This window comes from Schistocerca cancellata, chromosome 12 (genome assembly GCF_023864275.1).
Source record: "Schistocerca cancellata isolate TAMUIC-IGC-003103 chromosome 12, iqSchCanc2.1, whole genome shotgun sequence".
NCBI lineage: Eukaryota > Metazoa > Arthropoda > Insecta > Orthoptera > Acrididae > Schistocerca > Schistocerca cancellata.
Window position 1 is genome coordinate 41,187,566 of NC_064637.1, and position 72,089 is coordinate 41,259,654.

The following is a 72,089-nucleotide window of genomic DNA, read 5'->3' on the forward strand; positions in this document are numbered from 1 at the left end:
AAACTTTTTAGAGACTAAGCACAACATTTAATGTGAGTAGAGCATAATGGCAGTTACTAAACGACTATCCCAGAAACTAGAGCACGGCACCAGCCAAACAGCTTCCAGGGACAACAAAAATTTTATTTTCTGCATTTCGTGTAATTATTGGTCTAATTTGAAAGTTTAAAGTGTCCTAACCTACTTATTAAAAGGTATATTCTCATTTTATAAAAGGAAGAAACATTGCGCCATATTAAAAAGAAGGAAGATTAGGGTTTAACGTCCCGTCGACATCAAACTTTTTAGAGACTATGCACAACATTTAATGTGAGTAGAGCATAATGGCAGTTACTAAACGACTATTCCAAAACTAGAGCACGGCACCAGCCAAACAGTGTCCAGGGACAACAAAAATTTTATTTTCTGCATTTCGTGTAATTATTGGTCTAATTTGAAAGTTTAAAGTGTCCTAACATACTTATTAAAAGGTATATTCTCATTTTATAAAAGGAAGAAACATTGCGTCATATTAAAAAGAAGGAAGATTAGGGTTTAACGTCCCGTCGACATCAAACTTATTAGAGACTAAGCACAACATTTAATGTGAGTAGAGCATAATGGCAGTTACTAAACGACTATCCCATAACTAGAGCACGGCACCAGCCAAACAGCTTCCAGGGGCAACAAAAATATTATTTTCTACATTTCGTGTAATTATTGGTCTAATTTAAAAGTTTAAAGTGTCCTAACCTACTTATTAAAAGGTATATTCTCATTTTATAAAAGGAAGAAACATTGCGCCATATTAAAAAGAAGGAAGATTAGGGTTTAACGTCCCGACGACATCAAACTTTTTAGAGACTAAGCACAACATTTAATGTGAGTAGAGCATAATGGCAGTTACTAAACGACTATCCCAGAAACTAGAGCACGGCACCAGCAAAACAGCTTCCAGGGGCAACAAAAATTTTATTTTCTACATTTTGTGTAATTATTGGTCTAATTTAAAAGTTTAAAGTGTCCTAACCTACTTATTAAAAGGTATATTCTCATTTTATAAAAGAAAGAAACATTGCGCCATATTAAAAAGAAGGAAGATTAGGGTTTAACGTACATTCGACATCAAACTTTTTAGAGACTAAGCACAACATTTACTGTGAGTAGAGCATAATGGCAGTTACTAAACGACTATCCCATAACTAGAGCACGGCACCAGCCAAACAGCTTCCAGGGGCAACAAAAATTTTATTTTCTACATTTCGTGTAATTATTGGTCTAATTTAAAAGTTTAAAGTGTCCTAACCTACTTATTAAAAGGTATATTCTCATTTTATAAAAGGAAGAAACATTGCGCCATATTAAAAAGAAGGAAGATTAGGGTTTAACGTCCCGACGACATCAAACTTTTTAGAGACTAAGCACAACATTTAATGTGAGTAGAGCATAATGGCAGTTACTAAACGACTATCCCAGAAACTAGAGCACGGCACCAGCCAAACAGCTTCCAGGGGCAACAAAAATTTTATTTTCTACATTTCGTGTAATTATTGGTCTAATTTAAAAGTTTAAAGTGTCCTAACCTACTTATTAAAAGGTATATTCTCATTTTATAAAAGGAAGAAACATTGCGCCATATTAAAAAGAAGGAAGATTAGGGTTTAACGTCCCGTCGACATCAAACTTATTAGAGACTAAGCACAACATTTAATGTGAGTAGAGCATAATGGCAGTTACTAAACGACTATCCCATAACTAGAGCACGGCACCAGCCAAACAGCTTCCAGGGGCAACAAAAATTTTATTTTCTACATTTCGTGTAATTATTGGTCTAATTTAAAAGTTTAAAGTGTCCTAACCTACTTATTAAAAGGTATATTCTCATTTTATAAAAGGAAGAAACATTGCGCCATATTAAAAAGAAGGAAGATTAGGGTTTAACGTCCCGACGACATCAAACTTTTTAGAGACTAAGCACAACATTTAATGTGAGTAGAGCATAATGGCAGTTACTAAACGACTATCCCAGAAACTAGAGCACGGCACCAGCAAAACAGCTTCCAGGGGCAACAAAAATTTTATTTTCTACATTTTGTGTAATTATTGGTCTAATTTAAAAGTTTAAAGTGTCCTAACCTACTTATTAAAAGGTATATTCTCATTTTATAAAAGAAAGAAACATTGCACCATATTAAAAAGAAGGAAGATTAGGGTTTAACGTACATTCGACATCAAACTTATTAGAGACTAAGCACAACATTTAATGTGAGTAGAGCATAATGGCAGTTACTAAACGACTATCCCAGAAACTAGAGCACGGCACCAGCCAAACAGCTTCCAGGGGCAACAAAAATTTTATTTTCTACATTTCGTGTAATTATTGGTCTAATTTAAAAGTTTAAAGTGTCCTAACCTACTTATTAAAAGGTATATTCTCATTTTATAAAAGGAAGAAACATTGCGCCATATTAAAAAGAAGGAAGATTAGGGTTTAACGTCCCGTCGACATCAAACTTATTAGAGACTAAGCACAACATTTAATGTGAGTAGAGCATAATGGCAGTTACTAAACGACTATCCCATAACTAGAGCACGGCACCAGCCAAACAGCTTCCAGGGGCAACAAAAATTTTATTTTCTACATTTCGTGTAATTATTGGTCTAATTTAAAAGTTTAAAGTGTCCTAACCTACTTATTAAAAGGTATATTCTCATTTTATAAAAGGAAGAAACATTGCGCCATATTAAAAAGAAGGAAGATTAGGGTTTAACGTCCCGACGACATCAAACTTTTTAGAGACTAAGCACAACATTTAATGTGAGTAGAGCATAATGGCAGTTACTAAACGACTATCCCAGAAACTAGAGCACGGCACCAGCAAAACAGCTTCCAGGGGCAACAAAAATTTTATTTTCTACATTTTGTGTAATTATTGGTCTAATTTAAAAGTTTAAAGTGTCCTAACCTACTTATTAAAAGGTATATTCTCATTTTATAAAAGAAAGAAACATTGCACCATATTAAAAAGAAGGAAGATTAGGGTTTAACGTACATTCGACATCAAACTTTTTAGAGACTAAGCACAACATTTACTGTGAGTAGAGCATAATGGCAGTTACTAAACGACTATCCCATAACTAGAGCACGGCACCAGCCAAACAGCTTCCAGGGGCAACAAAAATTTTATTTTCTACATTTCGTGTAATTATTGGTCTAATTTAAAAGTTTAAAGTGTCCTAACCTACTTATTAAAAGGTATATTCTCATTTTATAAAAGGAAGAAACATTGCGCCATATTAAAAAGAAGGAAGATTAGGGTTTAACGTCCCGACGACATCAAACTTTTTAGAGACTAAGCACAACATTTAATGTGAGTAGAGCATAATGGCAGTTACTAAACGACTATCCCAGAAACTAGAGCACGGCACCAGCCAAACAGCTTCCAGGGGCAACAAAAATTTTATTTTCTACATTTCGTGTAATTATTGGTCTAATTTAAAAGTTTAAAGTGTCCTAACCTACTTATTAAAAGGTATATTCTCATTTTATAAAAGGAAGAAACATTGCGCCATATTAAAAAGAAGGAAGATTAGGGTTTAACGTCCCGTCGACATCAAACTTATTAGAGACTAAGCACAACATTTAATGTGAGTAGAGCATAATGGCAGTTACTAAACGACTATCCCATAACTAGAGCACGGCACCAGCCAAACAGCTTCCAGGGGCAACAAAAATTTTATTTTCTACATTTCGTGTAATTATTGGTCTAATTTAAAAGTTTAAAGTGTCCTAACCTACTTATTAAAAGGTATATTCTCATTTTATAAAAGGAAGAAACATTGCGCCATATTAAAAAGAAGGAAGATTAGGGTTTAACGTCCCGACGACATCAAACTTTTTAGAGACTAAGCACAACATTTAATGTGAGTAGAGCATAATGGCAGTTACTAAACGACTATCCCAGAAACTAGAGCACGGCACCAGCAAAACAGCTTCCAGGGGCAACAAAAATTTTATTTTCTACATTTTGTGTAATTATTGGTCTAATTTAAAAGTTTAAAGTGTCCTAACCTACTTATTAAAAGGTATATTCTCATTTTATAAAAGAAAGAAACATTGCACCATATTAAAAAGAAGGAAGATTAGGGTTTAACGTACATTCGACATCAAACTTTTTAGAGACTAAGCACAACATTTACTGTGAGTAGAGCATAATGGCAGTTACTAAACGACTATCCCATAACTAGAGCACGGCACCAGCCAGACAGCTTCCAGGGGCAACAAAAATTTTATTTTCTACATTTCGTGTAATTATTGGTCTAATTTAAAAGTTTAAAGTGTCCTAACCTACTTATTAAAAGGTATATTCTCATTTTATAAAAGGAAGAAACATTGCGCCATATTAAAAAGAAGGAAGATTAGGGTTTAACGTCCCGTCGACATCAAACTTATTAGAGACTAAGCACAACATTTAATGTGAGTAGAGCATAATGGCAGTTACTAAACGACTATTCCATAACTAGAGCACGGCACCAGCCAAACAGCTTCCAGGGGCAACAAAAATTTTATTTTCTACATTTCGTGTAATTATTGGTCTAATTTAAAAGTTTAAAGTGTCCTAACCTACTTATTAAAAGGTATATTCTCATTTTATAAAAGGAAGAAACATTGCGCCATATTAAAAAGAAGGAAGATTAGGGTTTAACGTCCCGACGACATCAAACTTTTTAGAGACTAAGCACAACATTTAATGTGAGTAGAGCATAATGGCAGTTACTAAACGACTATCCCAGAAACTAGAGCACGGCACCAGCAAAACAGCTTCCAGGGGCAACAAAAATTTTATTTTCTACATTTTGTGTAATTATTGGTCTAATTTAAAAGTTTAAAGTGTCCTAACCTACTTATTAAAAGGTATATTCTCATTTTATAAAAGAAAGAAACATTGCACCATATTAAAAAGAAGGAAGATTAGGGTTTAACGTACATTCGACATCAAACTTTTTAGAGACTAAGCACAACATTGAATGTGAGTAGAGCATAATGGCAGTTACTAAACGACTATCCCAGAAACTAGAGCACGGCACCAGCCAAACAGCTTCCAGGGGCAACAAAAATTTTATTTTCTACATTTTGTGTAATTATTGGTCTAATTTAAAAGTTTAAAGTGTCCTAACCTACTTATTAAAAGGTATATTCTCATTTTATAAAAGGAAGAAACATTGCGCCATATTAAAAAGAAGGAAGATTAGGGTTTAACGTCCCGACGACATCAAACTTTTTAGAGACTAAGCACAACATTTAATGTGAGTAGAGCATAATGGCAGTTACTAAACGACTATCCCAGAAACTAGAGCACGGCACCAGCAAAACAGCTTCCAGGGGCAACAAAAATTTTATTTTCTACATTTTGTGTAATTATTGGTCTAATTTAAAAGTTTAAAGTGTCCTAACCTACTCATTAAAAGGTATATTCTCATTTTATAAAAGGAAGAAACATTGCGCCATATTAAAAAGAAGGAAGATTAGGGTTTAACGTCCCGTCGACATCAAACTTATTAGAGACTAAGCACAACATTTAATGTGAGTAGAGCATAATGGCAGTTACTAAACGACTATCCCATAACTAGAGCACGGCACCAGCCAAACAGCTTCCAGGGGCAACAAAAATTTTATTTTCTACATTTCGTGTAATTATTGGTCTAATTTAAAAGTTTAAAGTGTCCTAACCCACTTATTAAAAGGTATATTCTCATTTTATAAAAGGAAGAAACATTGCGCCATATTAAAAAGAAGGAAGATTAGGGTTTAACGTCCCGACGACAAACTTTTTAGAGACTAAGCACAACATTTAATGTGAGTAGAGCATAATGGCAGTTACTAAACGACTATCCCAGAAACTAGAGCACGGCACCAGCCAAACAGCTTCCAGGGGCAACAAAAATTTTATTTTCTACATTTCGTGTAATTATTGGTCTAATTTGAAAGTTTAAAGTGTCCTAACCTACTCATTAAAAGGTATATTCTCATTTTATAAAAGGAAGAAACATTGCGCCATATTAAAAAGAAGGAAGATTAGGGTTTAACGTCCCGACGACATCAAACTTTTTAGAGACTAAGCACAACATTTAATGTGAGTAGAGCATAATGGCAGTTACTAAACGACTATCCCAAAAACTAGAGCACGGCACCAGCCAAACAGCTTCCAGGGGCAACAAAAATTTTATTTTCTACATTTCGTGTAATTATTGGTCTAATTTAAAAGTTTAAAGTGTCCTAACCTACTTATTAAAAGGTATATTCTCATTTTATAAAAGGAAGAAACATTGCGCCATATTAAAAAGAAGGAAGATTAGGGTTTAACGTCCCGTCGACATCAAACTTATTAGAGACTAAGCACAACATTTAATGTGAGTAGAGCATAATGGCAGTTACTAAACGACTATCCCAGAAACTAGAGCACGGCACCAGCCAAACAGCTTCCAGGGGCAACAAAAATTTTATTTTCTACATTTTGTGTAATTATTGGTCTAATTATAAAGTTTAAAGTGTCCTAACCTACTTATTAAAAGGTATATTCTCATTTTATAAAAGGAAGAAACATTGCGCCATATTAAAAAGAAGGAAGATTAGGGTTTAACGTCCCGTCGACATCAAACTTATTAGAGACTAAGCACAACATTTAATGTGAGTAGAGCATAATGGCAGTTACTAAACGACTATCCCATAACTAGAGCACGGCACCAGCCAAACAGCTTCCAGGGGCAACAAAAATTTTATTTTCTACATTTCGTGTAATTATTGGTCTAATTTAAAAGTTTAAAGTGTCCTAACCTACTTATTAAAAGGTATATTCTCATTTTATAAAAGGAAGAAACATTGCGCCATATTAAAAAGAAGGAAGATTAGGGTTTAACGTCCCGACGACATCAAACTTTTTAGAGACTAAGCACAACATTTAATGTGAGTAGAGCATAATGGCAGTTACTAAACGACTATCCCAGAAACTAGAGCACGGCACCAGCAAAACAGCTTCCAGGGGCAACAAAAATTTTATTTTCTACATTTTGTGTAATTATTGGTCTAATTTAAAAGTTTAAAGTGTCCTAACCTACTTATTAAAAGGTATATTCTCATTTTATAAAAGAAAGAAACATTGCACCATATTAAAAAGAAGGAAGATTAGGGTTTAACGTACATTCGACATCAAACTTATTAGAGACTAAGCACAACATTTAATGTGAGTAGAGCATAATGGCAGTTACTAAACGACTATCCCAGAAACTAGAGCACGGCACCAGCCAAACAGCTTCCAGGGGCAACAAAAATTTTATTTTCTACATTTCGTGTAATTATTGGTCTAATTTAAAAGTTTAAAGTGTCCTAACCTACTTATTAAAAGGTATATTCTCATTTTATAAAAGGAAGAAACATTGCGCCATATTAAAAAGAAGGAAGATTAGGGTTTAACGTCCCGTCGACATCAAACTTATTAGAGACTAAGCACAACATTTAATGTGAGTAGAGCATAATGGCAGTTACTAAACGACTATCCCATAACTAGAGCACGGCACCAGCCAAACAGCTTCCAGGGGCAACAAAAATTTTATTTTCTACATTTCGTGTAATTATTGGTCTAATTTAAAAGTTTAAAGTGTCCTAACCTACTTATTAAAAGGTATATTCTCATTTTATAAAAGGAAGAAACATTGCGCCATATTAAAAAGAAGGAAGATTAGGGTTTAACGTCCCGACGACATCAAACTTTTTAGAGACTAAGCACAACATTTAATGTGAGTAGAGCATAATGGCAGTTACTAAACGACTATCCCAGAAACTAGAGCACGGCACCAGCAAAACAGCTTCCAGGGGCAACAAAAATTTTATTTTCTACATTTTGTGTAATTATTGGTCTAATTTAAAAGTTTAAAGTGTCCTAACCTACTTATTAAAAGGTATATTCTCATTTTATAAAAGAAAGAAACATTGCACCATATTAAAAAGAAGGAAGATTAGGGTTTAACGTACATTCGACATCAAACTTTTTAGAGACTAAGCACAACATTTACTGTGAGTAGAGCATAATGGCAGTTACTAAACGACTATCCCATAACTAGAGCACGGCACCAGCCAAACAGCTTCCAGGGGCAACAAAAATTTTATTTTCTACATTTCGTGTAATTATTGGTCTAATTTAAAAGTTTAAAGTGTCCTAACCTACTTATTAAAAGGTATATTCTCATTTTATAAAAGGAAGAAACATTGCGCCATATTAAAAAGAAGGAAGATTAGGGTTTAACGTCCCGACGACATCAAACTTTTTAGAGACTAAGCACAACATTTAATGTGAGTAGAGCATAATGGCAGTTACTAAACGACTATCCCAGAAACTAGAGCACGGCACCAGCCAAACAGCTTCCAGGGGCAACAAAAATTTTATTTTCTACATTTCGTGTAATTATTGGTCTAATTTAAAAGTTTAAAGTGTCCTAACCTACTTATTAAAAGGTATATTCTCATTTTATAAAAGGAAGAAACATTGCGCCATATTAAAAAGAAGGAAGATTAGGGTTTAACGTCCCGTCGACATCAAACTTATTAGAGACTAAGCACAACATTTAATGTGAGTAGAGCATAATGGCAGTTACTAAACGACTATCCCATAACTAGAGCACGGCACCAGCCAAACAGCTTCCAGGGGCAACAAAAATTTTATTTTCTACATTTCGTGTAATTATTGGTCTAATTTAAAAGTTTAAAGTGTCCTAACCTACTTATTAAAAGGTATATTCTCATTTTATAAAAGGAAGAAACATTGCGCCATATTAAAAAGAAGGAAGATTAGGGTTTAACGTCCCGACGACATCAAACTTTTTAGAGACTAAGCACAACATTTAATGTGAGTAGAGCATAATGGCAGTTACTAAACGACTATCCCAGAAACTAGAGCACGGCACCAGCAAAACAGCTTCCAGGGGCAACAAAAATTTTATTTTCTACATTTTGTGTAATTATTGGTCTAATTTAAAAGTTTAAAGTGTCCTAACCTACTTATTAAAAGGTATATTCTCATTTTATAAAAGAAAGAAACATTGCACCATATTAAAAAGAAGGAAGATTAGGGTTTAACGTACATTCGACATCAAACTTTTTAGAGACTAAGCACAACATTTACTGTGAGTAGAGCATAATGGCAGTTACTAAACGACTATCCCATAACTAGAGCACGGCACCAGCCAGACAGCTTCCAGGGGCAACAAAAATTTTATTTTCTACATTTCGTGTAATTATTGGTCTAATTTAAAAGTTTAAAGTGTCCTAACCTACTTATTAAAAGGTATATTCTCATTTTATAAAAGGAAGAAACATTGCGCCATATTAAAAAGAAGGAAGATTAGGGTTTAACGTCCCGTCGACATCAAACTTATTAGAGACTAAGCACAACATTTAATGTGAGTAGAGCATAATGGCAGTTACTAAACGACTATTCCATAACTAGAGCACGGCACCAGCCAAACAGCTTCCAGGGGCAACAAAAATTTTATTTTCTACATTTCGTGTAATTATTGGTCTAATTTAAAAGTTTAAAGTGTCCTAACCTACTTATTAAAAGGTATATTCTCATTTTATAAAAGGAAGAAACATTGCGCCATATTAAAAAGAAGGAAGATTAGGGTTTAACGTCCCGACGACATCAAACTTTTTAGAGACTAAGCACAACATTTAATGTGAGTAGAGCATAATGGCAGTTACTAAACGACTATCCCAGAAACTAGAGCACGGCACCAGCAAAACAGCTTCCAGGGGCAACAAAAATTTTATTTTCTACATTTTGTGTAATTATTGGTCTAATTTAAAAGTTTAAAGTGTCCTAACCTACTTATTAAAAGGTATATTCTCATTTTATAAAAGAAAGAAACATTGCACCATATTAAAAAGAAGGAAGATTAGGGTTTAACGTACATTCGACATCAAACTTTTTAGAGACTAAGCACAACATTTAATGTGAGTAGAGCATAATGGCAGTTACTAAACGACTATCCCAGAAACTAGAGCACGGCACCAGCCAAACAGCTTCCAGGGGCAACAAAAATTTTATTTTCTACATTTTGTGTAATTATTGGTCTAATTTAAAAGTTTAAAGTGTCCTAACCTACTTATTAAAAGGTATATTCTCATTTTATAAAAGGAAGAAACATTGCGCCATATTAAAAAGAAGGAAGATTAGGGTTTAACGTCCCGTCGACATCAAACTTATTAGAGACTAAGCACAACATTTAATGTGAGTAGAGCATAATGGCAGTTACTAAACGACTATCCCATAACTAGAGCACGGCACCAGCCAAACAGCTTCCAGGGGCAACAAAAATTTTATTTTCTACATTTCGTGTAATTATTGGTCTAATTTAAAAGTTTAAAGTGTCCTAACCTACTTATTAAAAGGTATATTCTCATTTTATAAAAGGAAGAAACATTGCGCCATATTAAAAAGAAGGAAGATTAGGGTTTAACGTCCCGACGACATCAAACTTTTTAGAGACTAAGCACAACATTTAATGTGAGTAGAGCATAATGGCAGTTACTAAACGACTATCCCAGAAACTAGAGCACGGCACCAGCAAAACAGCTTCCAGGGGCAACAAAAATTTTATTTTCTACATTTTGTGTAATTATTGGTCTAATTTAAAAGTTTAAAGTGTCCTAACCTACTCATTAAAAGGTATATTCTCATTTTATAAAAGGAAGAAACATTGCGCCATATTAAAAAGAAGGAAGATTAGGGTTTAACGTCCCGACGACATCAAACTTTTTAGAGACTAAGCACAACATTTAATGTGAGTAGAGCATAATGGCAGTTACTAAACGACTATCCCAAAAACTAGAGCACGGCACCAGCCAAACAGCTTCCAGGGGCAACAAAAATTTTATTTTCTACATTTCGTGTAATTATTGGTCTAATTTAAAAGTTTAAAGTGTCCTAACCTACTTATTAAAAGGTATATTCTCATTTTATAAAAGGAAGAAACATTGCGCCATATTAAAAAGAAGGAAGATTAGGGTTTAACGTCCCGTCGACATCAAACTTATTAGAGACTAAGCACAACATTTAATGTGAGTAGAGCATAATGGCAGTTACTAAACGACTATCCCAGAAACTAGAGCACGGCACCAGCCAAACAGCTTCCAGGGGCAACAAAAATTTTATTTTCTACATTTTGTGTAATTATTGGTCTAATTATAAAGTTTAAAGTGTCCTAACCTACTTATTAAAAGGTATATTCTCATTTTATAAAAGGAAGAAACATTGCACCATATTAAAAAGAAGGAAGATTAGGGTTTAACGTCCTGTCGACATCAAACTTTTTAGAGACTAAGCACAACATTTAATCTGAGTAGAGCATAATGGCAGTTACTAAACGACTATCCGAAAACTAGAGCACGGCACCAGCCAAACAGCTTCCAGGGACAACAAAAATTTTATTTTCTGCATTTCGTGTAATTATTGGTCTAATTTGAAAGTTTAAAGTGTCCTAACCTACTCATTAAAAGGTATATTCTCATTTTATAAAAGGAAGAAACATTGCGCCATATTAAAAAGAAGGAAGATTAGGGTTTAACGTCCCGACGACATCAAACTTTTTAGAGACTAAGCACAACAAGAGACTAAGCACAACATTTAATGTGAGTAGAGCATAATGGCAGTTACTAAACGACTATCCCAGAAACTAGAGCACGGCACCAGCCAAACAGCTTCCAGGGGCAACAAAAATTTTATTTTCTACATTTTGTGTAATTATTGGTCTAATTATAAAGTTTAAAGTGTCCTAACCTACTTATTAAAAGGTATATTCTCATTTTATAAAAGGAAGAAACATTGCACCATATTAAAAAGAAGGAAGATTAGGGTTTAACGTCCTGTCGACATCAAACTTTTTAGAGACTAAGCACAACATTTAATCTGAGTAGAGCATAATGGCAGTTACTAAACGACTATCCGAAAACTAGAGCACGGCACCAGCCAAACAGCTTCCAGGGGCAACAAAAATTTTATTTTCTACATTTCGTGTAGTTATTGGTCTAATTTAAAAGTTTAAAGTGTCCTAACCTACTTATTAAAAGGTATATTCTCATTTTATAAAAGGAAGAAACATTGCGCCATATTAAAAAGAAGGAAGATTAGGGTTTAACGTCCCGACGACATCAAACTTTTTAGAGACTAAGCACAACATTTAATGTGAGTAGAGCATAATGGCAGTTACTAAACGACTATCCCAGAAACTAGAGCACGGCACCAGCCAAACAGCTTCCAGGGGCAACAAAAATTTTATTTTCTACATTTTGTGTAATTATTGGTCTAATTTAAAAGTTTAAAGTGTCCTAACCTACTTATTAAAAGGTATATTCTCATTTTATAAAAGAAAGAAACATTGCACCATATTAAAAAGAAGGAAGATTAGGGTTTAACGTACATTCGACATCAAACTTTTTAGAGACTAAGCACAACATTTAATGTGAGTAGAGCATAATGGCAGTTACTAAACGACTATCCCAGAAACTAGAGCACGGCACCAGCCAAACAGCTTCCAGGGGCAACAAAAATTTTATTTTCTACATTTTGTGTAATTATTGGTCTAATTTAAAAGTTTAAAGTGTCCTAACCTACTTATTAAAAGGTATATTCTCATTTTATAAAAGGAAGAAACATTGCGCCATATTAAAAAGAAGGAAGATTAGGGTTTAACGTCCCGTCGACATCAAACTTATTAGAGACTAAGCACAACATTTAATGTGAGTAGAGCATAATGGCAGTTACTAAACGACTATCCCATAACTAGAGCACGGCACCAGCCAAACAGCTTCCAGGGGCAACAAAAATTTTATTTTCTACATTTCGTGTAATTATTGGTCTAATTTAAAAGTTTAAAGTGTCCTAACCTACTTATTAAAAGGTATATTCTCATTTTATAAAAGGAAGAAACATTGCGCCATATTAAAAAGAAGGAAGATTAGGGTTTAACGTCCCGACGACATCAAACTTTTTAGAGACTAAGCACAACATTTAATGTGAGTAGAGCATAATGGCAGTTACTAAACGACTATCCCAGAAACTAGAGCACGGCACCAGCAAAACAGCTTCCAGGGGCAACAAAAATTTTATTTTCTACATTTTGTGTAATTATTGGTCTAATTTAAAAGTTTAAAGTGTCCTAACCCACTTATTAAAAGGTATATTCTCATTTTATAAAAGGAAGAAACATTGCGCCATATTAAAAAGAAGGAAGATTAGGGTTTAACGTCCCGACGACAAACTTTTTAGAGACTAAGCACAACATTTAATGTGAGTAGAGCATAATGGCAGTTACTAAACGACTATCCCAGAAACTAGAGCACGGCACCAGCCAAACAGCTTCCAGGGGCAACAAAAATTTTATTTTCTACATTTCGTGTAATTATTGGTCTAATTTGAAAGTTTAAAGTGTCCTAACCTACTCATTAAAAGGTATATTCTCATTTTATAAAAGGAAGAAACATTGCGCCATATTAAAAAGAAGGAAGATTAGGGTTTAACGTCCCGACGACATCAAACTTTTTAGAGACTAAGCACAACATTTAATGTGAGTAGAGCATAATGGCAGTTACTAAACGACTATCCCAGAAACTAGAGCACGGCACCAGCCAAACAGCTTCCAGGGGCAACAAAAATTTTATTTTCTACATTTCGTGTAATTATTGGTCTAATTTAAAAGTTTAAAGTGTCCTAACCTACTTATTAAAAGGTATATTCTCATTTTATAAAAGGAAGAAACATTGCGCCATATTAAAAAGAAGGAAGATTAGGGTTTAACGTCCCGTCGACATCAAACTTATTAGAGACTAAGCACAACATTTAATGTGAGTAGAGCATAATGGCAGTTACTAAACGACTATCCCAGAAACTAGAGCACGGCACCAGCCAAACAGCTTCCAGGGGCAACAAAAATTTTATTTTCTACATTTTGTGTAATTATTGGTCTAATTATAAAGTTTAAAGTGTCCTAACCTACTTATTAAAAGGTATATTCTCATTTTATAAAAGGAAGAAACATTGCACCATATTAAAAAGAAGGAAGATTAGGGTTTAACGTCCTGTCGACATCAAACTTTTTAGAGACTAAGCACAACATTTAATCTGAGTAGAGCATAATGGCAGTTACTAAACGACTATCCGAAAACTAGAGCACGGCACCAGCCAAACAGCTTCCAGGGACAACAAAAATTTTATTTTCTGCATTTCGTGTAATTATTGGTCTAATTTGAAAGTTTAAAGTGTCCTAACCTACTCATTAAAAGGTATATTCTCATTTTATAAAAGGAAGAAACATTGCGCCATATTAAAAAGAAGGAAGATTAGGGTTTAACGTCCCGACGACATCAAACTTTTTAGAGACTAAGCACAACAAGAGACTAAGCACAACATTTAATGTGAGTAGAGCATAATGGCAGTTACTAAACGACTATCCCAGAAACTAGAGCACGGCACCAGCCAAACAGCTTCCAGGGGCAACAAAAATTTTATTTTCTACATTTTGTGTAATTATTGGTCTAATTATAAAGTTTAAAGTGTCCTAACCTACTTATTAAAAGGTATATTCTCATTTTATAAAAGGAAGAAACATTGCACCATATTAAAAAGAAGGAAGATTAGGGTTTAACGTCCTGTCGACATCAAACTTTTTAGAGACTAAGCACAACATTTAATCTGAGTAGAGCATAATGGCAGTTACTAAACGACTATCCGAAAACTAGAGCACGGCACCAGCCAAACAGTTCCAGGGGCAACAAAAATTTTATTTTCTACATTTCGTGTAATTATTGGTCTAATTAAAAAGTTTAAAGTGTCCTAACCTACTTATTAAAAGGTATATTCTCATTTTATAAAAGGAAGAAACATTGCGCCATATTAAAAAGAAGGAAGATTAGGGTTTAACGTCCCGTCGACATCAAACTTTTTAGGGACTAAGCACAACATTTAATGTGAGTAGAGCATAATGGCAGTTACTAAACGACTATTCCAAAACTAGAGCACGGCACCAGCCAAACAGCTTCCAGGGACAACAAAAATTTTATTTTCTGCATTTCGTGTAATTATTGGTCTAATTTGAAAGTTTAAAGTGTCCTAACCTACTCATTAAAAGGTATATTCTCATTTTATAAAAGGAAGAAACATTGCGCCATATTAAAAAGAAGGAAGATTAGGGTTTAACGTCCCGACGACATCAAACTTTTTAGAGACTAAGCACAACATTTAATGTGAGTAGAGCATAATGGCAGTTACTAAACGACTATCCCAGAAACTAGAGCACGGCACCAGCCAAACAGCTTCCAGGGGCAACAAAAATTTTATTTTCTACATTTTGTGTAATTATTGGTCTAATTATAAAGTTTAAAGTGTCCTAACCTACTTATTAAAAGGTATATTCTCATTTTATAAAAGGAAGAAACATTGCACCATATTAAAAAGAAGGAAGATTAGGGTTTAACGTCCTGTCGACATCAAACTTTTTAGAGACTAAGCACAACATTTAATCTGAGTAGAGCATAATGGCAGTTACTAAACGACTATCCGAAAACTAGAGCACGGCACCAGCCAAACAGCTTCCAGGGGCAACAAAAATTTTATTTTCTATATTTTGTGTAATTATTGGTCTAATTTAAAAGTTTAAAGTGTCCTAACCTACTTATTAAAAGGTATATTCTCATTTTATAAAAGGAAGAAACATTGCGCCATATTAAAAAGAAGGAAGATTAGGGTTTAACGTCACATCGACATCTAACTTTTTAGAGACTAAGCACAAGCTCGGATTCTATCAACAGGGTTGCCACAACTTTCCCCAAGTGAAACTCTCTGGTACTTACCTAACTTCCAGAAAAGTTTTAGCATTTTCTCTGATAAATTTTGAGATATCAACGGTAAGTCAAGTCGTAAGTTAACAAAAACAGTAAGGACTTCGGTATTTCTCCCCCACATGAGCAAAAATCTTAGGTACTAGCACCAGCATCTTTTGTAATGAACTGTTTTTAGATGGAAAAAACGAGCCAAATGGTATGTGTGTATTAAGATGCTGCTGTTATTTTATTTCAATAAAGCGAAACACATTTCCTTGGAGTCGCAAGATTTAAAATACCTTCACTGATTTCAGAAATAACCTTGGAAAAAGGTGGCCTCTTGAAAGAAGTGTCTAAGGCACACCATAGGTGACCACCAGTTGTATGTTACTTCTACTACGTTCATTATTGTCGGTTATTAAGTAACTGTGTTATGTATATTACTTTAAAGGTATTGCGTGATTTTTCTTTTGAGAAATGTATGAGAACATAGCATACAAACCGCCAGTGACTGCCACTATTTTTTTCTTCTTATCATCCATACTTTCTAATACGTAAATTATTTTCGGTGTGTCAAAAATGTAATAGAATGACTAAAATGTCTATAAAATGCCACACTGTACAATGTACTTGCGGTGAGAGAGTTGCAATTCCTGAAATCCATCGCTTGTGGCCTCTGGCCTGCCGAGGAGCACCGCAGGCCTGGGTTCTTTGAAAAAACCACAAAAAATCTGCCGCATTATTTTGTAAGGTGGCATCATTTTGAGCCACATTACAACTACCACTCCGGAAAGAAGACCTTTTAATAGTAGAAACATCGAGACAGGAAACCATAAACGATACTGACATCGGGTAGGGATCTTAATTTGTAGCAGAATATCTGCACGCTGGGCAATAATGAAGCGGGCGGAGACGGGAGGCTGGCAGGGGAACGGGAAAGACACAAGCGAGGCAGGCAGACCTGCCTGAGAGCTGAAGACAACAGCGAACGTAAGCTACTGGAAATCCCAGGCGGCTTAGCGGGAACCACGTGGCCGAGGACAAGGAGAAGACACAGGGGCTCGCTCACAAAACGCGTGGCGGCGTGTAGGTGATTTTCCCAACGGCCGGAGCGGAAGCTGCTGGAACAGTCTGGAAGCTTCGGTCAGTTGCAAAACTGAGATTGGTCGGCCCTCAGAAACGAACGCCTTCCAGCGACGTGATTGACCATGCACATTAAGGGCGGGGAGAAGAGGGGGGGGGGGGGGGGAAGAACTGGAGCTAAGAAAACGCGTAGCGATGGTCAAACACTTGTTCTTGGGGCGTCGACGAGAGAGGTTGGTCCTGGCGAGGTGTGCGACTCGTAACTGTGACAGAGTACTTGTAGCAAAAGCCTCAGGATCGTCTGGTGTTCCAGGGCAGCCGTGGAGGTGCCTACTGAACCGTTTGGTGAGGTAGAATTTATGTTATCTCGCTGAGGCGAGAACCTTTGCAGCGATAAGCGTTAGATCACTGTAGTGGTCGTGCATTCGCAACGGCTGTTAGGGAAGTAAAGTAAATTGCTGATCACGTGTCCTTTTCGTTCTATGCTGAGGCTTCACGTTCCGAGTGTAGTTCTAAATACAATTGCAATTGCCATAGCTGATGTCAGTATTCCGCGCTCGAATTAACGACCGTGAATATATCACAGGACAGTGCCAGACAGAGCGATTACCAAATGTGAATAGGCAGGACTACAATGTTGCTAGTACTGTGTAATCTTGTATAGAGTAAATTGCAGAAGAGTAAAGAATTTAACACTACTGAGTGTATAATTTCATAGCTAGTACTTTCCTTTGTCATTTTATTATCTCATTATTTGTGTATTTCATGTCTGCAACCACCTGGTGGAGGCAGTGTTTGTGGGTCAGCACATCTGAACATTCTAGCATATACTGAGGATATGGCTAGAAACCAACCAGATTTGCATACGACTAGTTGTTGTCACATATAGACCAAAGGATAAGCTTACCGTTCTGGAGACCGTAGAAGTGTCAGGGCGACAAATTAGCGTTATAAAATCCGTTGTGCAAAAGTTTTCACTTATACGTTCGGCTCGCAGGCTTACCCATCAGCAGAAAAGAGCAAAACAGAAGCGGTAGCTTACTGTGTCACACACAGACGGACCCGGCCTGCAGGCAGATCAGTGAGACCAGATCCGATGGGCAGATGTCCACTCGTGTGGTCAGCTAGTCACGTGTCACAGACACCGTGATGATGAAATAAGACCGCGGTGATCAATCCATGCTACAGATAACATGTGCAAATACTCTGAGAAAAATACGAGGGCTAGTCAGAGAGTAGGGAACGTTTCCGTCTGACGCCGCTAGGAGCGCGCCGATCGCGTATCAATTGGTATGTGCGTGGGGTACGGCAGAACACAAGCACAAGCACCACCACCAACGACAACAAAACACACGCACCCCAAAGCACGAAAAACTGCCACCGATAACACTGGGCAACAACCAAAAAAACGTCATGGGTTTCTCAGCTGATTTAGACTAATTTTGGTGTTCTGAGTCCGAATATCACATTGATTTTGCTCTATCAGGTCAACTTTTTGAGATACAGCCATAGGCCTACATGACCATTTTTCCCTGAAATGTAAGCCTTTTTATAGGCTTCAATATGCTAATATTGGGGGTTTTAAGGCGATTATTCAGGACATATGAAAACAAAAGAAGCCTTTAAGATTGTAACAGTTAATCATTCCAATAGATGCCTTTTTTTCTTACTATAGTATAAAATTTATTCTAATTTTTATTGTCTGACAGTCAACTGCATATTTCTATTACTATTTCAGATTGATATGGCTTCTGCGCGACGTTCATGCATGAATAATCCAGACGTTTTCTGCTACATCTGCGGAGAATACACGCTTTCAGTGGACAGGAAGAACATCACGGGATTTGTGAAGAACGCCTACCAGGCTTACTTTCAAGTCAAGCTGGGTGACCAAGATAAGCCCTGGGCACTGCACACGGTCTGCAAGAAGTGCGTGGAATACCTCCGGCGGTGGACGAAGGGCACGAAAACTTCACTGAAGTTTGGGATTCCGATGGTTTGGAGGGAGCCCTTTGACCATGCATCGGATTGTTACTTCTGCGCCATCAATACTACTGGCATCAACCGGAAGAATCGGCACAGCCTCCAGTACCCCGACCTTCCATCTGCCCGCCGTCCAGTTGCTCACTGCGAAGAAATTCCTGTACCAGCGTTCACAGAGCTTCCTAACATCGACGACGAGGCCACCACTGCAGACGAGGGAGGATATATAGCAGACGAGGACTATGAAGCACAAGATGGTCGGCAGCTCTTTTCACAATGTGAGCTTAATGATCTTGTTCGGGATCTCAGCTTGTCGAAGACTTCATCCGAGCTGTTGGCCTCCAGACTCAAAGAGAAAAATCTACTTGGCGAGGACGCGCGTATAACTTTCTTTCGTAGAAGGCATGAGGACTACATGGGTTACTTCTGCCAGGAGGAAGACCTAGTGTACTGCCGAGATGTCGCCGGTCTTCTTGTTAAACTCGGGGCTCCTACATACGATCCGAGAGATTGGCGACTCTTTATTGACAGCTGCAAGCGCTCTTTGAAGTGTGTGCTCCTCCACAACGGGAACGAGTTCGCCTCAATCCCTCTTGCTCACTCCACAACTCTCGTAGAGAAATATGAAGCAGTGAAGTACGTGCTCGACAAAATCCAGTATGAGCAGCACCAATGGATCATCTGCGTCGACTTCAAGATGGTGAACTTTCTACTTGGTCAGCAGTCCGGGTTCACGAAATACCCATGCTTTATATGTAGGTGGGACAGTCGAGACAGAGCCCAGCACTATGTAAAGAAAGTGTGGCCGCCACGAGAGCAGTTAGTACCTGGTGCGAGAAACATCATAAACGAACCTCTTGTTGACCGGGAGAAGATATTGATCCCACCGCTACACATGAAGCTTGGGTTAATGAAACAGTTCACGCGTGCTCTGGACAAGGATGGGAGGTGCTTCCACTACCTGTGCCGAGCCTTTCCGCGACTGACCATTGAGAAGCTGAAGGCCGGCATTTTCGATGGGCCACAGATATGGCAGCTCATAAAGGACACAGAGTTCGAAAACTCCATGAACACGTTAGAGTGCGCCGCGTGGAAATCGTTTGTGCAGGTGGTGAACAACTTCCTGGGGAACACGAAGGCAGCAAACCACGCCAGACTCATCAGCAGCATGATAGAGGCCTTTCAAAAGCTCGGGTGTGTGATGAGTATAAAGATGCACTTCCTGTACTCACAGATGGAGGAGTTTCCTGAAAACCTCGGGGCGATGAGCGACGAGCACGGAGAAAGGTTCCATCAGGACATGCGCCAAATGGAGGATAAGTACCTGGGGAGGTGGGACGCAGTCATGATGGCGGACTACTGCTGGATGCTGAAAAGAGACAACCCAGCAGCTGCTCACAAACGGGAATCGAAGAAACGCCGATTCATGCTGTGAACTCTGAACTTTTGTGTCACGTAACGCTCATTGTTATACTAATATTATGATAAATATGCTTATTTAATTTGATGGAGTAAATAAAAACTTAATGTTGACTTTTATTTCTTGAGGAAAACGGAAAAAATCTTCCGGGGTTTCTCAGCAGATGATACAAAGAAATTTGTTTTTTTTTTACGAAAAATCGATTTTTAAAAATTTCTGTAGCAAAAAATCCTGACCTGATAGAACAAAACCAAGGTCATTTTCGGACTCAGGGCATCAAAATTAGTCTAATTCAGCGGGAAAACCCTAGACTTTTTTAAAAAAATCTTTTTTTGTTGCCCAGTGTAATAGCTACATTTCCTGACAACTACAAAAAGATGTACGATCTTATCACCGCCGCCATAGGCGACGAGCGCTTCCACGCAAAATCCGCCGGCGCAGATAAGATCAAAATCACATTAAAAACCCTAGACGACTACACCACCATCAAAAAACAGCCTAAAAACACACAAAATAGTACACTACACGTACCCAACAGGTGCACAGAAGACCCTGAAAATCGTTTTGAGAGGCTTCCCCACACGCACCGATCCCGTCGATATCGAAGAAGCCATAACGGCGAAAGGATACGACGTAAGATCGGTACGCAAACAGAGCTCAGACAACCGAGACCCTCTCTACTGTGCCACACTAACCGACACCCCACAGCACCGGAAGCTGTTCCAGGAAACCCGACTAATGGGCCTTGGAATAACCACGGAGCCACTAAAGCAGAGATCAAGGCCACCTCAGTGCTTCAACTGCCAAATCATTGGGCATGTTAATTATCACTGTGAAATGCCACCACGCTGCGTGCGGTGCGCTGGCAACCACGCGTCCAGGGAGTGCCGAATGACGCCCCAAGACAAGCCAAAATGTGCAAACTGCAGCGGCGCCCACACAGCCAGTTACCAAGGCTGTCCAGCACACAAGAGGGCCAAGGCCCGACAAATAGGGCAGATCACAAACGACAGAAACACCAACCACGCACTAACACGAAACAACACTAACAAACAAACCAGCACCACTCAAAAAACGCAAACAGAAGACACTAAAACAAAACCACGAAACAAAGAAAAAGAAGACAACACAAACACGCAAACTTCCAGCCCAAGTACACGAACACAGGACGACACACGCTCTCACGCAAGAGCTCACCCGCACAGACCCCCACAACAGAAAACACGAACCCAGCAGCAACAACAACACAAACAAGCAACACACCCATAAACCACTTCTCCCAAGCCCTGACGGAAGTCATCAAGCTCGTGGACAAGCTGATGCAGACCATGACAAAGAAATCTGACCAGCTCTCCGCCGACATCTCATCGGCAGTTAGGCCCTCGCAAACCACTGCGACAGCAAGTGCTACAACACCGCAACATGGCTAGGCCAGCAATTCAGGGTTTTAAACTATGCACGTTTAACGCCATGAGCCTCTTCCCTCAGGGTCTAGAATTTAGACAATTCCTGGCGGAAGAAGAAATAGACATATGCATGGTGCAGGAGACCAACCTGAAACCGGGAATCAGAGTTTCTGCGCCAAACTACCTCTGCTACAGACGAGACCGACCAACTGCAGAGGGCGGGGTAGCAATCTATATAAAAAGGGGGATTCCGCACCACCAGATTCACACACCAGAAATGACGCAGTTGGAAACAGTAGCACTAGAGGTACAGACATCCACAGGACCGGTAACTGTGGTGTCAGCATATCGACAACCCAAAAACCACAGGTTAGTTGAAGACGACATCGTCAAATTAGGACAAATTGGAGTCAAGCTGATACTTGGAGGAGACCTTAACTCCAAGCACTCCGAATGGAACTTCAGGAGGACGAACCAAGCCGGCCGACAATTAAAAAGCATCGCGCGCATCCACCACATGCAGTGTGTGGGCCTCCGAGGAGCCCACGCACTTTCCCAGAAACGGAAACACCTGGATGTAATCGACGTAGCAATCACCAAAGGTCTCGCAGTATTTGTGACGGCGCATTCACTGAATAGAATGTCGTCCGATCACAATCCTGTCACATTCGAGATTGACATGGGCGGCTGGCTACCGCGCAACCAGCGTTCAATCTCGTACGAAAGCATTGACTGGCAAAGATTCAAAACACAAGTTATGGAAGAACTTACCAACACCCCGCTCCCGACAGAGGATACAGAACAAACGCTGAGTACTTTCACTGACACGGTCCTGCAAGCAGCACAGGGCGCAACACCTGAACTACCTCCGCCCCCTCCCCACACACAGCGACTGCCACCCCCCAGCTGCTTGCCCAGATCAGGCATAAAAACAGGACCGCGAAGGAATGGGAACTTAACGCGAAATACGGACACCGGAAGCTGCTTAATAGGCTACAGAGAGAACTTAAGGTAGCGCTCACTGAGCACAGAAACCAGCAATGGTCAAACCGTCTTACAGCTCTCAAAGTGCAGGATAACAGCCTCTGGCAATCCACCACGCAGTTCACTAAAAGACGCGCAAGAATGCCGCCTCTGCACGGCGGGAGAGGACTAGTGTTCAGCGACCAACGGACTCGCCGACATCTTCGAGAAACAGTTCACACCAGCAGAGGCACAGGATCACAAACATGAAAGAATGGTCCGCAGCCAACTAACCGCATTTCTGGGAGCGGATGACGACGTCGATGATGATCCACCTGCCTTCTCCACGGAGGAGGTAGCGAAAGCCATCAAATCGTTGCCCAACAAGAAAGTCCCACGTCACGATCTCCTCACCAATGAACTGCTTAAGCACCTGCCCCAGCTAGTGATAGAAAAATTGACAGAAACGTTCAACGAAATCACGCGATCACAAAAATTCCCTAAACAGTGGAAACACGCGGAAGTGGTCGCGATCGCTAAGCCTGGAAAAGATCCCATCTTTCCCCAGCACCATCGCCTCATAAGCCTAATCCCAACACTGAGTAAGCTGTACGAGCGCCTCCTCCTAGACAGGCACATAAGGAGAGAGAACATGCTCCCCAAATTCCAGTTCGGATTTCGCAACCAACACTCAGCACCTCAACAACTCATGCGAGTGGTCGAAGCCGCAACAGAAGCCTTTAACCGGAAAGACTACTGTGGACTAGTGCTGCTAGACGTAGGCAAGGCCTTCGACAGTGTGTGGCACACTGGACTACTGTACAAATTGTACACGTTAGGATTCCCTGGCCATGTCGTTAAGCTCCTGAAGAGCTACCTAGCCAACCGCACATTTTGCGTCAAAGTGGACACTGCGAGGTCCTCAAAGCACACCATCAAAGCTGGAGTACCACAGGGCTCGGTGTTAGGCCCAATACTGCACAACCTGTACACGGCCGACACACCGTCTGCCCCACAGACCCAGACAGCCCAATACGCCGATGACACGGCATTCTTCGCCGTTAGTACAAATAGGAGGATAGTGACGACAAGACTCCAAAATCTACTACACCAGACGGAAGCCTGGGCTAGGAAATGGCGGATTACAATAAATGGGGAGAAGACCCAAGCGATAATGCTCACCCAAAGGAGAGGCAAACGCAACCCTGCCCACCGCCCATGACAAAACAGACAACTACGACTACACAGACGTGACATCCCATGGAGGGCCACGGCCAAATACCTGGGTGTCACCCTTGACAAAAGACTGACATGGCGCGCACATATCGACGACATCAGAAGGAAGGCCAGCGCCAGACTCGACATTTACCCCCTTCTAAATACCGAAAGCAGGTTGGCGGCAACTACAGGAGTGAGGCTGTACTGTACGCTTGTCCGCCCTATCATCGAATATGCCTGCCCAGTCTGGGGCTATGCAGCCAAAACGCACCTGCAAAGGCTGCAGGGAGCCCAAAATCGGGCACTCAGACGGGCAATTCACGTCAGGACGCGCTTCCCCACTGCCGACACCCACGAGGCAAGGGAAGTAAAGATGTTGAAAGATAGGTTCAGAGAACTCACGGTAGCATTCTACCAAACCGCGAGCCACTCTGAAAACCAACTGATAAATAACTTAGGGAATTACAACACCGACAACTTAAAATACAGGAGGCCAAAATGCATCCTAAGTTAAAAACCAAAAATTACCATAAACACAAAATACCGGTTCACAAAAATCAGCATAAAAAGCAATGGTAAAACAAAAAGTAAAGTGCATGTCACATGCAAAATTTAACGTATAGGCTTGGAGGAAATGTCAAAGGACATAGAATCTCCACCACAAGACTACTCAACGTCCGAGTACGTCAAATATGCGTAGAGAGTACGGCAGAACACTTCTCCCACCTCTGAGGTTAGGGACTTCTCCGTGTCAGGTCCGGCGGCGCAGCCCTGTTTCCCGCGCACGTGTAAAGACAGGGCTGCATAACCTATGGAAACCTTCAGGCGAGGCATCTGCCGAGCAAGGTACCAACTAAGCGGGCGTGCGGCACACCCCTTGTACGACCACACACACACACACACACACACACACACACACACACACACACACACACACAGAAACAAGGACATCACATCAACGTGGACTGCACCAGGACCCACAAACCTCCATCCCCAGCCAGGCAAGAAGAAAAAGTCCAGAACACAGACACCCCCTCAGCACCAACACCAGACAGCAGAAGCTGGAACATCTCCATCTCCAGCAGGGAACTGCAGTCCGAGTGCGCGCACACACCATGTGCGACCTCGTCTGCCAGACATACGAAATAACGGGCTTGCCCACTGATATCACGCAACACCAGCTCGCTTCCACGATTCGTCAATTGTGCAAAAGCACAGTCAAAAATAACATCAAAAGCCTCACAGTCACAAGATTCCAGAAGGCGTTCCTGGAGCTCAGGGTGAAAGGGATGCAAGGGGAACTACAGAAAGATCTCCGAAAATCGGGCTACCCCACAGCTAAGATCCAATGGCAAAAACCAAGGCGACCGAGGTCCAATCACAACCACAAAGTCATATCATCCCTCTCTGTAATTTTCAAAACGATTCCAGTCACCACACACGAGGAGGAAGTCAAAAAACAAATGCTAAAACAAGGACTGCACGTAGAGAAAGCATGGCGCATCATCTTCAGCAAAAACCGACAGCCAACCAAAAAGTTCCAGGTCATAACACACGACCAGTAGACAGTCGACCGAGTGCTGACAGAGGGCGTCGGCATATACTTCAAACGAAGAATGGCGGAAACACCACATGACCTCCCTCCCCAACCAGCACAATGTGGCCGATGCTTATCCTTAGAGCACCGCACCAGAAAGTGCGCACAACAAGCCAAATGCGCTAGGTGTGGAGGGCAGCACAGCCTCTCACAATGCAACCTCAGGGACGAAAAATGCGCAAACTGCTCAGGAACGCACTCTGCCTTGTCATACAAGTGCCCCCGCAGACCCAAGGAGCCATCTAACACCGAAGTCCACGCCCCGATCAAGACAATGGACGGGCCAGATCACCCACCCACTAAAAAGGACGAGAACGGCGAGTCTGTCTCAGCTAACCACATCGTCTTCAAAAACCATCTAATACGTCTGACGACCACCATTCTGATAGATCTCTTCGAGGACCGACGCGAGGACGTTAAGAAATCCATCAACCGTGCATCCAAAAAGATCCTTGAGAGGGGAATGATTGCAACACAAATAATAAACACACTGCATGTCACCACCACAGAGGCATGGGACCCAGAAAGCTACATAGATACAGAACACTTTGTAACATCACAATAGGTCCAGTGTTATAATATGTTGCTATCAGCTGATAAGACATTACCAGTGTAAATTCAATTAGTTTACGTAATTAATGAATAGTGAAATAATCTCAGCCCCAAATTACATGCATGTAGAAACAATTATGGATCAAAGTCTTTTATTCTCATTACAATATGCACGTCCTGTGTCCCTATTTACATTTCCGCACCTCTCCTTGAAGTACGTGGTCAGGTGTGAATGTTTTGAGTGTGGTAGCAGACGAACCAGAGATGTAGTGGGTCTCAGAATCTTCTACCAACTTTAACACAGTCAGTGGAAGGCAAAGAGCAGGAACAGGAGGGTTCGACCAGAGGTGCGAAAGTCTAAAAAAATGTTTTCTTAGCAGAGGTTGGTCATGGGCTTCCCCCACCACCTCACGCTGCTCGGGAGAAAGAGCCGCGCAACGGTTACGGGGAGTTTTTTGGAAGACAGCTAAGCGACCAGACGTTCGTTCAGAATGCTGCGTCAAAATCAGGGCAAAGGTATTTGAATGTTTAAATATGTTTAACGTTACCAATTTATTTATCAGAAGCTTTTTCGGGATTGCTTAATTAAGAACCATTTATTGTTTTTTGTTCAATTTATCCGATAAAAGAATAATCTTTTCCGTTCGAGATTTCCGTTACGACCCGCCACGTGGTGCATAGTTTTAAACAGCAACCGCCGAGAAACCTAATAAAGGGAGTTGTAGCCAGTTTTTGCGATTGCTGAACATTTATGCTAGCGTGTGTCGATGTTTAACAACTTATTGAAAATTTCGTGACGAGTGTAAATTTTCTGAGATGAATCGCCTAGCAACCTCCCACAACCCCCAGCAATGAGGTATACACAATCTCGGGCATAGAACCAGTACAAACCAGAACGGCCAAACTCAAGGCGAGATACGGAAAACACATACTCCACACCAGGCCGGACATGGAGGATACTCTCACCATAAATGGAAGAGAAAAACAGACCAACCAACCAAACAATCTAAACAACACCAAACACCGTAACCCCTGTCAGGATAAATTAACAAACAAAAACGTCAACCAAAATTGAAAATACCCAAGGAAGAGACACACCACCACCTATAAATGTATACTGCTAACATAAAAACATTGTAAAAACAGCTACGCTTGGAATCTGATATATACAACAGATCACCGATACAAATGTATAACGATGAAGAAAATTACCGTTGATACTTAGTGTAAATTCTAAAAAAAAAATTAACCATAAAAAAACCATAAATTACATTTCAATTATACTTCTCATATACATAACCTTCTCACACACCATCCTATTATATACATCACTCAATTCCTATGTTTTTAATATGTTTCTTGCGTTACTTATGCCTTTTGTTATTATTATGAATATTATGTATTTTACTTCTATTATCCCCCCTCCCCCTTAAACAATAGACGTTGCCGTTGGCGGGGAGGTTTGCCTCAGCGATACAGGTGGCCGTACCGTAGCTGCAACCACAACGGAGGGCTATCTGTTGAAGAGTCCAGACAAACGTGTGGTTCCTGAAGAGGGGCAGCAGTCTTTTCAGTAGTTGCAGGGGCAACAGTCTGGATGATTGACTGATCTGGCCTTGTAACACTAACCAAAACGGCCTTGCTGTGCTGGTACTGCGAACGGCTGAACAAGGGGAAACTACAGCCATAATTTTTCCCGAGGGCATGCAGCTTTACTGTATGGTTAAATGACCATGGTGTCCCCTTAGGTAAAATATTCCGCAGGTAAAATAGTCCCCCGTTCGGATCTCCGAGCGGGGACTACTCAGGAGGACGTTGTTATCAGGAGAAAGAAAACTGGCATTCTACGGATCGGAGCGTTGATTGTCAGATCCCTTAATCGGGAAGGTAGGTTAGAAAATTTAAAAAAGGGAAATGGATAGGTTAAAGTTAGACATAGTGGGAATTAGTGAAGTTCGCTGGCAGGAGGAACAAGACTTCTGGTCAGGTGAATACAGGGTTATAAATACAAAATCAAATAGGGGTAATGCAGGAGTAGGTTTAATAATGAATAAAACAATAGGAATGCGGGTAAGCTACTACAAACAGCAAAGCGATCGCATTGTTGTGGCCAAGATAGACACGAAGCCCACGCCTACGACAGTAGTACAAGTTTATATGCCAACTAGCTCTGCAGATAATGAAGAAATTGAAGAAATGTATGATGAAATAAAAAATTATTCAGGTAGTGAAGGGAGACGAAAACACTTGGTTCAAGAATCATGAAAGAGGGTTGTATACATGGAAGGACCCTGGAGATACTGGAAGGTCTCATAGAGAGAGAGAGAGAGAGAGAGAGAGAGAGAGAGAGATTTAGGAACCAGGTTCAAAATTGTAAGACATTTCCAGGGGAAGATGTGGACCTGGACCACAATCTATTGGTTATGAGAACTGTAGATTAAAGCTGGAGAGACTGCAAAAAGGTGGGAATTTGAGGAGATGGGACTTGGATAATATGAAAGAACCAGAGGTTTTAGAGAGTTTCCGGGAGAGCATTAGGGAACGATTGACAAGAATGGGGGAAAGAAATACAGTAGAAAAAGAATGGGCAGCGGAGGATCAAGTAGGTAAAAAGACGAGGGCTAATAGAAATCCTTGGGTAAAAGAAGAGATATTGAATTTAATTGATAAAAGGAGAAAATACAAAAATGCAGTAAAAGAAGCAGGCAAAAAGGAATACAAACATCTCAAAAATGAGATCGACAGGAAGTGCAATATGGCTAAGTATGCATGGCTAGAGGACAAATATCAGGATGTAGAGGCTTATCTCACTAGGGGTAAGATAGATACTGCCTACAGGAAAGTTAAGAGACCTTTGGAGAAAAGAGAGCCACTTCTATGAATATCAAGAGCTCAGATGGAAACCCAGTTCTAAGCGAAGAAGGGAAAGCAAAAAGGTGGAATGAGTGTACAGAGGGTCTATACAAGGGCGATGTTCTTGAGGACAATATTATGGAAATGGAAGAGGATGTAGATGAAGATGAAAGGGAGATATGATACTTCGTGAAGAGTTTGACAGAGCACTGAAAGACCTAAGTCGAAACAAGGTCCCGGGAGTAGACAACATTCCATTCGAACTACTAACAGCCTTGGGAGAGCCAGGCCTAACAAAACTCTACCATCTAGTGAGCAAGATGTAGGAGACACGCGAAATACCCTCAGACTTCAAGAAGAATATAATAATTCCAATCCCAAAGAAAGCAGGTGTTGACAGATGTGAAAATTACCAAACTATCAGTTTAATAAGTCACAGTTGCAAAATACTAACGCGAATTCTTTACAGACGAATGGAAAAACTGGTAGAAACCGACCGCGGAGAACATCAGTTTGGATTCCGTAGAAATGTTGAAACACGTGAGGCAATACCGACTAAAGAAAGGCAGACCTACGTTTTTAGCATTTGTAGACTTACAGAAAGCTTTTGGCAATGTTGACTGGAATACCCTCTTTCTAATTCTAAAGGTGGCAGGGGTAAAATACAGGGAGCGAAAGGCTATTTACAATTTGTACAGAAGGCCGATGGCAGTTATAGGAGTCGAGGGGCATGAAAAGGAAGCAGTGGTTGGGAAGGGAGTGAGACAGGGTTGTAGCCTCTCCCCGATGTTATTCAATCTGTATATTGAGCAAGTAGGAAAGGAAAAAAAAATTGGAGTAGGAATTAAAATTCATGGAGAAGAAATTAAAACTTTGAGGTTTGCTGATGACATTGTAATTCTGTCAGAGGCAGCAAAGGACTTGGAAAAGCAGCTGAACGGAATGGACAGTGTCTTGGAAGGAGGATATAAGATGAAAATCAACAAAAGCAAAACGAGGATAATGGGATGTAGACGAATTATGTCCGGTGATGCTGAGAGAATTAGATTAGGAAATGAGACGCTTAAAGTAGTAAAGGAGTTTTGCTATTTGGTGAGCAAAATAACTGATGATGGTCGAAGTAGAGAGGATATAAAATGTAGACTGGCAATGGCAAGGAAAGCGTTTCTGAAGAAAAATTCGTTAACATCGAGTATAGAATTAAGTGTCAGGAAGTCGTTTCTGACAGTATTTGTATGGAATGTAGCCGTGTATGAAGTGAAAGACAATAAATAGTTTAGACAAGAAGAGAATGGAAGCTTTCGAAATGTGGTGCTACAGAAGAATGCTGAAGATTAGTTGGGTGGATCACATAACTAATGAGCAGGTACAGAATAGAGTTGGAGAGAAGAGAAATTTGTGGCACAACTTGACTAGAAGAAAGGATCGTTTGGTAGGGGATATTCTGAGGCATCAAGGTATCACCAAATTAGTATTGGTGGGCAGCGTGGAGGGTAAAATCGTAGAGGGAGACCAAGAGATGAATACACTAAACAGATTCCGAAGGATGTAGGTTGCAGTAGGTATTGGGAGATGAAGCTTGCACAGGATAGAGCAGCATGGAGAGCTGCATCAAAACAGTCTCCAGATTGAAGACCACAACAACAACAATATTTCTATTATGTTTTGTTTTCACTAAAAACCATATGTAACAACACACTTGTAAGAAAAATATATTGTACCAAAAATATGTAAAAACCCTATGGCTGAAAAGGGACGTCAGCATCACCTCAAACAGCCCGCCCTCCTCCTTCAGAAGCGGGAATGAAAAACGCAAAAAAACGCCAGCAGCTCAGTCTCGTGTAGCAGTCGTAGCGCTCGCTTCGCTCGCCGGTAGCGGAGACGCTTGAGGCGAAGTTGTCGTGTTGGGCGAGGCTTTCGCCAGCAGCTGTTGCCACCGCCGCCGCCACACCGTTCTTCAGCGTCGCGCCCTGCACGTCGCTCTCAAGTTAAAGCAAATTGTCGCTAGTTTGTCTTTCGTACTAGTGCTAGCGTCTAGCAATTCCAGACAGCTTGAATTTAGGCCAGGCTAGCTTAAGGTACACTGCAGAGCCAGGGCTCCTGCTGTGGCGGGACAAGCCCGCGTTCTGCCAGGCCAGAAACTAGGGTTAGATAAGGAAATCGTGATTAGGTGTGCCCATTCCACCCCTAGCGAGCACCAACCAACACACAAATGTCATGCCACTAAGTGAAATGGATAGGACAAGAGCCAACCCTCCCACACAACCACCACTGGATGACACCGTAACACCAACCTCGAATGTGAACGATTCACCACAGGCTGGGGCCGAAAGCGACTGGCAAACCACAAGATCTCCAAGGAGAAGATCTCCCAGGTCCTCCCCGGGGCCAGTGCCACAGCACCCGTCTTTCGAAAGTGAAAAACTGTACCAGGTCCTTGACCTAGTCGAAGGCTTCCCTAGGGCACTACCTACCCAAAATGAGCCCAAAGAGGCAAATGAAACACCAGAAGGCTCTTCGCAAGTGTAAATACCAAATGGAGCCTAACGTCACACCCAAAACACACGTCTGTCCACCATACCACCAACAATAGCTCTCCAGCCGTGTGACTACATAAAGCTGAACAAGTCCCTCAAAACTAAACTGAAGGGCTCCCTAACAGCCATTTTCCAAGGGGACAATACGAAATACCACTTCGACTCTGTCCAAGACTTCCGCGCTGCGGAAAAATTCCTCAGAGAGGAAAATATCCCGCACTTCACTCACCATCTTGAGGCAGACAGAGAAAGGAGATTCGTTCTGAAAGGACTTCCTCCACGAACCTCTGAAAAGGACGTGAGAACAGCACTCGAGGAAAGACGCCACAGGATATCCTCGATATCTGAATACAAAAAAAAGGAACCACCAAACAAGGGAATTCATCCACTAGCGCACGTACCAAATCAATACGCCGCCTAACTCCCAGGCTGACCGCCTGTATGACGAGCGTTTCCTCCTCGGGATGAAGGCACACAGAGTCGTACAAACCTACAATCGGACTGAGACAATCCCGATGTTGCCGAAGATTCGACCACAGGGCCAACTACTGCACTCTACCGGCCAGATGTGTGATACGTGCAGGCCTACACGAGGCAAAAGACTACAACAAACCGCGATCCGACAGCCCAGCGTGCGCCAACTGCAACGGAGCACACCATGGAAATTAAAAAGGTTGCAAAGTGTACCAAAGTAAAATAAAACCCTTCCAACCAACTGCAAAACACATTCGCCCATCAACAAGTGAAGATGACTGAGAAGCACCACACTGCACCCAAACTGGCATGGATCTCAGAGGCCAACCCCTACGGGACAGCCAGAAACCAACACGACACAGCAGCAACTTAACCAACCAGAGCAGCCGACAGCACGCGCGTATGCAAACGCAGCTTCACCAAGACAGTTGACACCAGTGCACATGCAGGGGCAGAGCAGGGACATGGCCACAGAGCCAACCCAAGGGCCTCTGGAATCTGCGCACACCCCAAAACCCAGGGAACAAGTGCCAACCCCAAAGCCAAGGGGTCCTGTGCACATCCCAAATCCCACTGAAGCCAAGCAAGTGCCAACGCCAGCTGAGCCAGCACAACTTGTAACTACAGTCTTCCAAGAAACTCACTCAGCGCCAACAGTTTTCCAAGAAACCCATCCAGCACCAACAGCGCCAGCTACTGAACAGCCAGTGCCATCATTAAGTGCAGAGCAAGGTCCAGAAAACCACCAAACCATGTACGAAATACTCAGCACCCTGAGGCTCCTTGACAAACAGCGCCTAATAAACACGATCAAGCATACTGCCCAAAAACTTCGAGGTACGAAGGACAAAGCCACCAAAGCAATAATACTGATGGAGGCACTATTGACCATCATTAGATAAGATGGCGGGACGCAGAGCACAAAAACGCAACATGACACTATGTACATGGAATGCCAATGGCATCAAAATTACGAAAACTCTATTACAGGACTTTATCACAGAGAACGATATTGACATAATGCCGGTGAGACAGAGACCCCACCTACGTCCACCTGGGCGCGCACTGCCTGCTGCTAAGGAGGTGATTGTTTTTGCTGATGTGACTTGCAATAACGACTGCGCGAAACGCAGCTATCTCGTTCGGGATGCTACGACAAACACCCTCTCGAGCACCCCGAATACTTGTTGAGCCGTCGGCTGTGATGGGTTTCAGGCTGTCAAAAGAACTATGGTGTGTGCATGCGCGGACGGGAGAAAGGCTGAGGCGTCTCCGAGTGTACAAGGATGGACTGAGCGTGTCCGTCGTTTCCGTAGTGTAGCGGTTATCACGTCTGCTTCACATGCAGAAGGTCCCCGGTTCGATCCCGGGCGGGAACAGTATTTTCCTGCCTATGTCGCATACTACTCCAGTGAGCCACGTCGTGTGTGGATCTGCTGCATGTACCTTCGTCATGCAAGTGCCGCATTTATTGAATTTTTAAGTTACGATGGCAACCTTGCTACAAGTTCTCTGAGAAGCAGGAACGAAAGCAGTAGTTTCCGTGGTGTAGCGGTTATCACGTCTGCCTAACACGCAGAAGGTCCCCGGTTCGATCCCGGGCGGAAACACTTTTTCATCACTTTAAACAAGACATACCGACAAGCATTTGCCACGTTCTGTACCTAAACCTTGGCAACCACCTTCATTCCGCCTAAGGAACATGACCACGTACAGGACCGACGACAACATCAGAGGGGCAGTGGAATGGCCATACTCATCAAAAATAATATCACTCACGACATAGTGGACACTCCTGCACTCCAAGAAATAGAAGCCACCCTACTAAAAATAAACACAGCAGCCAGAGTACTGCTGAGCCGAGAAACATACCTTGCCCCAAACAGACAACTTTTGGCAACGAATTAAAGCAAATAGTTGACCTCCATCCAAAGATGCTACTCGGGAGGGGGAGGGGGGGGGGGGCCTCCCGAGTAGCAAACCCAAAAAGGCAACAAACTAGTCAGCACTTCAGATAACAGTTTTGGGTCCTGACGATCCCACCCACGTCCTGCTTTTGCCTGAACAGAGACCTGAACGTCTTAAGACCTGAACGTCTTAAGACGTCTGCTATCCCCTTGGTTAGAACGATAACATCCACATGGCCTGTGTTGGTCAATTTTCGTAGGCTCATGCCACCACCTCACCAGACGAACAAAACAGACTGGGACTCTTATCGACCTTCCCTGACAGCGAAAATCCCCCCAAACGCCCAGCTCAGAACAACTGAGGAGATCGACTCAGCCATTGAAGAGCTCACCTCGCAGGTACAGTTTCCTGGCAAACAACCATCGCATCCAAACAACACAAAAACGAATTCGAACTCCCCCCCCCCCCCCCCCCCCCCCACTGTGTGATGTCCATCACATCAAGAACCAAGCCAAAAGGCGCTGGCAACGGACACGTGACCCCAACCACCCAAATGGGCCTTGGCAGGTGATCAGGGCACGATCTACGATACCTTGTCGAAGGGTGAATTACTTGCCGATACCTTCGAAACGCAGAACACGCTCCCAACACATGACGTGCTGAATGGCGAACATCAAGACATAGAAGACAACATAAATTAAGCCATTGAAACACTGCGGAGTACTCCACCTACCACAGCCCCGCAACTAACCACCCCAACCAAGATCAGGAGAGAAATACAGAAGTGAAAGGGAGGTTCTGCACCTGGTCTCGATAAAATAACACACACTGCACCTGAAAAATCTTCCACAAAAACCAATAGTTCTCTTGACCATGATATTTAACAGATGCATGCAACTATCATATATTCCCACTGCATGGAAAACTGCAAAACTGGTAACCATCCCAAAAGCTGGCAAAGACCCAAAAATCCCCTTGAACAACAGACCCGTCAGTCTTCAACAGACCATGGGAAAACTGTTCTAGAGGGTCATACTACAGCGCTTACAATCAACTTCAGTAGACAATAATACCTTAAGAGCTGAGCAATTCGGTTTTCAAAGAAAAGTGTCAGTAGGGCTCCAGGAGCTCCGTGTTACTGAACATGAATATGAATTTACAGAAATCCACAGCAGCTGTGTTTTTAGATTGGGAAAAGGCCTTCGACAAAGTGTGCTATGACACCTTGATCTGAAAGTCCTACAACAAACACCAATCCTATTTAAACGAGAGCCATTTCGTGGTCGAGGTAGATGGCAAACGCTCCTTTCGTCATCAGCTAAATGCGGGCATCCCCAAACGATCTGTGCTTTCACTAACACCATTCAACATCTATGTCATCGACATTCCCTTGAAGGCAGGGGTCCATATCGCCCAGTTTGCTGATGACACGGCGTTCTACACCAGCAAAAAACGACACCACGTATCTATTAGCAGGCTCCAACGGCAACTAAACCGTATAGAAAGATGGTGTAGATCAAACAAACTCCAGCTAAACGCAGGAAAAACAACCGCCGTCTACTTCACCCAAAAGCGACCTGTACTGCAAAACCATTTACAACTCAATGTCCAGGAACTTCCTTGGAGGGGGGAGGTGAAGTATCTTGGCATAACATTAGACAGAAAACTGCTATATCATCACATCAGAGAAAAGAAAGCAAAAACCCTAAACCTAGCCAAGGCCCTATATCCACTATTCAGAAGTAAAAACATGTAAACAGAAACGAAGCGAACACTCTACAAGGCAATGGTGCTACCCACCGGTTTCTATTTGCAATCAATGCGGATTCTTTATAATCATTAAATTATTCACGATTGCTGACGCGCTGCAATGTTAAAAGCTCACAACCTAGGGTGTCCGGTACTGTGCAAGTCACCCCTACGTTGCAGTCCTAGTCGTGCCCTACACCCATGTCAACATGAATCAAACCGGTGAGACGAAGTCTGTGCGGTCCCTTTGTCAGATCCGCCTCTTACTTAGTAAGAGACTCGAGAGCACAGTATCAAAGCATGTGTTACCATGCTGAATCCGATCTGGCAGACAAGGACAGCAATGAAGTCGGCAAAAACCGAGCAAAACGAAAGAGACGGGCTCAAAGCGTCAAAGAAAATCCGTGAGCAGACAGAATCCCAGCAATGATATAGGAAGTGGTTAAGGGTATACGGAATGAGTTTTTCGATGAAAAAATCGATTTTTGGGTAAACGTATTTTCGAAAAATTTAGACTCTCCCGTTTAATACCATGTATAAAATATTTGGATGACGTGAATAAAACTATTTTAAATAATTTTTTAAAATAATTTCGACACACGATGTTCTGCACCTTGTATATGAGACGCGAAATATACCTGATATAGACAGCCTTTCCAGAGATATAATTAAGCACAAGAGAGTTACTTTTCTGTTGGCTACACTGCTAGACAGTTGACAATAGATTCTGCACCATTTGTATTGTTTCCTTTGTGAGTACATCCATGTCATTGTTGTGAAAGTCGTACGTGGAGAAGTCATTGAGTTTTCTTTCCTTCAACATGCCAAGACCTAGTCTGAAGGCATTTAGAAAGCGTGTACATTGACGCAAGGAAGTAAAGTGTACTAAAAATTCGTCTGATTCATCTTCATCAGTATCTGATGTCCCAGTAGCGACTAACCTCAACACTGGTAGTGATACATTGAGTGATGCTGCTGCCACTACACCGGAAAGTGCTCCAAGAAGAAAACTAGCTGGAATTGAAGAAGAATACAAGAAACTAAATGCTGGGACTACAAAATATGAGGTAATTAACGTCTCTTTATTATCAGACGTTTTGGAGAACAATATGTGCTGCAAACAATGTGGAAAATGTGGTGTTTCATTGAAAACAAACTTACATGTAGGACTTGCTTGTGAATTAGAGTTGATGTGCAGTTGTTGCAAACACAGTGTTACTTTCTTCAATTCCTCACATATTACTGCAGATACAGGTAAACTATACGATACAAACACTAGGCTGGTTTATGGATTACGGTGTATAGGAAAGGGCAGGGCTGCAGGTGCCATGTTGTGTGGTGTGATGAACCTCCTTCCTCCACCTTCAAAATTTAACAAACACATAATTGCAATAGGCTCTGCTGTAGAAGATGTGGCACAGGAAAACATGAAAGATGCTGTTGAGGAAGCAGTTGTTGAAAATAATAATAGCAGAGACTTGTCCATAGCTTTTGATGGAAGCTGGCAGAAGAGAGGCCACACATCTCTGAATGGTGTAGTAACAGCTACAAGTGTGGACAGTGGTAAGGTAGTTGATGTGGCAATACTTTCCAAGCATTGCAGATGCAAGGAGAAAATGAAAAATAAACATGAAGAGAAGTGCATGGCAAATTACTATGGGTCAAGTGGTGGTATGGAATTTGCTGGTGTAAGAAGTATTTATCAACGCTCAGTAAAATGGTACAACGTTAGATACATAAATTATCTTGGAGATGGTGACTCAAAGGCTTTCAAAGAAATTGAGGAACTGAGACCCTATGGTAACGATGTGAAAATTTCCAAACTGGAGTGTGTTGGCCATGTTCAGAAAAGGATAGGATCAAGACTTCGACGGCTCAAGGCTAGCATGAAAGGCAAGAAATTGAGCGATGGAAAAACTTTAGATGGGAAAAATAGACCGACAGATGCTACAATAGATCATATTCAGAAGTGCTATGGTCTAGCAATAAGACAGAATGCAGCAGATGCAGAATTAATGAGATCAGTCTGGGCTCTGTTTTTTCATACAGCTTCAAACAATGAGAATCCCCAACATGGGCTATGTCCAAAAGGAGATGATAGTTTGTGCAAGTACAACAGAGGCAAGATAACTAAGAAACAATACAATCACCTGCATCACCTGCCACCTGCCATAATGGATGAAATAAAACCAATATTCCGAGACCTCGCAGATATAAGTCTACTAAAGAAATGTCTTCATGGCCGGACTCAAAATCCAAATGAGTGTGTGAACCATGTGATATGGAATTAGCTACCTAAAACTGTGTTTGTGGGTATAAACACACTTCACTTTGGTGTTTATGATGCTGTTTCATCATTCAATCAGGGCAATATAACAAAGTTCTGCATAAGTTGGGGCTCTGTGTAGGACTACGAACTGCCGCAGCTATGCTTTGTTTGGACAAGGAACGGCTCAGGTCTTCAGATAATGCCGTAAAAGTATATTCAAAGATGGCTAGACAGCATAACAGAGCCATCAAGAGGAAGTTGTTGGACGATTCTGATGATACAAGCTATGGAGCAGGCTTGTACTGAAGTAAAAACTTTGAAGCTAATTTCCCGTAACTTTAGTTTTTTTGTGTATAAGGTACATTTTCTCAGGGCCTATTTATAGTAGAAAGATGAAATTTTCTGTAGTTGTTCCTTAAGACCTTCTAATATATCTGAATTAAAAGATATGTGGAATTATTTTGTATTAATGGATGTAATTTTAAAATACTTGTTAAAATGTATAACTTTTTTTAACATTTACAAAAAATAAAATATCTGAAAAACTATACATTACTTTTTCAAAATTAATAATTCAGCGTAAAAGCAGAACATATCTCCGCGTTCTGTGAAAAAATCAAGAGTATCGTCCAAACACCAAATGAGAAAATGTTCCTAACTTTTAGCTCAATTTAACATTGTAAGCATAGGGCATTCTGTATACCCTTAAGCCTCTAATGTAACAGCTACAAGGGTGAGCTCGCGGGTGCGAAAAAACTGGTCACCGCAGTTGGCTCTCACAGATGAACCGTTAGGTCTTGTCACACGTAAAGCTGGGTTTACATCAGCACATTATTGCAGCAATTTACTTGCGCGGAGGAACTTGCCGCGCGAGTTGCGAGTGTAAACGTATCCCCAACTCGACTTGCGACCGTAGCAGTTTATTGCGGAAGTGACTTGCTGCACGTTCGCCGCTTCCAGTGTGAACACCATGCAAGAAGTATCTGCAAGTAACTTGCAGCTTTTAGGATTTATTTCTATTTCCTGCAAGTAGGAAGTGCAAGTTATAGTAAGTGGTTGACATAGTTTTATGCAACCATCACACATATTATATGCTAACAAATTTCAGAAATGGAGGAGAAACGGGAATGGACAAAGCAGGATAAAGAACATTTTGTTGAAGCCGTGGTGTGCTATGACACCTTGATCTGAAAGTCCTACAACAAACACCAATCCTATTTAAACGAGAGCCATTTCGTGGTCGAGGTAGATGGCAAACGCTCCTTTCGTCATCAGCTAAATGCGGGCATCCCCAAACGATCTGTGCTTTCACTAACACCATTCAACATCTATGTCATCGACATTCCCTTGAAGGCAGGGGTCCATATCGCCCAGTTTGCTGATGACACGGCGTTCTACACCAGCAAAAAACGACACCACGTATCTATTAGCAGGCTCCAACGGCAACTAAACCGTATAGAAAGATGGTGTAGATCAAACAAACTCCAGCTAAACGCAGGAAAAACAACCGCCGTCTACTTCACCCAAAAGCGACCTGTACTGCAAAACCATTTACAACTCAATGTCCAGGAACTTCCTTGGAGGGGGGAGGTGAAGTATCTTGGCATAACATTAGACAGAAAACTGCTATATCATCACATCAGAGAAAAGAAAGCAAAAACCCTAAACCTAGCCAAGGCCCTATATCCACTATTCAGAAGTAAAAACATGTAAACAGAAACGAAGCGAACACTCTACAAGGCAATGGTGCTACCCACCGGTTTCTATTTGCAATCAATGCGGATTCTTTATAATCATTAAATTATTCACGATTGCTGACGCGCTGCAATGTTAAAAGCTCACAACCTAGGGTGTCCGGTACTGTGCAAGTCACCCCTACGTTGCAGTCCTAGTCGTGCCCTACACCCATGTCAACATGAATCAAACCGGTGAGACGAAGTCTGTGCGGTCCCTTTGTCAGATCCGCCTCTTACTTAGTAAGAGACTCGAGAGCACAGTATCAAAGCATGTGTTACCATGCTGAATCCGATCTGGCAGACAAGGACAGCAATGAAGTCGGCAAAAACCGAGCAAAACGAAAGAGACGGGCTCAAAGCGTCAAAGAAAATCCGTGAGCAGACAGAATCCCAGCAATGATATAGGAAGTGGTTAAGGGTATACGGAATGAGTTTTTCGATGAAAAAATCGATTTTTGGGTAAACGTATTTTCGAAAAATTTAGACTCTCCCGTTTAATACCATGTATAAAATATTTGGATGACGTGAATAAAACTATTTTAAATAATTTTTTAAAATAATTTCGACACACGATGTTCTGCACCTTGTATATGAGACGCGAAATATACCTGATATAGACAGCCTTTCCAGAGATATAATTAAGCACAAGAGAGTTACTTTTCTGTTGGCTACACTGCTAGACAGTTGACAATAGATTCTGCACCATTTGTATTGTTTCCTTTGTGAGTACATCCATGTCATTGTTGTGAAAGTCGTACGTGGAGAAGTCATTGAGTTTTCTTTCCTTCAACATGCCAAGACCTAGTCTGAAGGCATTTAGAAAGCGTGTACATTGACGCAAGGAAGTAAAGTGTACTAAAAATTCGTCTGATTCATCTTCATCAGTATCTGATGTCCCAGTAGCGACTAACCTCAACACTGGTAGTGATACATTGAGTGATGCTGCTGCCACTACACCGGAAAGTGCTCCAAGAAGAAAACTAGCTGGAATTGAAGAAGAATACAAGAAACTAAATGCTGGGACTACAAAATATGAGGTAATTAACGTCTCTTTATTATCAGACGTTTTGGAGAACAATATGTGCTGCAAACAATGTGGAAAATGTGGTGTTTCATTGAAAACAAACTTACATGTAGGACTTGCTTGTGAATTAGAGTTGATGTGCAGTTGTTGCAAACACAGTGTTACTTTCTTCAATTCCTCACATATTACTGCAGATACAGGTAAACTATACGATACAAACACTAGGCTGGTTTATGGATTACGGTGTATAGGAAAGGGCAGGGCTGCAGGTGCCATGTTGTGTGGTGTGATGAACCTCCTTCCTCCACCTTCAAAATTTAACAAACACATAATTGCAATAGGCTCTGCTGTAGAAGATGTGGCACAGGAAAACATGAAAGATGCTGTTGAGGAAGCAGTTGTTGAAAATAATAATAGCAGAGACTTGTCCATAGCTTTTGATGGAAGCTGGCAGAAGAGAGGCCACACATCTCTGAATGGTGTAGTAACAGCTACAAGTGTGGACAGTGGTAAGGTAGTTGATGTGGCAATACTTTCCAAGCATTGCAGATGCAAGGAGAAAATGAAAAATAAACATGAAGAGAAGTGCATGGCAAATTACTATGGGTCAAGTGGTGGTATGGAATTTGCTGGTGTAAGAAGTATTTATCAACGCTCAGTAAAATGGTACAACGTTAGATACATAAATTATCTTGGAGATGGTGACTCAAAGGCTTTCAAAGAAATTGAGGAACTGAGACCCTATGGTAACGATGTGAAAATTTCCAAACTGGAGTGTGTTGGCCATGTTCAGAAAAGGATAGGATCAAGACTTCGACGGCTCAAGGCTAGCATGAAAGGCAAGAAATTGAGCGATGGAAAAACTTTAGATGGGAAAAATAGACCGACAGATGCTACAATAGATCATATTCAGAAGTGCTATGGTCTAGCAATAAGACAGAATGCAGCAGATGCAGAATTAATGAGATCAGTCTGGGCTCTGTTTTTTCATACAGCTTCAAACAATGAGAATCCCCAACATGGGCTATGTCCAAAAGGAGATGATAGTTTGTGCAAGTACAACAGAGGCAAGATAACTAAGAAACAATACAATCACCTGCATCACCTGCCACCTGCCATAATGGATGAAATAAAACCAATATTCCGAGACCTCGCAGATATAAGTCTACTAAAGAAATGTCTTCATGGCCGGACTCAAAATCCAAATGAGTGTGTGAACCATGTGATATGGAATTAGCTACCTAAAACTGTGTTTGTGGGTATAAACACACTTCACTTTGGTGTTTATGATGCTGTTTCATCATTCAATCAGGGCAATATAACAAAGTTCTGCATAAGTTGGGGCTCTGTGTAGGACTACGAACTGCCGCAGCTATGCTTTGTTTGGACAAGGAACGGCTCAGGTCTTCAGATAATGCCGTAAAAGTATATTCAAAGATGGCTAGACAGCATAACAGAGCCATCAAGAGGAAGTTGTTGGACGATTCTGATGATACAAGCTATGGAGCAGGCTTGTACTGAAGTAAAAACTTTGAAGCTAATTTCCCGTAACTTTAGTTTTTTTGTGTATAAGGTACATTTTCTCAGGGCCTATTTATAGTAGAAAGATGAAATTTTCTGTAGTTGTTCCTTAAGACCTTCTAATATATCTGAATTAAAAGATATGTGGAATTATTTTGTATTAATGGATGTAATTTTAAAATACTTGTTAAAATGTATAACTTTTTTTAACATTTACAAAAAATAAAATATCTGAAAAACTATACATTACTTTTTCAAAATTAATAATTCAGCGTAAAAGCAGAACATATCTCCGCGTTCTGTGAAAAAATCAAGAGTATCGTCCAAACACCAAATGAGAAAATGTTCCTAACTTTTAGCTCAATTTAACATTGTAAGCATAGGGCATTCTGTATACCCTTAAGCCTCTAATGTAACAGCTACAAGGGTGAGCTCGCGGGTGCGAAAAAACTGGTCACCGCAGTTGGCTCTCACAGATGAACCGTTAGGTCTTGTCACACGTAAAGCTGGGTTTACATCAGCACATTATTGCAGCAATTTACTTGCGCGGAGGAACTTGCCGCGCGAGTTGCGAGTGTAAACGTATCCCCAACTCGACTTGCGACCGTAGCAGTTTATTGCGGAAGTGACTTGCTGCACGTTCGCCGCTTCCAGTGTGAACACCATGCAAGAAGTATCTGCAAGTAACTTGCAGCTTTTAGGATTTATTTCTATTTCCTGCAAGTAGGAAGTGCAAGTTATAGTAAGTGGTTGACATAGTTTTATGCAACCATCACACATATTATATGCTAACAAATTTCAGAAATGGAGGAGAAACGGGAATGGACAAAGCAGGATAAAGAACATTTTGTTGAAGCCGTGGAGAGCTACCCCGAAATATGGGACGTGCATAAATGGGACTTTAGGGATAGAGTGAAGAAGATGAGCGCATTAAATGAAATATCGTCGATATTCGATACATCTGTGAAAGAAGTACAGAGCACAGGTCACACTAATATTCAAGAAAGGTAGTATGAGTAATCCACTAAATTACAGGCCCATATCGTTAACGTCAATATTTAGCAGGGTTTAAGAACATATATTGTGTTCGAATATTGTGAATTACCTCGAAGAAAACGGTCTATTGACACACAGTCGACATGGGTTTAGAAAACATCGTTCCTGTGAAACACAACGAGCTCGTTATTCACATGAAGTGCTGAGTGCTACTGACAAGGAATTTCAGATCGATTCCGTATTTCTGGATTTCCGGAAGGCTTTTGACACTGCACCACACAAGCGGCTCGTAGTGAAATTGCGTTCTTACGGAATATCGTCTCAGTTATGTGACTGGATTTGCGATTTCCTGTCAGAGAGGTCACAGTTCGTAGTAATTGACGGAAAGTCATCGAGTAAAACAGAAGTGATTTCAGGCGGGAGTAACTATGACTCTCTTAACCAACGTACTTCTCCCTGGCCTGTACCATGGGCTGGCCCTCAGCCGCACCCGAGTGGCTGCCCTGAAATCAGCGGACGTCACTATCAGGGTCGCCGTCAGGAGATGGTTCCGCCTCCCGGCGGACACTCCCCTGGGCTACTTCCACGCTCCTGTTGCCCAGGGGGCCTCGGTATCTCATCGTGCCGTTGGTTGGGGCCAAACCTCCGTCGGTCCCGTCTCCTGGCGTTAAAGATGATAGGGCCAGCCTTCGACGGTGCAGGCCTGGACGAGGTGCAGCGTGAGATCAAGGTGCTGGAGCGCCACCTGACATGGGAGGGCCACCTCCTCAAGTGGTCAACGCAGGTTGGAAAATGTGGGCGGCGCGCCTACACATCCCCCCTGCCATTGACGGTGCGGCGCTTTCATCTTCCGCCGTCGTCGAGGGGCAGCATCAATGGGTCGCCGACACCAGTCGCCTGCTATCTGGGCGTGACTACATCGACGCTCTCCGCGCCCGCATCGACGCCTTCCCGACGAGGGCACGGCGCAGTCGGGGGCTGGAGGCGGACACCAGATGTCGCGCGGGCTGCCGGGCCGTGCAGACCGCCAACCGTGTACTACAGGTTTGCTTCAGGACGCACGGGTCCCGAGTCAAACGACATGACGCGATCGTGCGCTATGTCGCTCGTGGACTCGTGCAGAGGGGCTTCAATGTCTCAGTGCAGCCCCACCTCCGTACACCTCAGGGCATCCGCAAGCCTGAAGTGGTGGCGGTTAAAGACGGCATCGCCCGCGTGATCAACGCCCAGGTAGTCTGAGACCATCTTCGACTCGACTGGTGTCACTCCCAGAAGGCGGCCTATTACGACACGCCGTCCATCCGGCGTGCCATCTCCAACCTGCACCGTGACGTCGAGGAGGCGACTGTGTCCACCGCAACGAATTGGAGCGGCACATAGTCTCCAGCGTCGGCGAGGGACCTTTTCGAGTTAGGCTTTCGACCCCGAGAACTGGCGGTACTCAGCACTAGAGTACTGCGGAGCTGCTGCACAAGTTACCAGATCTACGAGCGTATGACGGCGCCAAGGCTGCCCTGACTCCTGGGGCCTATCATCAGGAGGAATTCCGTCTTTATTCTTCTCTGTCTTTAATTGTCTTTTATATTTGTGTTTTCTTCCTTTCTATATACATTAGTTTAGCTATGGTGATCGCCCTGTAAGTCCCCACTCCGGTGGTGGACATTGGCGAGGTACACAACACCTACATACCTAATGTACCATGTTTATTTATTTATGTATGTGTTATTCATTCGGAATAAAGACGGCTGGAATAGTGTTATATGTCCTTTGCTGTTCCTTATCTATATCAACGATTTGGGAGACAATCTCAGTAGCCGTCTTTGGTTGTTTGCAGATGACGCTGTCGTTTATCGACTAATAAAGTCATCAGAAGATCAAAACAAACTACAAAACGATTTAGGTAAAATATCTGAATGGTGCGAAAAGTGGCAGTTGACCATGAATAACGGAAAGTGTAAGGTCATCCACACTAGTGCTAGAAGGAACTCAAACTTCAGTTACACGATAAATCAGTCTAATGTAAAAGCTGTGAATTCAACTAAATACCTAGGTATTACAATTACGAACAACTTAATTGGAAGGAACACATAGAAAATGCTGTGGGGACGGCTAACCAAAGGCTGCGTTTTATTGGCAGGGCACTCAGAAAATGTAACAGACCTACTAAGGAGACTGCCTACACTACGCTTGTGCGTCCTCTTTTACAATTCTGCTGTGCGGTGTGGTATCCTTACCAGATAGGATTGACGGAGTACATCGAAAAAGTTCAAAGATAGGCAGCACGTTTTGTATTATAGCGAAATATGGGAGAGAGTATCACAGAAATGATACAGGATTTGGGCTGGAAATCTTTAAAAGAAAGGCGTTTTTCGTTGCGACGGAATTTTCTCACGAAATTCCAATCACCAACTTTCTCCTCCGAATGCGAAAATATTTTGTTGACACCGACCTACATGGGGAGGAACGATCACCATGATAAAATAAGGGAAATCAGAGCTTGTACAGAAAGATATAGGTGTTCATTCTCTCCGCGCGCTATAGGACATTGGAGTAATAGAGAATTGTGAAGGTGGTTCGATGAACCCTCTGCCAGGCACTTAAATGTGATTTGCAGAGTATCCGTGTAGCTGTAGAAGTGGCATAACTTGAAGACACAGTTTTCTTAAGAAGTTAGGGAACTACAGAAAACAAAAAGTGGCTCTCCTAGGATAGTTTCAGATTCTCGGTGGCCCTATTTTTCTGCAATGAAATCTCTAGAAAGTAGTGTTGCCACAACCTCTGAGAGTATCTTCGCTATCAACAAAGATAAGTAGCTTTAAAGATAATCTGTGATTCCTTGTTTGTTTACTGTAACTCCTTGCTGGGGTCGTAAAGTCGGGTAGGTTACTCGTCATTATGAGGTTTCAATTTTACGACTTTTACCACCTGTCTGTATTATGCAAACGAATTAACTGCTAAACACTGTGATAATGTACTCACCTAATAACACAGCTCTACAAAATAAATTTTATTTCGTTGCCAGGGAAGTTTGAACGAAAATGGGATATTGTTATGATACTCATTCCGAGTATATTTGTACTTTTTCCAAATTGGCTCTGGTTTTTGAGATATAGGTTATTTGTGGAAATGAGAGTTTCATGTGGATAATATCGACTGCAGGGTCCATATATGGTGTAATGTATTTGCTACCTGTTTTTTAATTAGTGGTATTGTACTATCTTTATTAAACAATTGTGCTCAGGGAGTGCATCTGTGTGGTTGAGGATTACATCATGCAAACATCACACTGTCAGCATGTGTTCAGTCCTGTTGTGCGGTGCGTGTGTTGAAGATATTGAGGGTTGTGCAGATTTGAATTCGGCGGTACTCGACATTCATTTGTTGGCCGAGGTAATCCCCGCAACAGCTGATAGGTAGCGTTCAGTGTAAACAAGAAAAATGGCGATGGTCGAAAGTCACACACATGTGCAGTGCAGCTTCAAGGAGATAGAACCTTTTCATCGTGACGTAGCAAATAAGAGGTGAGTATTCATTTCACACAAAACAATTAATGATGTTTGTTGGATGTGATTGACATGCAAGTTCTGCATAATATATAGTATTTGTGCAATTTTGTTTTAGGAAAACATGAGTTCTTCACGCCGTCTTTGCGTGAACCATCCAGATGAGTTCTGCTACATTTGTGGTGAATACGTTCTTCAAAAGAACAGGAAGAATATCACTCCTTTTGTGAAGGAAGCATATCTGGCATATTTCGGAATTAAACTTGGAGATCAAGACAAGGCGTGGGCACCCCATAAAGTTTGTAAATGCTGTGTGGAGTGCTTACGGCAGTGGACAAAACGAAAAAGGAAAAGCTTAAACTTCGGAGTGCCTATGGTATGGCGAGAGCAGAAGAACCATACAGATGATTGCTATTTTTGCATTGTTATTGTGAAAGGTTTTAATAGGTTCAAAAAACGAAAGTGGGAATATCCCGATTTGGAGTCAGCAAGAAGACCGGTGGTGCACAGCAACGATGTTCCTGTACCAACCTTCACAACATCACCCACGCTAACATCATCAGATGATGAGGTGCACGGCGAGGAATGTACAAGTAGTGGTTCGGAATACGAAGGACGTGAGACACAACCCCAGCAGTTCGACCAGAAGGAGCTCAGTGACTTGATACGAGAACTCAATCTTTCAAAGCAAGCATCAGAACTCTTAGCATCCAGGCTTAAGGAAAAGAACTGTCTTCATCCAAGTGTTAAAATAACAGCTTACCGGATGAGAGAAGAAAACCTTCTTCCATACTTCAACCAACAAGAGGTTATAGTATATTGCAGCAATATACCTGGACTTTTACTTGAATTGGGGCTGCCGGAATATAGACCAGAGGACTGGCATCTCTTCATAGACAGTTCCACTAGAAGTTTAAAATGTGTTCTCCTACACAATGGCAATCGTTACGCATCTATTCCAATTGCCCACTCAACAAAACTTTGTGAAGCATATGCTAACATCAAGATGGTTCTGCAGAAAATTCAGTATATGCAGCACCAGTGGTTGATTTGTGTTGATTTGAAAATGGTGAACTTCTTGCTTGGACAACAAAGTGGATACACAAAGCACCCATGTTTTATCTGCATGTGGGATAGTAGGGCAAAGCACGAACATTGGAAGCAGGAAACATGGCCTCCAAGGGAATATATGGCTGTTGGTGAAGCAAACATCATTAATGAACCTCTGATTAGTAGGGACAAGATTGTTCTTCCACCATTACATATGAAGTTAGGACTAATGAAGCAATTCACCAAAGCTTTAGACAGAAATGGTAATTGCTTCACATACATCTGCAATACGTTCCCTGGACTCAGTAGTGAAAAACTTAAGGCAGGAATATTTGATGGTCCTCAAATTCGCAGGCTCATCAACGATACCAATTTTACAAGTGTCATGACTGTCACTGAAGCATCGGCCTGGAACAGTTTTGTCGCTGTTGTAAAATGTTTTTTGGGCAATCATAAAGCTCCCAATTACGAGGAACTGGTCAAAAACATGCTCACTAACTTTCAAAACTTTTTGGCAGTACCTTTAAAGTGACATGAATTCAAATATCCCGGTTTCCAGCGACTATTTATACACTAGTTGCCCGAAAATGTTTCTCTCTGGTTTCCTCAAGTTACTCTTTGACTTTGTGGCAGGACTGTTTTGTAAACAGTGTGATATAAGAAAGTAGTTGTTGTTGAGTTATTTTGTATTTAGTGCTTCATTTTTTGCAGTGAAAATGCCTAGAGCTAAAGCAAAAGTATTTAAAAAGCGTGTGAACTGGCAAAAGAAAAGAAATAATGATTCATTAGCAAAGCAAAGCAGTTCATCATCATCACTGTTGGAAAATGTGAATCCACTTATTACTGATTTGCCGAACGAACTTACACCAAATGAAAACAGTGCTTCTCATAAAAAAACTAAGAGATTTGGAAGAGAAATATAATTTACTTGATAGAGGGAATGAAGTTTTTGAACTCATTGATACGAATATATTGTGTGAAGCTCTTGAAAACAGTTTGTGCTGCAAAAAATGTCATGGAAACGTTTCTCTGAAAGTAGAATCCCATGTTGGCCTGGCTGCCCAGTTTAATTTAATATGCAGTGTTTGTAAATACAGCTGTAAGTTTCCAAGTTCAGTTTCAGTAACTGTAAATAATGGATACAAGAAAACTGAACTTTATAATGTAAATATTAGGTTAGTTTATGGATTGCGAGCAATTGGTAAGGGCAAAGCAGCTGATGATATGCTATGTGGTGTTCTAAATCTTCCAAGTGCACCTTCAAAGTTTGAAGCTTACAATTATGTACTAGGATCTGCAGTTGAAGATGTAGCACAGAAGTCAATGCAGGTTGCTGTGGAAGAAGCAGTGGAAGAAAATGACGGCAGTCGTGACCTCACAGTGGCGTTTGATGGCACGTGGCAGAAAAGGGGCCACACCTCCAACAATGGTGTTGTAACAGCAACTAGTGTTGATACTGGCAAGGTTATTGATGTTGCAATAATGTCTAAATACTGTAGGTGCACAGGCAGGCTGAAAAATGAACACAGTGATGACTGTATTGCTAATTATTATGGTAGTAGTGGTGGCATGGAGGTTGCTGGGGTGAAGAAAATTTTTCATCGCTCTTCACAGTGGTATAATGTTCGCTATGTCCCCCCATGAACCATGGACCTTGCCGTTGGTGGGGAGGCTTGCGTGCCTCAGCGATACAGATGGCCGTACCGTAGGTGCAACCACAACGGAGGGGTATCTGTTGAGAGGCCAGACAAACATGTGGTTCCTGAAGAGGGGCAGCAGCCTTTTCAGTAGTTGCAGGGGCAACAGTCTGGATGATTGACTGATCTGGCCTTGTAACATTAACCAAAACGGCCTTGCTGTGCTGGTACTGCGAACGGCTGAAAGCAAGGGGAAACTACGGCCGTAATTTTTCCCGAGGACATGCAGCTCTACTGTATGATTAAATGATGATGGCGTCCTCTTGGGTAAAATATTCCGGAGGTAAAATAGTCCCCCATTCGGATCTCCGGGCGGGGACTACTCAGGAGGACGTCGTTATCAGGAAAAAGAAAACTGGCGTTCTACGGATCGGAGCGTGGAATGTCAGATCCCTTAATCGGGCAGGTAGGTTAGAAAATTTAAAAAGGGAAATGGATAGGTTAAAGTTAGATATAGTGGGAATTAGTGAAGTTCGGTGGCAGGAGGAACAAGACTTTTGGTCAGGTGATTACAGGGTTATAAATACAAAATCAAATAGGGGTAATGCAGGAGTAGGTTTAATAATGAATAAAAAAATAGGAGTGCGGGTTAGCTACTACAAACAGCATAGTGAACGCATTATTGTGGCCAAGATAGACACAAAGCCCATGCCTACTACAGTAGTACAAGTTTATATGCCAACTACCTCTGCAGATGATGAAGAAATAGATGAAATGTATGACGAGATAAAAGAAATTATTCAGGTAGTGAAGGGAGACGAAAACTTAATAGTCATGGGTGACTGGAATTCATCAGTAGGAAAAGGGAGAGAAGGAAACATAGTAGGTGAATATGGATTGGGGGGAAGGAATGAAAGAGGAAGCCGCCTTGTAGAATTTTGCACAGAGCATAACTTAATCATAGCCAACACTTGGTTCAAGAATCATAAAAGAAGGCTGTATACCTGGAAGAATCCTGGAGATACTAAAAGGTATCAGATAGATTATATAATGGTAAGACAGAGATTTAGGAACCAGGTTTTAAATTGTAAGACATTTCCTGGGGCAGATGTGGATTCTGACCACAATCTATTGGTCATGAACTGCAGATTGAAACTGAAGAAACTGCAAAAAGGTGGGAATTTAAGGAGATGGGACCTGGATAAACTGAAAGAACCAGAGGTTGTAGAGAGTTTCAGGGAGAGCATAAGGGAACAATTGACAGGAATGGGGGAAAGAAATACAATAGAAGAAGAATGGGTAGCTCTGAGGGATGAAGTAGTGAAGGCAGCAGAGGATCAAGTAGGTAAAAAGACGAGGGCTAATAGAAATCCTTGGGTAACAGAAGAAATATTGAATTTAATTGATGAAAGGAGAAAATATAAAAATGCAGTAAATGAAGCAGGCAAAAAGGAATACAAACGTCTCAAAAATGATATCGACAGGAAGTGCAAAATGGCTAAGCAGGGATGGCTAGAGGACAAATGTAAGGATGTAGAGGCTTGTCTCACTAGGGGTAAGATAGATACAGCCTACAGGAAAATTAAAGAGACCTTTGGAGAGAAGAGAACCACTTGTATGAATATCAAGAGCTCAGATGGCAACCCAGTTCTAAGCAAAGAAGGGAAGGCAGAAAGGTGGAAGGAGTATATAGAGGGTTTGTACAAGGGCGATGTACTTGAGGACAATATTATGGAAATGGAAGAGGATGTAGATGAAGACGAAATGGGAGATACGATACTGCGTGAAGAGTTTGACAGAGCACTGAAAGACCTGAGTCGAAACAAGGCCCCGGGAGTAGACAACATTCCATTTGAACTACTGATGGCCTCGGGAGAGCCAGTCATGACAAAACTCTACCATCTGGTGAGCACGATGTATGAGACAGGCGAAATACCCTCAGACTTCAAGAAGAATATAATAATTCCAATCCCAAAGAAAGCAGGTGTTGACAGATGTGAAAATTACCGAACTATCAGTTTAATAAGTCACAGCTGCAAAATACTAACGCGAATTCTTTACAGACGAATGGAAAAACTGGTAGAAGCCGACCTCGGGGAAGATCAGTTTGGATTCCGTAGAAATGTAGGAACACGTGAGGCAATACTGACCTTACGGCTTATCTTAGAAGAAAGATTAAGAAAAGGCAAACCTACGTTTCTAGCATTTGTAGACTTAGAGAAAGCTTTTGACAATGTTGACTGGAATACTCTCTTTCAAATTCTGAAGGTGGCAGGGGTAAAATACAGGGAGCGAAAGGCTATTTACAGTTTGTACAGAAACCAGATGGCAGTTATAAGAGTCGAGGGGCATGAAAGGGAAGCAGTGGTTGGGAAAGGAGTAAGACAGGGTTGTAGCCTCTCCCCGATGTTATTCAATCTGTATATTGAGCAAGCAGTAAAGGAAACTAAAGAAAAATTCGGAGTAGGTATTAAAATTCATGGAGAAGAAGTAAAAACTTTGAGGTTCGCCGATGACATTGTAATTCTGTCAGAGACAGCAAAGGACTTGGAAGAGCAGTTGAACGGAATGGACAGTGTCTTGAAAGGAGGATATAAGATGAACATCAACAAAAGCAAAACGAGGATAATGGAATGTAGTCAAATTAAGTCGGGTGATGCTGAGGGAATTAGATTAGGAAATGAGACACTTAAAGTAGTAAAGGAGTTTTGCTATTTAGGGAGTAAAATAACCGATGATGGTCGAAGTAGAGAGGATATAAAATGTAGACTGGCAATGGCAAGGAAAGCGTTTCTCAAGAAGAGGAATTTGTTAACATCGAGTATAGATTTAAGTGTCAGGAAGTCGTTTCTGAAAGTATTTGTATGGAGTGTTGCCATGTATGGAAGTGAAACATGGACGATAACTAGTTTGGACAAGAAGAGAATAGAAGCTTTCGAAATGTGGTGCTACAGAAGAATGCTGAAGATAAGATGGGTAGATCACGTAACTAATGAGGAGGTATTGAATAGGATTGGGGAGAAGAGAAGTTTGTGGCACAACTTGACTAGAAGAAGGGATCGGTTGGTAGGACATGTTTTGAGGCATCAAGGGATCACAAAATTAGCATTGGAGGGCAGTGTGGAGGGTAAAAAACGTAGAGGGAGACCAAGAGATGAATACACTAAGCAGATTCAGAAGGATGTAGGTTGCAGTAGATACTGGGAGATGAAGAAGCTCGCACAGGATAGAGTAGCATGGAGAGCTGCATCAAACCAGTCTCCGGACTGAAGACCACAACAACAACAACATGTCAAATATCTGGGAGATGGTGACTCTAAAGCATTCAAAGAAGTTTTGGAAAGCAAACCATATGGGAACAGTGTAAATATAAGCAAACTTGAATGTATAGGACATGTGCAGAAGAGAATGGGTGCCAGGCTGAGAAGGTTAAAATCAGTTATGAAAGGGAAAAAACTAGATGATGGGAAAACCTTGGATGGCAGAGGAAGATTGACTGATTCCATAACAGACCACATTCAGAACTGCTATGGCCTTGCAATCAGGCAAAATACAGGCAATCTTGAAGAAATGAGGAGAGCTATATGGGCTTTATATTTCCACACCGCATCCACGGATGAGCATCCACAACATGGTTTGTGCCCCAAAGGTGAAAACAGCTGGTGTAAATACAATAGGGGACTAACAACAGGAGAGAAATACATTCACCACCACAGTCTACCATCAGCCATCATGGCAGAAATAAAGCCCATTTTCAGAGATCTGGCTGACAGAAGTCTTCTGATGAAATGTCTTCACGGAAAAACGCAGAACCCCAACGAGTGCTTGAATAGTGTGATATGGCATCGTCTCCCAAAAACAGTGTTTGTCGGAATTAATACACTACATTTTGGTGTGTATGATGCTGTGGCAACCTTCAATCTTGGAAATATAACTAAATGCCAGGTCCTTCAAAAGTTGGGTATGTGTGTTGGTTCCCGTACGGTACGTGCTATGTTCTTTTTAGATCAGCACAGACTAAGGCATGCTGATAATATAATCAAGACATTAGTGAAAAAAGCAAGACAGGTGCAGAGGGGTGCCAAAAGAAGACTTGAAGATGATTATGAAGACTGTGAAGGGGGTATTAGCTACGGATCAGGAATGTTTTAATCTTCTTTCTCCGTTTCCCGTAAGTTTACTTTTTACTTCATCTAGGAACATTATCTCAGGTACTGGTCAACCTAGAAGTCTGAAATTTTTATGACGTAGTGACATAGGTCCCTATTACATACTGAAACAACGATTTTTTAATTACTTGATTTACAAAAGACTTAGGGGTGATAGTCTAGTAAAAAGCGATGGAAAAAATTTACTTAAAAATAAATGTACAATATCTCTGTAAGAAAATACTTTGACAATAAACTGTTGTTTCAGTATTGTTGTAACATATGAATGCACATACAGTAAAATTTTTACCTCTCTGTCTCCAGTAGTTTGTGAGAAAATGTTCCCTATAGTAGGCATATATTAACATTGCGGGGATAGGTGATTCCGTATCCCCTTGTCGATATATAATCCTGTTCAATGCAAAATTCTAGTGCACCAACATCGATCTAATTTAAACGAGGGAATCTCTCTCCTGGTTTTCTCGACAAAACCGCGGTTTTAGAAGCATACGCTATTAAGATGGCGGCGCGTTTTGATATTATGAATGGCACTGAGGAAGAGTAGTTGTACCCTGACTATTTAAATCGTGGCCGAAACCGTGTTGGAGTGATTGTGGAAAGGGAAAACCCTTTGGAAGATTATGGTGACAGGAAGTTTGGAGAGAGATTTCGTCTGTCAAAAGAAACAGTGTGGTGGTTATTAAACCAAATTAATGATAGGTTAGAATTTCCTACTGATCGGAATAACCCTATTTCGCCGATGAACAGACTTTTGATTACTTTAAGGGAATATGCAACACGTGCATTCAACATTCTTATTGGGGACAACAGTAATGTACATTGTACAACAGCACAACGAAAAAGTGATGTATCGGACATCATAGCATCAATGTCTCCTCGGTTTATAAAATTTCCTACAAGAGAAGAAGTGCGCTCTGTGATGTATGATTTTAGTCAATTGGACCGATTTCCTAGTGTTCCTGGTATCTTGGATTGTACGATATAAGAATTCAGTCTCCTAGAGGACACAATGCGAAACTGGTATACAGCCACTGCTTTGATTATAATGTTAATGTTAAAATGCAGTACCACCACACTCTCAAACTGTAGGTTCCCTCAAACACCTCAATTTTCCTGCATTTATTAATTTCTGTTTATCGTATTGATATGGCTTAAGTTCCTCATGTATTCTGTATTTACATTGACAACTGTCTCTTCTTTTTTAATTGGTTGTGTATCACTCTCCATGTTTCATACCTCTTGATGCAGCCTTGCCTAGTACTAATTTTATCTTATTTCAATAGTTTTGTTTATCAACAGAAACTGTTATGTAGGCATGCTATTCTTATTTTGTGCTAAAGGTTTTTCTGTCAACTCCATTGTTATTTATGTACTGTTCAGTTTTTACTATTTCATTGCAAAGATGTTACTCACTGTATGTTTCTACTTCACTCTAGATGTGTTACTTCTCTTCCAATGTTGTCTGCTAACATTTAACTTCTTTGGTGGTAATACTCAGGAAATGCCTGAAGACGGCCTTGTAAGCCGAAAACCGGTTAGCAATAAAAATAATATTGTAGAACAAAAGCAAACTGGTGCTTTTCATTTATTATTATAATGTTGTTCTACCAAGAACCGACAGAAGATTCTGTTAATACAATGCGAAACTTTTCCGCAATAGGAAGACATATTTTTCCTTTAACTGCCAAACCATTAGTGATCACAATTTGTTAATAAGAGATATTGACGCTCGATGGCCGGGCTCTGTGCACGACAGTACCAATTTTCTCAACTGCACTCGCAGAACTCAATTTGAAAACTAAGAAATACCACAAGGTCACTTATTGGGGGATAGTGGTTATGCATGTAGATCCTACTTGTTAACTTCACTAATAAATCCGCAAAATGAAGCAGAGCATCGACATAACAGGTCTCATATTAAAACCAGAAACACTGTTGAGAGAAAATATGCCTTGTGGAAGAGAAGATTTCCCATATTATCTGAAAGATGTAACCCACAGAAAACAATGTCAATAATTGTGGGTACAGCTGTGTCGCATAATATTGCAAGGAGTACAAGCAGTGAAGAACCACCAGAAGATCCACAAATTTCTCGACTTTTAAGACAGTTACGTGAGGAGAGAGTCCCCAACATTGAAGATAACCAACCTGTGCTACCTGGACAGTAGATGTCCAACAGACCACAGCAGGGACACCGACGAGCTCGCCTACTGACGCACAAACAATTCGCCATCACCCTACACTGTGCATACGATATATGACCTATCGCACACAAAAACGATACTAAACCTAACTGTTGCTGGTTGCAGAAGCTGAACGAGAGCTCTACACCGGCACACAGTGGGACAGAATCTTGAAAACGTGGCCAAAAAGGTAAAAAAAAGTTTAAACATGGGGATTTTGGACTATCACGTTGGCAGCAGCAATGCTGGAACAACTGATGCCGGCTGTGCGGACGACCAGATGTTCATTTGTTCGGTAATACCTCAGGTCAAATGCGGCAGTTCATTGTTAGCGTGCGCGCAGCTGGCCAGGCTACAAGAACAGTCGCGTTGTTGAAGGAAGTTATTTTTTTTGTGCAAGTGAAACCAATACTTTCATAATGGAATGTATTCCAGGAGGTATGTACTAGTGAAAAAACACTTATATCACTATTAAATCATCAATTATGCACGTTTACATTTCAATTAACGTACTACAGGGAAATGAATGACAAAATCGTAAAATGCGCTTAGGAAAGTTAATTCCACGACAATCCGCTTTCTTTTGCGCTGTGTACGCAAGTATATATTATTACCAAGGTAAATTAAGCTTCAAATCCTGCGACTAGTTGCGACTCTGGCTTTGAGCCACGTTTTAAGCGACACTTGCAAAATGTCATTGTTCAGACATCTTCAAAAATGACAGTACAATCAATTAATTATGAGTTTTATTTGTACAATTTAAATTACAATCGACATGTAGAAGCATTGTAAAGAATAAAATAATTAGAAAAATGATGAAAAGTGTAACACAGATTTTTTTTTTAATTTCAGTTTCATCTGATCCAGCGTATTCCAGAATCGGATTTTTCGAGGAAAGATATTTTTCTAATAACAAAAGTGTATTTGTCAAATGATTTGGAAGGGGGTCATAGAACATTTGGAAAGGCCGTTGACAGAAAAAAGTGGACATACAATTAAAATTCCCTATGATATGAGGCCTACCATTTCGATTTTGTTAACAAAGTTAAGAAGCAAGTATAAGGAAGCAACTCGCAACAAGGATATTTTTTCAAGAAGAACGAAACCTGGTTAAATACAATAGTATATATTCCGATTGATTCGAAACCTGCAAGTGTGACTAAATCAACAGGCCGACCTGCCACAAAATTTGAAACATTATCTGATAGGTCTAAAAGAAGGAGAACTGAGGAGATTCGTACGAAGTTCAGTCCTGTCGAATTATCGTTCGCCGCGCAAATGAGTCTTCGATCTTCGGGGCACCCAGATGCTGCGAAGATTGTGAAAGACGTCACACTCTCAAGTCCATCCAAGGTGAAAAACTACAAGGCAGGCTTGCGATTTTCAACATCATCGCCATCCTCATATGATGCAAATGAAGGTCTAGCACTCCTTTTCGACTTGAAATTGTCAAAAGAATCTTACCAGCATTTGAGAAATGGGGCTAAAGGAAAAGGCTTAAACACACTATATCCACCGTATTCAGCTGTTTTGGTAGCAAAAAAAGCTTGCTGCCCTCCAGACGTAACCCTCACTTTTACCGAATCAAAAGCTGAGGTACGGTTGCAAGCTTTGTTAGACCACACTGTTCAGCGTGTTCTACTGCTGAAACGAGACGATATTTTACATGTGAGTGACTCGGAAATGTCTAATATGGCCCTTATTTGTAAGTGGGGCTTTGACGGAACCTACGGGCAAAGAATGCATAAAATGAAGTTTTCAGATTCGAGTATTTCAGTTGCAACTTTATTTTTCACATCGCTTGTTCCACTGAAACTTACAGGTGTAAATGAAGAAACTAAAGAAGAAAAGATCTTATGGATTAATTCGAAGCCGTCTTCAACCCTCTTTTGCAGACCACTGAAGTTAGAATTTACAAAGGAAACAGAGCAAACATCTTTAAATGATAAAGCGTATTAAAACAGACACATCGAACAACTCCAGTCATTTGAAACAGTTATTCATGGGAAAGACATTTCCATTAAATACAATTAAAGCATGACCATGGTAGATGGTAAAGTGTGCAATGCTATCACCAACACGAAATCTGCGCAACGGTGCTATCTCTGCAAGGCTACGTCTGCCCAATTTAATAACACTGACGATGTTTTGAAAAAACAAGTTACCGCCGATTATCTGCAGTACGGACTATCTACTCTTCACGCCTGGATTCGATGTTTTGAATGTTGTATTCATTTGGCATACCAAATGAAAACAAAAAAGTGGCAGGCACGTAAAGCAGAAGATAAAGAGGAAAAAGCAATACTGAAAGCCAACATTCAAAAAGCTTTCAAAGAGCAGCTTGGAATTGTAATTGACATGCCGAAACAAGGGTTTGGCAGTACGAATGACGGAAACACCGCTCGACGTTTTTTTTTTAAAACACTCCAACATCAGCGCTGATAACTGGAGTTTCCGAAGAACTAATCCACCTTTTCCATATAATTTTGCAGACGATTTCGAGCGGACGTCAGATCGACGTTGAAAAGTTTCGAGCATACGCCTTAGCAACTGCCAGACACTACGTGAAAGAATACCCCTGGTACAATATGCCAACAGCAGTCCATAGATTGTTGATTCACGGTCCAGACATTATTTCTTCGGCCATTTTACCCATCGGTCAAATATCGGAGGATGCTCAGGAATCAACCAATAAGTTGATAAAGCAATATCGCCTGAGTTTTTCTCGAAAGTTTTCAAGAGTTAAGACTATGGAAGACGTGTTCAGGAGATTGTTGGCAACGACAGACCCCTACGTTTCTTCCTTACGTAAATCTTCGCCGAAGAAACTGAAGAGTTTGTCGCCAGAAGCCGTTGCCCTCTTAGTTCCTGTGGCGGAAGACTATGAAGATGCAGATGCAGGTAATGAGGAAACAGTGTTTGAGGATGACGACGATTCAGTTGAAGCAAAAGATGAAAAAGAATAAGAAAATGAAAACTTGTAAATTAAGTTATAAAAAATTTACAAAATAATTGTAATTAAAATGAAATAATTTTTTGTAATATTTTAAACCATCTTGTAACCTATATTTGGTCCTTTCTTCGAGTTTTCCACTTTCTTGGTTTATTTTTTAAGCATTAACTACAATAACTCCTAAATACTGACTTTTATATGAATAAAAATATATAAATATAAATAAATAAAGAGACAGATTTTGACCGCCATCTTGGAACCACCATTTTTAAATTTTTTGAACTCTGTCATCATCAGTAACCTCGATAATTCCCTAAAAATTACTTTTATACGTAAAAAATGATAGTGTACATAGAGCCTGCCATCTTGGGTCCGCCATTTAATTTTTTTCACTTTTTTATATATTCTTAATCAGAAACTCCGTAAACCCTTACATACTAAGTTTGGTACAAATTGAACAACTACTTATATTTTGACCAGCTTTTTGGGATTCTGACCCACTGTGCGATGAGCTCGCCCACTGACGCACAAACTATTCGCCATCATCACCCTACACTGTGCATCCGATATATGACCTATCGGACACAAAAACGATAATAAACCTAACTGTTCCAGGTTGCTGACGCTGAACGAGAGCTCTACACCGGCACCCAGCGGCAGCCTTCGAGGAACACTACCGCACAACGACAAAGGTATCGACACGCATGATACCCACTACTAACAAAGCCTACCCCTTGCACGACCTATCGCAGGCAGCAAACATCCGCAACTGCTCTTACCACCCGACCGAACTATCACAGAGGTTTTTTTTCCCTTTGGCTCTTGCCTTGGCACTTTTTTTTCCTCTGCCCTTCAAACCACTACCCTTCGTTCGACTTCGACCCAATCTATCTCCAGATGAGCGCGTATTAATGGTTAACCTTAACCAGACGTACGCAAACAACGCAGTACCCACATCCTGCGTTACCTCACTTGAGTGAAAACTAACCCTTATGCAGAGATGGCAGTAGACCTTTAGAGTTGGCCATCATGCCTGTGTGGGCGTGGAGGGGCTCCACCTCTATTTAAAAAAACTGCAGCCGTCGGTTTTCTTATTTTCAAGAACGGATGCATTTGCACTCACCAGTTCAAGAAGTTCATCTATTTCGTACTTTGAGAAATTCGGAGTTCTTCTTTTGTTCTCCATTATTCTCCAAAAAAACATCAGATTGTGAACTTTACTTTTCATTCATCAGTAACAACAGTAAAGTGCTGCGACAGTTTTAAATTCTAATAATCTTAACTATCTTTCGGTTGTAGCAAGACCAATATGCTTCCCATGAAGTCTATCAACACGGTATGGAAACTTAGTTATTGTTCCATTTCTTTGCCTCTTGTATTCCTTGATCTGCTGTTATATTAAATTTTGTTACTTTTGGCACGAAGAGGAAATAGTTACAGGAGATAATACGCCTGTTGCTGACGAGGGGAAAAAACGAAAAAGAAAGGAGTGTAAAGGAAGTGGTAATACGCTCATTGAAAAGGTAGAAAAAATTCTTGGCCAGGAAATTGATGCTTTCCAAACCTTTGGAGATTATGTGGCTAGCCGAGCTGCGGTCACTAAAGAATTAAAAAAGTGCAAAAAAACTAAAAATAATTATTATGAAAAGCATAATTGAAATAAGTGAGATCGACAGTGCAGACATACCATCCGCTCCAGTTTCGGGAGTGAGAGAGACCAGTGTGCCAATCGATGCATACTTAATGTTACAGATTTTATAAACACAAATAAGGACTACATCCACAATTTCCATGAATGAAATAGTATGCATTTCCCCAAATGTTTGATTTTAGGGTCAACGGATGCGTCCGATTCCACCCGTCTGCTTTGAAGGGTGGTGGTGTGTGTGACGTCACTAAGGCGCGGAGTTTGAGTTGGTTGCGTTTGTAGATGTCTTGTGTTTGATGGCACCCTGTGTGTGTGTGTGTGTGTGTGTGTGTGTGTGTGTGTGTGTGTGTGTGAGTGAGTGAGTGAGTGAGTGAGTGAGAGAGAGAGAGAGAGAGAGAGAGAGAGAGAGACGGCCGACCTACTTTGCAGCGCCGAAATTCGTTGGTGGTATGTAATCTTTTTTGTCTACTTTTCTCGAGTTGTAATATATTGTGTATTGGGTATTGAATGTTTTTTTTTTTAATTTACGTAGTGATGTTTGACTTTTGAATTTTTGAGGTGTTTTGGTTTTGTCTTCCGTAGTTGTAGGCACTGGTCTTTTGGTATCAATAGTTATGGTTGACCTACACTGGTCAAGGGAAATAACCGATTCCAATTTTTGTAATTTTATATGTAGGTATTGGTGTTTTGGTATCGTCAGCTGTGGTCAAGGGATATGTCTGATTCCTATTTTCGTGGTTTTTGCTGTAGGCCTTGGTGTTTTGGTATCGTCAGCTGCGATTGACCTATATGGTCAAGGAAAGTGTTTATTCAATATAGGTCTAATTATTTTTAGGGATGCTTTGAATTACACACACATGTATACATGTGGATTAATGCTCTTAAGCTACATTACTTGGCTAGAATTACGCTATATTCATTTACTAGAAATACTAATAAGTTAAGGTAACATGGACGTCATTGTATTTTTTACTATTATTTTGAAATAGGACAACACAAAAAAGCGATATTGAAACGAGAATTTAATCAACCAATTAGTGTAATGTGACCCCTATGTGACTAAATTTAGAAACTGTGGAATGAAAAAGATTTTCATCTTATGTATTGAATTACATGCAATTTTTATTTTAGGTACACTGTACTTCCATAGTATCCAAAATAAAGGTCAAAATAAATGTATTCTTTTAATTATTAACTTCTTACAATATTTTGGTTTGTATATATTTAAAAAGGTGTTTTTATAAGTCAGTTTTTCCCCTCTTTAAGAAAATGTGACATACTCCACGGTAAAACATTTAATAAATGGTTGATTGATATGAATCACTCTGTAGCCAAGTACTATATTATCATTCTTAAAAAATTTACTTTTTATACTTTTAAGAATGGATGAGATTATGATTGAAAGAAGATGTGTGAACCATTTTATTCTCAATGATAGCATGTCGAAACATTCCAGCTCCATAATTTTGTTGATTCTGAATTCCTTTTCATCTCATATAGTGTTCTTGATTTTCTTTTTTTTATTGTGGACTCCTTTGTCGGGCTCTCAGCAGCTTTTTCTGCTTCAGCAACACATTGCCTGTCTACTCGTAGCACAGCCCACTTTTCATGTTGTCCCTATTTCTGATGCCTAGGTCCAACATATTTGGGTCCTCTCAGACCTATCTGAAGAGCTGATATGCCAACAAAAATAGTTTTTAGCAAGCATTCCCAAATGAAACAACTGAAGCTTTCATTTGGATTCTGTGTTTTGCGATGTAAACATTTTTCCAGGAGTTTAAAATTTAAAATATCTCCATATATTGGCTTTAGTTCTGCCAAAGTACTTTCTGGCATCATGTACATGTGTAAGTTTTTGTCCTTATGAAAGTTCATGTTTGATTTCATTGCATCTCTTGCTTTATTTCAGAATGCCAGGAAAGAGAAACTGGCAGTGATAGGCAGTAAAGTTCGCGCAGTTTTGCCCAACGCAACAGATGAGGACTGCAAAACTCGATTCATGTCACTGCGGTCGCACTTTTGTGGAGAGCTAAAAAAAATTAGAGCCTGTGAGCATAGTGGTGCAGGGGCAAGCGAAGTTTACGAGCCTGCTGTGTGGTGGTTCAATGCTTTGAAGTTTTTGAAGGACTACGTGACACCGAGGAAAACTGACAAATATCCCAAGCCGTATGGTAAGTACGAACATTTTGTTGCCTTCCTTTGTAGGAATTCTGCTTTCTGTAAGACAGCTTATTCTGATTTCAGGTTGCAGATGGCTATTTCAGCTCAAGTAATAATATGCTGTATAAATGTAAATTTCGATATACATACGAGGTGTGGCTAGAAAAAAACAGGACTAGTACTGGTGAAACAATAAAACAAATGCAATAAGGCTGAAAGTCGTGTGGCCTATCACGTGACACTCGCTCCGCCTACTGCTCGAGTTTCATCTGCCTCCTGCACTCAGTCTGCCCGTGGCGTCTGTTTTACGTAGTTGACGTTTTGTCTGTGCGTCGGAAAATGTTGAGTGTACAGAAAGAACAGCGTGTTAACATCAAATTTTGTTTCAAACTAGGAAAATCTGCAAGTGAAACGTTTGTAATGTTACAACAAGTGTACGGCGATGATTGGTTATCGCGAACACAAGTGTTTGAGTGGTTTAAACGATTTAAAGATGGCCGCGAAGACACCAGTGATGACACTCGCACTGGCAGACCATTGTCAGCAAAAACTGATGCAAACATTGAAAAAATCGGTAAACTTGTTCGACAAGATCGTCGTTTAACAATCAGAGCAGTGTCTCAGTTAACAGGAGTTGACAAGAAAGTGTTAGGCAGATTCTTCATGAAAGTTTCAACATGAACAAAGTGTGTTCAAAAATGGTTCCAAAGTGTCTCACAATTGAACAGAAGGAACGCCGAAGAATGATTTGTTCTGACATCCTGGAAAACATTGAAAGTGATCCCACCTTCTTACAAAATGTTATTACTTGCGATGAATCGTGGTTTTTTACTTACGATCCCAAAACTAAACGCCAATCGATGCATTGGAAAACTCCTGGTTCTCCACGACAAAAAAAAGCACGAATGTCAATTTTTTTTTTTATCAAAGGGATTGTGCACATTGATTGGGTACCAGAGGGACAAACAGTGAATCAGCATTACTACATTAGCGTCCTGGCTACCCTACGTGAGCGAGTACGGAGAAAACGGAACGATTTGTGGAGAAAAAAGTCATGGATCCTTCACCAAGACAATGCCCCAGCTCACAGTGTGTTGTCAGTCAAGACGTTTTTGGCAAAACACAACATTCCCATCTTAGATCATCCACCCTACTCACCTGATTTGGCCCCCTGTGACTTTTTTCTTTTCCCTAAAGTCAAGTCCGCTTTGAAAGGAACTAGATTTGAGACTATTGAAGCAGTAAAAGAAAAAGCGACGGAAGTAATGTATGGACTTACCGAAAATGATCTGCAGCATTGCTATGAACACTGGAAAATTTGTATGGAGCGGTGTAGAGACCGAGGAGGAGAGTACATTGAAGGAGATAACATGAAATTGTAAATAAATGTTTTTTCCAGCATCAGTCCGGTTTTTTTCTAGCCACACCTCGTATACCAGTGTAATCAAGTGTCGTAACATAAAAATAGTGAGTCTGTAATTCAGAACAGTAGTAACCCAATAAGAGAAAACAATTATTTAGTAAATGATGGTAAAGAAAACAATTTTTTATTAAATACGAACCTTGAGCTCACAGAAGGGTCATTCCACACCAAGTGGTCTAAAACTGAAAAAAGTTCCCACCATCATGGTCTCCAATTTTCGTCAAATTTTAACTGTAGCTTTAGTCAAGTGTTGAAGTAAGTTTCCCAAGATTTCAGGCCTCTAGCTGCAATAGCTGCTGATCTAGACCCCCTTGTCTGAAGTGTACTTAGTCCGTGTGCATGCAACATAAAAAAAATGTCATATTTGGAGTCTAATAAAATCGAAACTAATTCATAAGAATGGTTAGTAAGATGCGACCCTGTACAGTTTTTTTTGCTGATTCCAACGAAATTATGTATAACATTACTCATGCAAACCCCGGTCAAATAACTCGACTCAAAGTATACTTCAAAATTTGTCGTGACACAACGCGACAAATTTTGACCAATATTAAGACTGCAATGATTTCCTTGCAGTTGAAGATATGGACTTGAACTTTTGGCCAAGCTTCATGCTTGTGCTAGACATAATGCAGCCGGATTTGCAATGATCCAGGCCATATGGTCGCCCTGCAGTATCTCTTCAAATTAGGCAGTGTCAGCACAAACGGTAAAATTTACCAAAGTTTCAAGCCAATTACTAAAAAATAGTTGGCCTGAATCTGCTTGTGAATAGTATCACCTAAAAGAGAAACTCTTGCTCTACAAGACTGACATTTGTTTTTTTTGCAACGCGACCATTAAGTACTCATTAACTCACATCAAAGTTGTTATATTTTGTATGCGCGATGCACTAATTTTTCTTCATTTCTAGGAATTTGAATCTTAATAGTCGCTTAGAATTACTGATATAATTGGATATTTCATTCGTGTTTTATTCAGTGATTGGCCAGTGAGAGATGTCAGAAGTTAATGAAGAAGAAGAATCGTTGGCCCCCTGTTCAATTGGAAAAGATGCTGCTGCATCAAAGTGCCATGTTATCTTCTATGCTAAGAAGACTGGATTCAAAGCGTTTAGTGATTTCACAGAATGTGACCAGAAATTGCTTGTTTCGCGTTCAGAAGCCAAACTTGACGAAAATTCCATCATTTGCTTCCACCATGAAGCCCTCTTCCTACATGAATATCAAGCGATGCAAAAGAAATGTTGCAATCCATTCAAGAAGAGGAATCACAATGTAAAAGCTGGACTTAGACTGCTTGATAATGAAACAGCTGCCAAACTTTGCCTGTTAAAGAAAAAAGAAGTGATTGATATAAAACCTGGTCAGAAGCTTTGCCCTCGCTGCATGTCGGCACTGAACCAAAAGCTAGAAGATTCATCATCACTATCAACCCAATCTGAACAAGATTTCACAACGGATGAAACTGAACCAGCCATCAACAAAAGTTTATCATTTATTGGTGCTTCACCATTGAAAAGAAGACAACTAAGTAAAAGAGATAAGCAAAGCTATGCAAAAAGAAAGATCTTGGATGCACAAAGTTTAATTGGGAATCAAATTGCTGCTGCTGTAGGAATCAATTACGATGAACAGCCAAGTTCAAGTAAAAGTCGCCCATGCAATAATTGTGCAGATCTTGATAATCTTATAGAAGAGTTGAAAGAAAAATGTAAAGTGTCAAATCGTAGGACAAAAGTTCAAATATTGACCTTGGTTCCAAGAAGCTGGACAATTAAAGATACGACAACAGCATTTAATGTATCAGAAAGAATGGTAAAGCAAGCGAGAAAACTGAAGAATGAGCAAGGTGTTCTAGCTTTTCCAGCAAATCGGCAAGGAAGGAAGCTTTCAGATGAAGTTGTCCAGAAAGTACATGACTTTTTTCAAGATGACGAATTCAGCAGACTTTGTCCAGGGAAGAAAGACTGTGTGCCTGTGAGAATTTCAGGAACAAAGGTGTACAAGCAAAAGCGGTTGTTGCTTTGCAATTTGAAGGAAATGTACGTGTCTTATCAGAAGCAAAATGGACCAGAAATTGGCTTCTCAAAGTTTTGCGAGCTTAGACCAAAATGGTGTGTTACAGTTGGCTCTGCTGGAATGCACTCAGTTTGTGTCTGTACAATACACCAAAATGTCAAGCTTATGCTCACTGGTGCATCAATCAATGAAGACTACAAGGAAATTCTTAGCAAAGCTGTTTGCAGCTTGGAAAACAAGGATTGTATGCTTCATCGTTGTGAAAACTGCCCTGGTCCAGAAGGTGTAGAAGCAGTTATTGCAACATATTTTGAAGATAATGACCCTGAAGAACTGATTGAGTACAAACAATGGATTCATACCGACAGGGATACTTTAGAAACAAAGCAGCTTTCAACAGAAGAGTATGTTGAAGATATTGCAGCAAAAATTTGGAACCTGTCTTGTCATCACTACATTGCCAAGCATCAAAGCCAGCACCTGAAAGCTCTCAAAACTGATTTGAAAGAAGGCGAATTCATAATACTAATGGATTTTGCTGAAAACTATTCATTTATTGTTCAAGATGCAGTGCAAGGCTTTCACTGGGAAAACAGTCAAGCAACAGTTCATCCATTTGTAGTCTACTACTGTGAAAACGAAGAGGTGCAATGTGTGAATCTTTGTGTTATTAGTGACTGCCTTCGACACGATACGATTACTGTCCATGTTTACATTGGAAAAGTAATCAATTACCTGAAGATGCAATTTTCCAAAATAAGCCACATCCACTACTTCAGTGATGGTTCAGCTGCACAATATAAGAATTTCAAGAATTTTCTCAACTTATGCTATCACAAAGAAGATTTTGAAATAACAGCAGAATGGAATTTCTTTGGAACAAGCCATGGAAAGTCGCCTTGTGATGGCATTGGAGGCACAACAAAACGGTTGGCAGCAAGAGCAAGTTTGCAACGTCCATATGAAAACCAGATTCTAACACCCAAAGATCTTTTCAACTTCTGCAATGATAATATCAATGGAATCAAATTCTTTTTCATCAGCAAAGAGGAAGTTGAAGAAGAAAAAGCTTCTCAAGAAGAAAGATTCCTGCAAGGGCACACTCTAGCTGGCACAAGAGAAAACCACCATTTTTTGCCCATTGATATGACGACAATTAAGGTCAGTAGAGTTTCTAATGATGCGACATCTTTTTTGGCCAAAATTAGTGCTGCTGAAGTAGTAGTTCAAGTCATGGATCTTCAGCCTGGGCAGTATGTTGCTTGCATTTATGAAAAGAAATGGTGGATTGGAAACATCGTTGAAATCTCAGTCGAACAGAAAGATGCTTTCATAAGCTTTATGCATCCTCATGGTCCTGCAAGTTCATTTTATTGGCCCTTAAGACGTGATACTTGCTGGATTCCAGAACAACTTATCATTGGTGTTATTCCAGCTCCATCAGTGACATCATCTGGTCGGCAATACAGTTTTCCTGAAAGCATTCTCTTGCAAATCAACGATGCTTCCAGAATGATGAAGTAACTGAGGAAGACAGGCTTGGGAACCTGCATAAAGAAACCCACAATCAGGCTTGGGATCCTGTGGTAAAGACACCCTGTAATCAGGCTTGGGAACCTGCAGTAAAGATACCCACCCGTGGCTGTTACTGCATGGCTATCGGGCGTGGCCCCTATGGCGATGGGGATGCTGGTTTTATTGTGATAACCAGTAATGGCTCAGCCATCATGGACCAACGCAGGGCACTGCGCACACAAAATATAAGATACTTTGACCTGAGTAAATAAGCACTTAATGGAAGCGTTGCAAAAGAAAAATATATCCATCTTGTAGAGCAAGAGTTTCTCTTTCAGATGATACTATTCACAATTAAATCCAGGCTGACTATTTTGTAGTAATGGGCTTTGAACTTTGGTAAATAAAGCCATTTGCGCTGACACTGCCAAATTTGAAGAGATTTTGCAAGGCGACTATAAAGCCTGGGTAGTTGGAAATCCAGCTGTATTATGTCCAGCACAAAGATAAGACTTGGTAAAAAGTTCAAGTCCATATCTTTATCTGCAAGGAAATTATTGCAGTCTGAATATTGGTCAAAATTTGTCGCATTAAGTCACGACAGAATTAGGGGTACACTTTGAGTCGACTTGTTTGACCGGATTTTGCATCAGTAATCTTATAATTAATTTCGTTTGAATCAGCACAAAAAACTGTACAGGGTCTCATCTTACTAACCATTCTTATGAATTGGTTTCAATTTTATGAGACCCCAAAAATGGCATTTTGTCTGATGTCGCGCGCATGCGAACTTACTACCCTTCAGACAAGGGGGTGTAGATCAGCAAGTATTGCAGCTAGAGGCTTGAAATCTTGAGAAACTTAATTTAGCACTTGACTAGTGCTACAGATAAAATTTGAAGAAAATTGGAGACATGATGGTGGGAAGGTTTAGACCACTTGGCATGGAATGACCCAGAAATAATTTGAAAGTATCCAGTGTATCATACACTCGCTCCTGAGTTGCTCACGGTAGAACGGACGACTTTACAAGACAGCACACACTTATGTTTTCTTTCCGCGCGCGTATCATCTGCTGCTCGCGAATATCATCGTCTGCTGGTGCGCATGCGCAGTAGGTATATCCCGCGTGGACGGTGTAATAGGTCGGACTTGATCCAGTATGTAGTTACAGGTATGCATGCTAGGGGTGCTGGTGCATAGGCGTACGCTTTCGCGCATCGTGTAATACGGGCTTAAGGAGCCTGTACAAGACATGATGTGCAATTAGTGTTGTCAAAGAAATTCAGAGGAACGAACTAGACCTAGTTGCACTGCAAGAAATCTGGTGGGAGGGTGCTGGCAGCATGGATGTTGAAAACTGTACTATTTTGTATGGAGCCTGTGAACGAGGTCATCTGTTAGGTATTGGGTTTTGAGTCAGCAAGACTTTGGCCACTAATTATTCAGAGTTCGTGTCAGCCAACCCAAGAATATCAGTTCTAACAGAGGACGTAAAGCATATTAAGGCGGCTTTTGAGAACTGTCATGGAAGAGAGTGGAAGTGAAGTGAAAGATGAGTTCTACACACAGATAGAGGCAGTGATGGATGCTATCCCCAAATGGACACCTGAGGATCCTCCTTGGTGATATGAATGTCAAGGTTGGGAGAGAACAAATCTTCCATGACAAAACAGGAAGGCACTATCTACATGACCTAAGCAATGATAATGGGGTGAGGTTCATCAGCTTCGCTACATCATCAGGGTTGTTCAGCTCCAGCACAAACTTCCTATGGAAAAATGTACATAAGGGAACCTGGGTGTCACCAGATAGGAAGACTATAAATCAAATAGACCATGTTCCCATTGATGTAAGAGCTAAGAGATGGGTGCTAGACATTAAAATAGCATGGGGTGCCGAATGTGGGAGTGATCATTTCCTGGTCAGAGGCCTTTTAAACTTACAGTGTAAAGAAAGAATGACGCCTAAGTTAAAAAGAGTTGAAATGTACCATGTGGAGAAACTAAAAGATGAAGCAACAAAAACTGCAACTTAGGAACTGCTTTGAAGCACTCAGTAAAATGGTTGTGTATCAGGACCTTGAACTAATGTGGGGAAACAAAGAGCTCAGTTAGGGATACAGCAAAGGAAACAATTGTGGGAAACACAGTGGGCAAAAAGATCTGGTTTGGAAAGGAGTATGCAGATGCCCTGGAAAGGATGAAGGAAGCCAGGAGCAAAGGAGCAAATGGCTGAAGGGGACAGATCTGGCACAGGGCAAAGCACAAATTGAGGAGATCCTGAAGACTACACAAGCAACACTGAGAAGAGCAAAGAGGAAATATATAAGGGATATCATCACTGAAGCAGAAACAGACTTCAGAAGACAAAAGACTAGGGAAATGTTTCTGAAGGTGCAGTACCTCTGCAAAGGTCACCAGGCCAAGCAGAAATTTGTTAAAGATTCCCACGGTAAGATTTATTTATATTTTTTATTTATTTATATAACTCAAATACAATGTTTTAAGGCTTCTTCTACAATTTTCGTGAAAAGTAGTACAAATTAAGCTACTTCATCCTGCTTATACCCGGGCCGCTGAAACATTGCACTTGACGTTAGCGTATGAAGTTGGCAGCGTAACAAGTGAAGAACGATGGGCGCTAGGCGTTCAGCGTGGGGCGCCAGCCAATCGCAGCGCAGTGAGCACAGCTGTTACTCACGTGCTGTGACGCCAAAGTTCCCACGTTGCCGGCTTTGTTTAGTGGATGTGTATACAACGTGAATTGTATGTTGTTTACCGCGTGTTTTCGTTGTACTGTGTGCTATATCGTTGTGACTTTTGTTACGTTGTGAGTGTACATACTTGGAAAATGCCACCGAAAAGACTTCGTTCACCTAGTGACAATTCTTTGCGTCGAGGGGTGCCACTAAACAGCCAGGCACTGGAGTTACTACGCAGAACTCGTGAGTTTTACGAGCAGGAGAAAAACTACGTAAGCATTCATGGACAGCCATCAATTCCTGACGACAAAGTGGTGGAACGTACGTCGAAAGCTCTTGGTATTAGTGCAAGAACCGTAGTAAGTAAAGGAGTATTACTACAAAACTTGGAAGATACTGAAGTGAGCCGTAATGATTCCGAGCTGTCTGGATCAAATAATACATTTTTATCAACCCCAGGAAAGAAGAAAAAGCGACCTAGTCCTATCACAGATTCAGATTCTTTCCAGACTGATGCAATTCGTAGGCATGTTTATGCTTACTACAGCAGAGAAGAGTATTCGACTGTAGCTAAGTTATTAATCTCTTTAAAAGAAAGTGAACTCTTCAGGGGTGGTAAAACATCACTAAAAATTGTGCTAAAAAACATGGGTTTCCGTTACAAAACGCTAGACGGACGCAAAGTACTGTTAGAGAGGGCACATATTGTTACCGCTCGTAGCATTTTCTTGCACAAAATTGTGGGCAGAGACATTCATTCCATAATTTGGTTAGACGAAACGTGGGTTAATGCCGGGGAAGCTGTCAGTAAATGTTGGACGGATAACACACCCAGCAGTAGCGGCCATCAGCCGACGGGAAGAGGAGCTAGATTAATTGTGGTTCATGCAGGCTCCTCCAGTGGTTTTGCCCTTACGCACTTTTAGTTTTTAGATCAAAAAAGACTGGTGATTACCATGAAGATATGGATCACACACGATTTGTTGAGTGGTTCAGGAACCTTTTAAAACAATTTCCTATCCCCTACAACAATTGTAATGGACAATGCTCAATATCATTCGGTGATACAGAACAAAGCCCCAACCACAAATGATCGGAAAGAAGTTATGGTGCAGTGGTTACAGGCTCGAAATATTGCAGCGGATATGAGTATGACAAAGGTTCTGTTATATTCTCTTGTTAAAGAAAATAAGCCTACGACACCTACATATGTAGTAGACGAAATTGCTAAGGAGCAGGGTCATACTGTAATAAGGCTGCCACCGTATCACTGCAATTTCAACCCTATTGAGTTAATATGGAGTGATGTAAAAATGTATGTAAGGAACAACAACAAGTCCTTTACAATAACAGAGGTGGAAAAGCTGTTGCGTGAAGCTCTTGTGACTGTGGATGCAGCCTCATGGAGAAAAAAAGTAGAGCACGTCGAGAAGCTTATACGAGCAGCACAGACAATAGAAGGCATTATCAGTGGCCATGAACAATTAATGATTTGTCTTGCTGATGACGACGATGAAGACGGTTTTGGCGATGAATCGGACAACAGTGACGATGGCGAGCTGGATGGAATTGCGCCATTATCGCTGTAAATTGGTGAGTGAAAAATTACTAATATTGGTTATTTATTGCAATCTCGGTTATTATTTATTTTGTAAACTACGTATATTATTGATTTTAAAGTACCAGTCGTCAGATGCTTGCTTTTTGTATTTCTTTGCTCAGTTATCGAATTGGTGCGCATTGTTATGCTTTTACATGCATTATTATACGGTTGCTTACTTCCTGTCATTGTAGTACAACTAAAAACGAGTTTTTATATACACTGTAATTGCTCAATCGCTTGCATAAGACGGGATGGAAAACTGTATCGTCTGCTGTGTGTATAGAGGCTGCTGTTGCAACATCGCTATTACAGTATAGCTAACTAGACAAAAAGCGAACTGTCAAGTGCAATGTTTCGCCGGCGGGGGTATAGATCAGTGTGATT

General features: G+C 40.8%; 2 non-coding genes across 2 annotated transcripts; both read left to right on the top strand.

Annotated features, from left to right (window-relative positions):
* The first annotated feature begins 33,239 nt into the window (after positions 1-33,239).
* Trnav-cac (transfer RNA valine (anticodon CAC)) lies at positions 33,240-33,312 on the top strand. The gene has a single exon. It is a non-coding gene; the product is annotated as a tRNA-Val (tRNA).
* Positions 33,313-33,470: 158 nt separating this feature from the next.
* Trnav-aac (transfer RNA valine (anticodon AAC)) lies at positions 33,471-33,543 on the top strand. Its single transcript has one exon. It is a non-coding gene; the product is annotated as a tRNA-Val (tRNA).
* Positions 33,544-72,089: the final 38,546 nt, after the last annotated feature.